Source organism: Schistocerca piceifrons, chromosome 1 (assembly GCF_021461385.2).
Source record: "Schistocerca piceifrons isolate TAMUIC-IGC-003096 chromosome 1, iqSchPice1.1, whole genome shotgun sequence".
Lineage (NCBI taxonomy): Eukaryota > Metazoa > Arthropoda > Insecta > Orthoptera > Acrididae > Schistocerca > Schistocerca piceifrons.
In genome coordinates, this window is record NC_060138.1 from 506,457,664 (window position 1) to 506,529,752 (window position 72,089).

A 72,089-nucleotide genomic window follows, 5' to 3' on the forward strand; every position below is an offset into this window, starting at 1 on the left:
AAATCGCCAGGTAACAGTTCATGATGCCGATGTATTTTGTACGGATAGCATCGGAGGGTACGCCTCAGTGCCAACCAAACAGTAGTATATGGAATGCCGGTGCGACGTGCGACTGCACGAGCGCTGACTTCCCCGTGCATAGACGAACCCGCTATAGTCTCCATTTCTTCCTGAACTGTCTCAGCAGCATTACGCCTTGTGATCGGTCGGCCATTACGGGGTCTATCGTCTAAACTATTCTTGGCCTCGAACTTCGAAATCATTCTCGCCACAGCTACATTTGTCAACGGACCTTTACCCGTTCGAATGCCTTTCCTATGGCGATATGATCGTAATGCTGAACAAGCACATTCCACATTCTGATAACACAGCTTCACTAAAAGCGCCTGTTCCGATAACGTTAACATTCTGCGACTGCTGGCGCATTTGATTGTCTCTCCCATTACAGCTCCTTTTATACACGATTATCATGCGCAGTCACTGACGTTTTGCTGTCCAGCGCCATGTGTCGGACTTTTGTGAACTTTGTTTCTTTTTGTTTCTAATAAAACCCCATGTCATTCCAAGCATGTTTGTCAATTTTTACCTCTCTATCTACATTATTCCGTGGTTTATTAAGTTTTCAAACTTACACTGACTTTTTGATCACCCGGTAGTTCAGCATTCACAGACGCTGTAAAGTATCTGTGGGCACTTGCTAGGATCGATCCATATATCGAAGAAAAATGTGATTGTCTGTGTAGGGTGACTGCGGTAATGAGCGCTGTCGCTGATCGCACATAAAGCGGAACCGTTGGACAAGTAATTCGCGTTAGCGGACAGACTATTTACCGTTATGCAGCATAGGCTGCACGTCAGTGTGGATGTGTCTTCCTCCGCCAACACACTGTCACTTACAGTCATCACAATCGCACTCATTTGGTCGTACATTGCAACGTTTGTTCTCCAAGCGAACAGAAAGCAACACTTATGAATACATTAACGGATGAGTGTGAAGAAATTGGTTCAAATGGCTCTAAGCGCTATGGGACTTAACATCTGAGGTCATCAGTCCCCTAGACTTAGAACTGTTTAAGGCTAACTAAGCTAAGGAGATCACACACATCCATGCCCGAGGCAGGATTCGAACCTTAGATCGTAGCAGCAGCGCGGTTCCGGACTGAAGCACCTAGAACCACTCGGCCACAGTGACCGGTGGATGAGTGTGAACAGTATCATTTAAACTAATTTGCAACTGTTTTTACGACAGGGAGCGTATGTAGTACTATAAAAATCGGCGCTAACTGAGAATTGACGCCACGTTTTCTTTAGTTTCGTAAGGACCGTGGGAGATATGGAACGATACGTTGCAGGGGAATTCATTTACAAATCTCTTGAAACCTACACATATTTACTGAAGAATGTCGTTTTCTTTAAAGAACAAAAAAAAAACTATGGCCAGTAAACTGCAGAAGACCGGATCTTTTGCGGAAAGGTATAGTATATCTACTCAACAACGTGAAGTTCTCTTCATTACACTGCCAGGCAAATCAGTGAATGTGGAACATAGGAAACTTGTCCAGAATGCGATATCAGTATTATCAGAATTGCGAAATAACCCACCACAATGATAGATGAAGGGAAAACTACACAGACGTGTTAATACAACGCCGAAAGCAATAAAATTGTTTCTGTAGAAGAACAAAAGCTAATCCGAAATTTTTGCTGCATCAGTGTAACAAATGGCAAGAATCTTGAAGGCAATCGCTAAGCAAAAGGAACTACATTTCCGAAAACAGTCGAGTTTTAGGAAGTCGAGGAAGGGGTGAGGATGTGTAAATCATTAGACTTTATAAATATTGTTATATGTCGAAAAAATGTTTCTCCTAATAAGAATAGACAACAACTGAAATATATGCTTCTCATGCATAAAATACACTCCTGGAAATGGAAAAAAGAACACATTGACACCGGTGTGTCAGACCCACCATACTTGCTCCGGACACTGCGAGAGGGCTGTACAAGCAATGATCACACGCACGGCACAGCGGACACACCAGGAACCGCGGTGTTGGCCGTCGAATGGCGCTAGCTGCGCAGCATTTGTGCACCGCCGCCGTCAGTGTCAGCCAGTTTGCCGTGGCATACGGAGCTCCATCGCAGTCTTTAACACTGGTAGGATGCCGCGACAGCGTGGACGTGAACCGTATGTGCAGTTGACGGACTTCGAGCGAGGGCGTATAGTGGGCATGCGGGAGGCCGGGTGGATGTACCGCCGAATTGCTCAACACGTGGGGCGTGAGGTCTCCACAGTACATCGATGTTGTCGCCAGTGGTCGGCGGAAGGTGCACGTGCCCGTCGACCTGGGACCGGACCGCAGCGACGCACGGATGCACGCCAAGACCGTAGGATCCTACGCAGTGCCATAGGGGACCGCACCGCCACTTCCCTGCAAATTAGGGACACTGTTGCTCCTGGGGTATCGGCGAGGACCATTCGCAACCGTCTCCATGAAGCTGGGCTACGGTCCCGCACACCGTTAGGCCGTCTTCCACTCACGCCCCAACATCGTGCAGCCCGCCTCCAGTGGTGTCGCGACAGGCGTGAATGGAGGGACGAATGGAGACGTGTCGTCTTCAGCGATGAGAGTCGCTTCTGCCTTGGTGCCAATGATGATCGTATGCGTGTTTGGCGCCGTGCAGGTGAGCGCCACAATCAGGACTGCATACGACCGAGGCACACAGGGCCAACACCCGGCATCATGGTGTGGGGAGCGATCTCCTACACTGGCCGTACACCACTGGTGATCGTCGAGGGGACACTGAATAGTGCACGGTACATCCAAACCGTCATCGAACCCATCGTTCTACCATTCCTAGACCGGCAAGGGAACTTGCTGTTCCAACAGGACAATGCAGGTCCGCATGTATCCCGTGCCACCCAACGTGCTCTAGAAGGTGTAAGTCAACTACCCTGGCCCGCAAGATTTCCGGATCTGTCCCCCATTGAGCATCTTTGGGACTGGATGAAGCGTCGTCTCACGCGGTCTGCACGTCCAGCACGAACGCTGGTCCAACTGAGGCGCCAGGTGGAAATGGCATGGCAAGCCGTTCCACAGGACTACATCCAGCATCTCTACGATCGTCTCCATGGGAGAATAGCAGCCTGCATTGCTGCAAAAGGTGGATATACACTGTACTAGTGCCGAAATTGTGCATGCTCTGTTGCCTGTGTCTATGTGCCTGTGGTTCTGTCAGTGTGATCATGTGATGTATCTGACCCCAGGAATGTGTCAATAAAGTTTCCCCTTCCTGGGACAATGAATTCACGGTGTTCTTATTTCAATTTCCAGGAGTGTATGCGTATATGTCCTCTTGCTTTGTGCGCAGTACAACCCATATTTGCCATTATTTCTTTGGGAATAAATTGGAGCTTATGTCACAGAGTCAGTAAGAATCGTCTGGCTGTTTTTACCTTTATTATACAATCGTTCAGGTTTCTTGATGATGTGTTAATGATAGCAATGCATAGAATACAATTATCACTTGCTTACTGAAGTAGCAAAGTACTCAAGAACAAAAATGAATCTTACTGATGGCTTCCTCGCCACTAAGGGTAGTAGTGTCCTTCCAGCTGTCAGATGGTAACAGTTTTCAAAGCAGTGAGGGTTGCGACTAAATATGTTAGATTGTGCAGCCACCCTGTCGGTCGGCACGCACCCTGGACAAACCTAACGCCACCCGACTCCAGGGGAATCCAATGTTACGGATGGATCCCATTTCGGCGGACCTCGGGATGAACACAGCCCCACACCGTTAGCTGACAGCGCCGTGTCAACTGATTCCGCACGCCCGCGCCATACCGTTGTCGGCACCACCTGCATTTTGGCGCCACCGCTCGGGACTCCCGGCAGTGCTGCTCTTCCCCAACCGACTAAAGGGCGGAATGACACGCGCCACATCATGTCACTCCTTTTCCTTGACGTCGACATCCGCTCGAGGACATCTAGATATTCGTCTTCAATCGAAGAAGGGTGCTCCACACATAATGCATCACTTTATCGGCCAGTTGCGTTTGAAAATTTGTTGCGCGACATCGTGAAACACTCCCACATCAGCCCCTGTGGTTTTATTATTGGTGATGGTGGTAAGTTCCTATGGGGCCAGCTGCTGAGGTCATCGGTCCCTAGGCTTACACACTACTTAATCTAACTTAAACTAACTTACGCTAAGGACAACATATACATACACACACACACACACACACACACACACATCCATGCCCGGGGAGGACTCGAATCTCAGACGGGGGAACCGCGCGAACCGAGGCAAGGCGTCATAGACCACGCAGGGTAGCCGCCACAGTTTTATGAAATACCGATAGGTGACGGCGCAAAATTGTGCCTGTTATGGCGTTGCATTCCCATCAGATAGCTGCGAAAACTCAGATACTCATGGATGTTCCTTGAAGCTTGTAAAAGTCTAAGTAGACCTGCCAGTGACCAAAAGCATTGCGAGTCGTTGGGCGAGGCGTTGCCATCAGTCCAGCAAGGCAGGTCACATGTGTACGATCGCCCACGTGCCGGCCGGCCACACATAAATGTGACTTCCACAGTGTTGGAATGTGCGGATACTCTTATTTGCAGTGATCGACGGATCACAATTGAACATGTGCACCGTGGATCTGAAGACGGAAGCTTATTGTTGTCGAAATTAATATCTGCAGCTTTCTTTACACACAATCCAACACCTCACTGCTCAACTGCTTATGCTGACTCACTCGTCCACCAGTTAGAATACTCAAACGTGTGTGGCCGCTCGGTTCCTCGCTTTCCGAATTCCATCTCTTTCGTCCATTGAACGATGCACTCCTCCGGAAGCAATATGTTGATGAGGGGACGTTATTCATCCAGCAAGACTGGGCCAGACGTCGAGCTTATTTGCCGTCGCTTTGAACGAGGATTATGTTGAAAAACATGGCTTTCCAGCCAATGGATTGGGGAATATTATAGTGTAATCCTGAGTAAAACGAAACTCCTTTCAGAAAATAATGGGCTGCGTTACTTATAGAACGTCCCACGCGCAAACACATGTTTCACTATTGAGACGGGTTCAGACTCATGCACGACGCCCTGACGGATGTTTGGACCTTTCCTCCAAGTAATGTGTCTTGGAAGAAAGTGTCTCTAACGAACTTGTCTCCAACGGAAATAATACTCTGGGCTCAACAATTGAGGTTATACATCTGCGACATAAAATACCACTTCGGAAAGATAGCGAGATAGCAGAGTAACTACGGAACTGGCCTCACCTAGCAGGCAATGGACAAACTTGGCTTCATTTACCGCAAATCGACTATCCAAACAAATGTAAAGTGGAGGGTTTATGTGTGGTAGCAACGTTCGATACCACACTTGTTAGGGCTTGTCGACCGCGGTCCGTGTTAGGATCGTTGGACCTGCGAGTCGCAACCAGCGCCGCTAGCGCCGCTCCGCGGCTTTTATCAAGTTTCTAGCGAGCTCTCGTCCACTCTTGCTCAAGACATCAAGCTGCTAGGTAGCAACGTCTAACAAGGCGATTAGTAACGTATGGCCTAGCTATCTGTTTATAATTATACATATGCAGCCAAGAAGAACCCTGTACAATCAGTTAAGTACAATATATATTATTTTTTATCAACGAACTCTAATTATTTTAGTCGTTGCATATCCAGGCCATGCAGCCAGCACCTTATCGACGTTACAGACAAATCTGCTGTAATTTATATATTTCAATTTAGCATTGGCCACCAGTCAAGCCGTTCGTCGTCATCATAACATTGTGAATCATGCGTTCTGCCAGTAACAACATGTATATCAGTAAGAAATGTAGTGAGTCAGTGGAGAAAAGGGGCTGTTCAAAAGGACACGTGTATCGACGTCCGGTATGTGAAATCTGTTCTCATACGGGCGGTACCTGTGAGCTTATTGTGTAGCTTGAGATCTCCACTTACAAAGTATGCAACAATTCATTCTCCTTTTAACGGCTGTGTTACGTATCACAGTACCAGGTGATCCCTGAGTAGGAAGTGACTACTAGTGTCCCTTTGTTCCCCAGTAGGCGTCGTATGTCTACAGCCAGAGCACTGCAGGACTGTCTCAGAAGGGTCACTGGAGCCGCTGCATCCGATCAGATTGTAGGGAACAGGTTACGAGAAAGCACCTTAAGGCACAGGCGTCGCCGACTAGCCCACTTAACACGACTACGTATCTCAGCTCCCCTTTAGTTCTGCCATTTCCTTGTCGACCGGAAACTTCATCACTGGAGAAACACATTATCCACGGATGAATCCATATTTCTTGTGACGATTCTTAATGGTCGTGTTCGTGTGTGGAGAGACCGTGGTGAGCGTTACTTACCAAACACTGTTCAGGAAATCAAGCGATTCGGCAACGGTTCTATGATGGTTTCGGGGAAGCACCAATGTTGACAGCCATACAGATGATATCGTTGTCCGTGGTCGCCTACCGCCAGGTAGTACTCGTACATCGAACGTGTCTTATTGGACCATGTGACGGCTGCTGCGTGCGATGGGGCCCCGAGTTCCTCCTCATGCACGATAATACCAGGGCTCAGGCGACAGGCGTCACCAGGGAGGTCTTGCGACGCCTACTCGCTGAAGAAATGGAAAGGCCGGAAGTGAGTTCCGATTAGCTGAGCATGTGTGAGACATGCTTGACGGACGTTCTCGTGGTCGGGTTGTTCCATCACAGACGCTCCAAAAACTTCAAGGGGTTCGTATTGAAGAATGGGTTCAAAAATGGCTCTGAGCACTATGGGACTTAACTGCTGTGGTCATCAGTCCCCTAGAACTTAGAACTACTTAAACCTAACTAACATAAGGTCATCACACACATCCATGCCAGACGGAAGAATGGGGACGGGTACAATAAATTACCTCTGTAGATTTATAGCAAGCAGCCCCTTGGGTCTTAGGCGCTCACGGAGCGCAAATAGGTTACTGAAGCCCTCAAAGTCCAATGAAAAGCGCTCAGGATGACGGGATGAATGACTGTTCCCACTTTGTTTTCGACACCTATCGGACATTTCAGTTTCTTTTATGTACATGAACGACGATGTAGTAATGCTTTTGTTCTGTACCTAATTTGTGAAAGATAAAGATATAATTTAGTAACACACCCATTCCTCAATTATTGCTTAATGGAGCACGACAGACGCCCAAGGTCATTTTTCCCTAATCCTTTTGATCATTATAAATGAACAGCTTCCAAAATTTGTGTAAAATCCATGTCTATTTATTTAAAATCCGAAATCAACAGATTTGAGTCACAGACCATTTTCAAGGATTAGGAGTAAATCAGTTTACGCCAGAGCATCACATCTGTCGTTACTCAAATAAATGCAAACTTATTAGTATACTTGCTTTTGAAAGTTCTGTGTGGTATAATGGAATTCATATGAGACGTGGCTGTTATTTATGTAATGACAGATGTGATATTGTGGCTTAAGCTGATTTAACCTTAATCTGTGAAACTGATCTGTGACTGAAACCGGTCGATATTTGGCTTTTAATTAAAAAAGAAGCTGATGGTCAAACATGGATTTCACGCATTACTTGACGGCTAGTAATGGCCACCTTCCAAAAATGTCGTTACTCCAAAATTTGGTCTGTGGAGTTGGTGTTCACCCTGTACGCATCGTTCCTTTTTGTTTGTATCAGTCTTCTGACTTGTTTGATACTGTCCGCCAGAAATTCCTTTCATGTGTCAGTCTCTTGCAGCTAAGGTCCTCAGTACTTTGTTGGATGCGTTCCAGTCTCTGTCTGCCTCTACAGTTTTAATTTCTGAACTCCTTCTGTTACAATGGAAGTTAGTCCTGGATGGGTTAACATAAATTATATCATCCTGTGCATTCTTTCCCATCTGTTCATTCTTTCGGCGATTTTGAAAGGAACCTCCTCATTTCTTATGCTATCAGTACAACAAATTTTGAACTTTGTTCTATAGCACCACATGTTAAACGGTGGGACCCTTCTCTTTTCCGAGTTTCTTGCTGTTCATGATACACTGCCACCTAATGTTGTGCCAAAACTAACAACTTCAGAATTATCTTTCTCAGATTAAAGCCCATATTTAAAATGGAAATGGAAACACTTCATAATTTTCTGAAACATTACATTTATTTGGTGACTAACAAACTACTGATTATTTCCAGAATGAGATTTTCACTCTGTAGCGGAGTGTGCGCTGATATGAAACTTCCTGGCAGATTAAAACTGTGTGCCCGACAGAGACTCGAACTCGGGACGTTTGCCTTTCGCGGGCAAGTGCTCTACCATCTGAACTACCGACGCACGACTCACTCCCGGTCCTCACAGCTTTACTTCTGCCAGTATCTTGTCTCCTACCTTCCAAACTTTACAGAAGCTCTCCTGCGAAACTTGCAGAACTAGCACTCCTGAAAGAAAGGATACTGCGGAGATATGGCTTAGCCGCAGCCAGGAAGTTTCATATCAGCGCACACTCCGCTGGAGAGTGAAAATCTCATTCTGGAAACATCCCCCAGGCCTTAAGGAGTGCTAGTTCTCCAAGTTTCGCAGGAGAGCTTCTGTAAAGTTTGGAAGGTAGGAGACAAGATACTGGCAGAAGTAAAGCTGTGAGGAACGGGTCTGAGTCGTGCTTGGGTAGCTCAGATGGCAGTCAGCCTTCGGCGGCGCAGCGGTTCGGACGGTGTTTACGTCCCTGCCGCACGTCTGCGCGAGAGGTGTTTACATTAAGTGTGTAGCGGTGTGTCGCCGTATACATAGAACGAATCATGGCCTTGTCGTTCCGCAAATCGACACTGAAATTTAGTTTTGTTAACGAATATGCTCGACCGAAAGCTTACGAGCTCGAACGTTATTTACGGGACGAGGTGAAAATCGAACCTGACGTTCTAGTTGGAATACACTTATCTATAGTCAGCAGCGTGGTCTATGTCAAACTCTTAAATGAAGCGGCATGTGACGACCTACTACTTCGACACCGACAAGGACTTCGTTTCTGTCATTCGGACGGGAATGTTGGAGCGGTAACAGTTGAACACGCCGGCATGGGCCTCCGAACGATCCGCGTCTTTGAACTTCCATTCGAAGTGCCAGAAGAATTGGTGACAGACGCCCTGCGTCCTTACGGAACGGTCCTATCCCACGTGGCTGAAAGATGGGCAAGTTTCAAGACGTATCCTGTCCTCAATGGCATCAGACAAATACGGATCGAACTCCGTCATACTTGTACATCGCCGGTTGTAGGGCGATTGTCATTTACGACGGACAACCAATGACGTGCTCTGGATGCGGGAAGGAGGGACACATACGTTCTACGTTCTGAGTGTGCTCCACGAAGGTTATTACAGCTGCCACGGGATGATCCACCCCTCACGCCGCATCCGACTGTGCTCCCCATGACTTACGTCGCCGCATTACGCGATGACGTGGGCCGTGAGAGAGACACGTACCAGACCACACAGACAGCGGCGGATCGTTGCGAGCCACAGAAAGACGACGTTGCGCTGGACCGCCTGCAGCAGTCACAGGGCGCCCTCTCTTCGGTTCCGCTTGCGCCCCCTTCAGATAAGGCACTTGGAGACGTCGATCGTGCGACGGCGCACGATTCCGACGCCCCCCACAAACAACTGGAGACCATGCTGACCTCTGATTCCGAGGCCCGGCAACGTAAACAGCGATCACCAAAATGCCGGAAGAAGCGCCGCCTCACGGTGGAGAACGACCACTCTGATCTAGCAGACAATTCTGAGATGTTTACGGGTACAGAACAGACGACCATGGATACAGAAGAACTGCCTAGCGTGGATGCAACGGTGGCCAGCGGGACGGCGGCACGACCTACCGCTGACGACGCTCCAGACACAGCGAAGGAGCTCGATAGACGGCAACAGGCTACTGTGGAGGCTACGGCGCCTGCACCGCACGACAACGATGGGACACTAGGGGACTGGCCAGAAGAGCCACCACCGTGGGGAACAGATGATGCCGGAGGAACTGCTCCCACGCATTCTCCCGGTGTAAGACCGGCAGAGTGCACGGAATAATGGCAGACCATATGAGGGGACCGGGGGACGATAGTCCGACAGCAGCCTATGTACGGCAAAATTAGCGACCGTACGGTACCTTATCTACGTAGACCGCTATGCAACAAGCTTATCGGATAGGGTCTGTTAACATCAATAGCATTGGGACGCCGGTAAAAATCAAGATGCTCAGTGACATGATAAAGGCTTCGGATTTAGACATAGCACTATTACAAGAAGTCCGGGTACTTCCCCCCTCGGACTTTTACGGTTACGACATTTACTGTTCCCCGTGTGACGAGAGAGGCGTTGGCACAGCTATACTATTAAAGGAAGGGATACGTGCAGACGAAGTAGATTATTTGCCTTCTGCCCGTGGTACGGCCGTGACCATAGGTGGAATACGTTTGATCAACATATACGCACCGTCAGGCTCGGATAAGAGAAGGAACAGAGAAGATTTTTACGCCCATGAGGCTACACCGCTGTTCCAGGGACGATACGATGGTTGCATACTCGGCGGAGATTTTAATTGTGTGCTCGACAGAAAGGACCAACAACCTAACTATACTACTAGCCAAGAACTTAAGGAGCTGGTCAACGGGATGGAATTAGTCGATACATGGGACCTGAAGTATCGCAACCAACCAGGATATACATTTTTTACTAGCCACTCCGCGGGCCGTTTGGACCGGATCTACGTTTCAAGGGCGTTAGAAATGTCGACGGTGGACGCAGAAATATGGCCGACAGCGTTTACAGACCACGAGGCATATATTTGTACAGTTAACCTTGATAGACAGCAGGTATGGAGACGGAGGGGTAATTGGAAGATGAACGTCTCCCACCTGCGAGATGCAGAATGCCGACCCATGGTGGAGGACGCGTGGCACGGCTGCTTCCGTCGACGACATTCTTTCGGTTCTGTCCTGCAGTGGTGGATCGAGTGCGCGAAGCCAGCTTTACGGAGGACGTTAATAGGTTACGGGAAGGAGGTTTCTCAATGGCAGCGCACGACCACTGAGTTTTACTTTACGGCTCTCCGGGAACTGTTAGCTCAACCACCTACACCAGAACGCCAGACGGCCGTCCACCGAGTTAAGGCGAAGCTGGTACAACTAGCGACGCAGAGGATGGCAGGTACGATGATACGCGCGAGGTCGCAGGATTTACTGCTCAACGAGGTTCCCTCGATGCATTATGTGATAAAGGAAAGACGAAGAAGGCGCAGGAATTTAATACATGAGATCGATCTCGGTGATGGCCGTCGTTTTACAACACAAAGGGGCATAGCACAGGCGTTCACGGATCATTTTAGCAGATTCTGTGCGAGCAACGGGGATGGTCAGAGGGAGCTGGGGAACGTCCTGGAAGAGATCCCAGACGCGACGAGTGTGAACGGGGAAGCTGACGGGTTATCTGAAATTACGCGTGAAGAGCTGGAGGAAGCGATTACACGAGGTGCTTGCAACAAGTCCCCAGGTCCAGACGGATTCCCGTTGGAATTTTAGCGTGCCTTTGTGACCATTATGACACTGATGTGGCTATGTATGTTTAATGAGCTTCTGCGGCAAGAAGTACCGGTTCACATTCAATTCACGGAAGGGCTCATGATACCGATACCGAAGCCCCGTGGTGGCAAACGGCCTTGTGATTATCGCCCCTTGACCCTCCTTAATAGTGACTACAAGATCTTCATGCGCATCCTGGGAAGTCGTATCAAAAAGTCGCTGGAGAATCGAATACATGCCGATCAGACTTGTCTTGGCGGCATCAGTAATATCCACACAGCTTTGGGAGACTATCGTGACGTCGTCGCCCTCGCGGCTGCATGCCGCCTCCAGGGGGCGATAGTTGCAGTAGATTTCGATCATGCTTTTGATCGCGTGGATCAGGTGTACCTCGCGGCGGTGATGAAGAGGATGGGTGTCTCGCCATTATTGACCAATGCTGTGATGCGGCTGTTGCACGGCGCCAGATCAGCGATGGTGGTAAACGGAGGGAGAACTGAGTATTTTAAGATCTTAAGATCAGTGAGACAGGTTTGCCCCTCGTCGATCCTCCTTTATGCGATCGCCTTAGAACCGTGCCTCGCAGGCCTTCGCCGCCGTCTTACCGGGATCTCCCTACGGCATTTATCATTCAAATGCAGAGCATACGCGGATGATATTGTGTTCCTCGTACGGAATGAGAGGGAGACTCAAACAGCACTGGATTGGCTACAGACGTATGGGATGGCAGCTGGAAGTGTAGTCAACTACCGAAAATCACAATTCATGCATGTGGGGCGTGTACTAGAACCAGGAACGGAAGGACCCTCACCTGCGGTGGAAACCCTCCGCTGTTTGGGTATCACCTTTCATAAAGAGACAGCGAGAACGGCTGCGGACAACTACCGAAGACTGTTACTCAGAGTCCGCACGGCAGTACGACTAAACGCCCTACGGTCGATGGATATGCTGCAGCGAGTGTTACTCGTCAACCTTTATCTCGCGCCCATGATGTGCCACCTGACACACCTTCTCCCCTTGACGCGCACGATGGCTATGAGGATTCAGGCGGCTTTTGGGTACTATGTGTGCCTGGGACAACTCTTTAAGGTTCAGTACAACACGCTTACCCTCCCAGCGCGAGAAGGGGGCGTTGGTTTAGTGAACGTGCACGAGAAGGCGCGTGCCATGTATATTAACACTATGCTCAAACGGTGGCGCAACAGGAATCACTCGCTTACGGGGACGATCATCGAAGAACTCGTACCAACATCGCATCTTCCTCCAGTCAGTGTCGGCCATATATCGCCACCTTTAACGTATGTGCGCACGTTCATCGTGGAACACAGTTACGTTCGAGAGCGTTTACCGACGACCCGACAGTCGACATCGAAGGACGTGTACCAACTGCTTCTTCGACAGATCTCGCGGAATAGGGTGGAACGCAAACATCCAGCTGTTAATTGGCACGTGGTGTGGCGCACGGTTCACCACCCCCACCTACCTACATCAGTCAGATCAACATGGTACATTGTCGTCAACCGAAAATACCCTACAAATGATAAAAATTACGCAATACATTTAGCGGATTCGCCCTTGTGGCAGCAATGTGGCGAGCTGGATACGGACGACCATCGGCTGGTCTGCGGCGAGGCATTGGCTGTCTGGACTCTCGCAAGAAAGATAATAGCGCTCATGCGGCGCACTATCTATACAGCAGTCTGTTCTGACATAGTATTTTTTCCAGAGGAAACGTATTTTCCGCGTCATAAGACGAACGCAGTGGCGTGGATCACAGGTATGACGGTCCATTACATCTATAGACACACACGTACGAACTTACCTAATGTGCTGGATTACTGGCAATACTTGCAAGATGGACACACAAAACTATTACGGCAACAAAAGTACAAGGATTGGTATGCCAATTTCCTAGTAACGGTTTTTGCGGACCCGCCATATACTTGGGGAGTGCCGGGTGCGCAAAGATGAGTGGCGGTGCTTTCGTTGTGAAACCGACCAAGTAATGTGATCGACTAAGAACACTATGCGAGTATGCGACCTACGAAACACTCACGCTTGAACAGTTAGCTAATGGATGTACTTCAAATTTTGTTTTTACATCCATAAATACTTTTCTTTAGGGCGCCGGAGGTGGCCCCAATTTGATTTTATTGTTATTTCATGCTGCATGGTACGACGGCAGCGAGGTTCCTTCCAGGACAGTTATCGTGTGTCAGGACGTACTATGTTTATTTTGTGAATAATAAAGGTTTCTGTTTCTCCTGCCTTCCTTCATATAAAATAAATAAATAAAAAACCCTCAAAAAAAAGTTGGTAGTGCACTTGCCCGCGAAAGGCAAAGGTCGTAAAAAGAAAAAAAGAAAAAAAAAGATGGTAGAGCTCTTGCCCGCGGAAGGCAAAGATCCCGAGTTCGAGACTCGGTCGGGCACACAGTTTTAATCTGCCAGGAAGTTTCATACTGATTATTTGTCCGATTATTTGTTAAATTACGTTTTCGTTACAAATAGTAGACCCTCTCATCAGTTATTGAATATATGTCCTCATAAATTCTTTGCCTCCCCACCTCTCCCTTTTTTAATTAATGCAAAAAATTTAATTTTTTCCATTGTAAACACTCTAAACGTTGTTATTTTTGCATCTTCTGTACATCTAATATTTGTGTAAGTCTCATACATTGTTCTGTTTGCGAGATTCATTTGTCACCATAAGGTGGTCTAAGAAGCCGAAAGCTAGTTCGTAACCAAATAAATAAACACACCATTAGAATTTTTTTCTTAGCACCAGCGGGGAATTCAGTTGAAAGGCATATTTGAATTTGTAAACTTTTCTTGGTCACGAACGCTCTGCATTTATGCTCACTTCGCTTCGTGCCTCTCGAGTTATTTTGCTTTCAAAGTAACAGAATTCTTCACTTCGACGACTTCGTGGACCCATCTATTATCTTAAGAGAATCGGTAATCTCATTTCTGATACTAACTATTGTTCAAAAATTCAATTGTGCGTGAATTCCTAAGGGACCAAACTGCTGAGGTCATTGGTCCCTAGACTTAAACCAGCTTATGCTAAGAACAACACGCACGCCCATGCCCGAGGGACGATTCGAACCTCCGGCGAGAGCGGCCGCGCAGTCCGTGACAGGGCGCCTCAAACGGCTCGGGCACTAAGCTCGGCTAGTTATTGTACTATGTTCCTTCGGTTTACTCTTAATAAAGAGCGTGTACTCAATAAGATGTTCATTACATTCGACAGCTAGCACAAGTCTTCCACTCATTGATTGCCTCACTCCTGAATATTTCTTTCAATTCCGTCTTCACTTTTTGTATGTATAGACCGAACAGTAGTGGCAAAAGGCTACTTGCCTGTCTTACAACAGCTGTAATCGAAGCACTTCTCGATTTTCGATTCTTATTTCTCCCTCTTTATTCTCTACCTCACAACTAAGGTTCGGATAACTATAAGGAAAAACACATGGAAGGTGAACCCACATATTTCGTCACTTGTTCTTTCATGGAATCAGTTTACTGCTTAACAATAATATTAGAATTACAATTTACAAAACTTTGTTAAAGGGCTGGCCGGAGTGACCGATCGGTTCTAGGCGCTTCGGTCTGAAACCGAGCGACCGCTACGGTCGCAGGTTCGAATCCTGCCTCGGGAATGGTTGTGTGTGTGATGTCCTTAGGTTAGTTAGGTTTAAGTAGTTCTAAGCTCTAGGGGACTGATGACCTCAGATGTTAAGTCCCATAGTTCTCAGAGCCATATGAACTATTTTTTTATTTTTTTTTGTTAAAGGAGCTACAACGCTCACAGTCCTTTAAAATCTTGAACAGGCTCAATTTATTTGCAACAAACCATAACACTTTGTACCGTTATGAGCAGAGATTGAACCCAGGGGTATACAGTTCTCAAGTACAAGAAAAAAGTCACACCAACTAGGCGTGGCTGCAAGCGGTTTCAACAAACAATTTTATGAGTAAAATAAATTTCAATGACTGGCAATAAATATGCAAGAAGTTTCCAAGTACGGATAACACATTATACAAGTGGACAATACCCTTCCTAAATACAGACAGGTTTGTTGGAAAGCCACTTACATACTATAAGCATTAAGAAAAAGACACCTGAAGGAGTAAAGTAGATAGTCTCTCAAAATTCAGACAAAGCTTTGAAGGCATACAATTTAAATGAGACTCCTAACTGGTGCACACTTGCAGAAACATTGATAATGACCCTTAATAAAAATAAATTTGCCCAGATACAAAATGAGTTGGATGAAAATGAAATTTAAATTTGATTCCCAAATGGTACATCCAGCATAAACTTCGACAATGACCCTTAACAAAAATAGAATTGCCCAAATTACAAGATAAGTTGGGAGGACATCGAATTTAAATGTGACTCCCAACAGATACACACCAGCAGAAACATTGACAACAACCTTTCGTGCATGTACAACTGCCCAAAATACGAGGTAAGCTGAGAACTACAGCAGATGCCAATCATAGCCAACAAGGAACAAACAGGCAAGATTCACAATGAGTGGATTTAGCTAATGACTGTGGGTCGAAGGAAAGATTCAACAGTTCATATTGATAAGTAAAAGGCCTTAAAACTTTACGCGCTCCATAATTAGCAATGAGGATGCTAGGTTCAAACGAGTAGTTAAAGAGCAGCTACAGCCAGGAGCAACTTGGGCATGCAGAGCACGCTTTAAACCTTAGGAGATTACTGAATTTACCAAATAGGACAAGACTAAACGGTCAGCTTTACGTAACTTTAGCCACGACTACGCGGCTGGTAGAGTTCCCGAGATTGCTGTCCAACCCAGACGTCGTGCGATGATGGAAGTGAAGCCATAGCAGAAAGCCAACACATCTCAGCTCCGGGCCCAGGGAACATGGATGCGTCGTCCGCTGCCAAAGCTACCCTGTCAACACACATCAGAGGATAACAGTAGTCTGCGCATATAAGGCTACAGACGAGAATGCCTAAGGTGTAGGAAATCTCAACCTATCGCTAGAGCGACTACACGGACAAGTATCACTCCTTAAGATTACTTGTAAGTTAGAAGACGAAATATCGGTCCCTGCTGATGCAATGATTAAAACATACTTATCTACAACGGATTCCTTACCTCCAACACTGGTTATGCTACAAATTTAATTTCGTCTGTTCAATTTATAGCATAGTATATTTGTACACTTGCACGGAATGTGGCCTGGAACAACAAATTGCCATAATGATACACAGATTGACTCACAGACATGTTAATATAACTGATTCAATTCACGTTAACAGACGTGGCTCAAAAATGGTCCAAATGGCTCTGAGCACTATGGGACTTAATATCTGTGGTCATCAGTCCCCTAGAACTTAGAACTACTTAAACAAATGGCTCTGAGCACTATGGGACTTAACAGCTGTGGTCATCAGTCGCCTAGAACTTAGAACTACTTAAACCTAACTAACCTAAGGACATCACACACATCCATGCCTGAGGCAGGATTCGAACCTGTGGCCGTAGCAGTCGCGAGGTTCCGGATGAGCGCTTAGAACCGCTAGACCACCGCGGCCGGCACAGACGTGGCCTTGGAGTATAAAGCATGCAATAAATAAGAAAAGAACACTTAATTAATTATGCTCAGATGTGAGGAAGCCATGACTTATATCATTCCAAGCAGGGGTATAATTGTCTCCAATCTGTATAGGCGGTCTTCGAGGTACCGTAAAATTTAAGCTTGCAGAGGAGGCCGAGTACTTGCCAACCAGGTTGCACGCGGTGTCGGCTGCTCTTCCCGATGTTGCCGGCCCTTAAGCGAACCGGCAAGGCTTGCCTCCGACCGATTTAACCACTCGCGGCTTTTCGTGGACTATACTGGACTGACGGACAGCAATAACTTGTCGGTCACGTGCCCTCCAGCCAACTGACTCTACCAGGCCCCACCATACTAACAACAGACGTCTCGATGAAAGACTCAAGCTCGCGACATGAATTGATTATCAACCCAAGTAGTTAGTGGCGCCAGCGGAGGGCCATGCCGCCAAGATTAAAGCCATCACTTGCAACGTACGTCCCCAGTTATCTGCTGGATGTATTCCAATTTCTGTCTTCCTCTACAATTTTTGCCTTCTAAATTTCCCTCTAGTACCATCGAAGTCAGTCCCCGATGTCTTAACAGATGGTCTATCATTCTGTCCCTTCTCCTTGTTAGTGTCCTCCACATATTTCTTACCTCTCCGATTCTGCGCAGGACCTCCTCATTCCTCACCATAACAGTACCCCTAATTTTCAATATTCGTTTGTAGCAACACATCTCAAATGGTTCGATTCTATTGTTCCGGTTTTCCCACAGTTCACGTGCTCCACATGTATATTTTCAGGAAACTTCTTCTTCAAATTAAGGCGTACGTAGACATCTCTTGACGAGGAATGCCCATTTGCCAGTATCAGTCTGCTCTTTATGTCTTTATGTCATCCTTGCTCCGTCTGTCGATGGTTATTATGCTCCGAAGGTAGAAGAATTCTTTAACTTCATCTACTTAGTGACCGTGAATCCTGATGTTAAGTTTCTTGCTGTTCTCATTTCTGAAACTTCTCATTACTTTCGTCTTTCTTCAGTTTACTCTCAATCCATATTCTGTACTCATTACACTATCCATTCCAATCAGCAGATCATGCAGTTGTTTTTCACTTTCACTCAGGATAGCAATGTCATCAGTGAACCGTATAACTGATATCCTTTCATCTTGAATTTTAATTCCACTCCTGAACCTTTCTTTTATTTCCATCATTGCTTCTTCGATATACAGATTGAACAATAGGGGTGTAACACTACATCCCTGTCTTACACCCCTTTTATTCCGAGCACTTCGTTCTTGGTCGTTTACTCTTATTATTCCCTCTTGGTTCTTGTTCATATTGTATTTTACCCACCTCTGCATCGAACATACCTTAGTTTTCTCGGAATTTTGAACATGTAGCACCATTTTACACTGTCGAAAACCTTTTCCATGTCGATAAATCCTATAAACGTGTCTTGATTTTTCTTTATTGTGGCTTCCATTTTCAAATTCAGCGTAAGAACTGCCTCTCTGTTGCCTTCACCCTTCCTAAAGCCAAACTGATCGTCATCTAGCACATCCTCAATTTTATTTTAATTCTTCTGAATATTATTCTTGTCAGCATCTTGTATGCGTGAGCTGTCAAGCTGATTGTCTGATAATGTGCCATAATTCTCGCAATGGTGGGCTCTTGCAGTCCTCGGAGTTTTGTGGATGATATTGTTCCGAAAATAAGACGGTATATTGCCACAATCATTCCTCCTACACGTGAATAGTCGTTTTGTTACCACTTACTTTAACGATTTTAGAATCTCTGATTGAATGTTATCGACCCCTTCTACCTTTTTTGATCTTAAGACCTTCAAAGGTCTCTTAAATTATGATGGATCCCCTATGTTTTCTCAATCGACTCATGTTTCTTCTTCTGTTGCAGCTGACAAACCTTCCCCCTGAAAGAGATCTTGAATGTACTATTTCCTCCTATCCGCTCCCTCCTCTGCATTTAACACTGGAATTGCGTTAGCACACTTAATGTTAACATCCTTGCTTTTCACCGAAAGTTGTTTTGACTTTCCTATATGCTGAATCAGTCATCCCGGCTATCATTTCATTTTCGATTTCTTCAAATTTTTCATTCAGCCATGTCGTCTTAGCTTCCCTGCATTTCCTAGTTATTTCATTTCTAAGCGACTTCTATGTCTGTACTCCTGAATTTTCCTGAAAGTTTTTGTACTTTCTACTTTCATCGCTTAGTTAAACTGTTTCTTCTGTTACCCATGGTTTCTTTGCAGTTACCTTCTTTATACCTCCTTTTTCTTTCCGGGTTCAATGATTGCCATTTTTAGAGATGCCCATTCCTATTCAACAGTTCTATTCCTTATTGCATTTCTATATCTAGATCCTTAGAGAACTTGAAGCGTATCTCGTCATTCCTTAGTGCTTCTGTCTCCCACTTCTTTGCGTATTGATTCTTCATGACTAATCTCGTAAACTTCAGCCTAATCGTCATCACTTCTACATTTTGATCTGAGTCTATACCTGTTACTTAGTACGCCTTACTATCGACAATCTGATTTCGGAATCTCTGTGACCATTATGTAATCTATCCGAAATCTTCCCGTATCACCCAGCCTTTTCCAAGAATACCTCCTCCTCTTATGATTCTTGAACAGAGTATTCCCTGTTACAAACTGGAATTTATTACAGAAGTATATTAATCTTTCTCCTCTCTCATTTCTTGTCCCAAGACCACATTCTCATGTAACCCTTTCTTCTACTCCATCCCCTACAGTTGCATCCTGTCCCTCATGACAGATTTTCTTCTCCTTTTGTGTATTGCATTATCCTTTCACTATCATCATATACTTTCGCTATCTCTTCATCTTCTGCTTCCGTCGTCGGCAGGTGTACCTGAACTGTCGTTGCCGGTGTTGGTTTGCTGTCGATTCTGGTAAGAATAGCCCTATCACTGAAATGTTCACAATAACACACTCTCTGCCCTACCTTCCTATTTATAACGAATCTCACTCCCGTTATACAATTTTCTGCTGCTTTTGATATTACCCTATACTCTGCCCACCAGAAATCCTTGTCTCCTTTCCATTTCACTGCACTGACGTCTACTGTATCTAGATTGAGCCTCTGCATTTCCCTTTTCATATCTTCTGGCTTGCGTGTCACCTTCAAGCTTCTGACAGTCCACACCCCGACTCGTAGAACGTTATCATTTCATTGATAATTAATTGTTTTCTCATGGACACCTCGCATTTGGCAGTCCCCTCCCCCAGATCCGAATGGGCGATATTCTCGAATATTTTGCGAATGGTTATGTGTCTTTAATGCAGTGATTTCCATTGCCTTCTGTCCGCTCTTCCACCCTCTTTGACAAAGTCATTGGCAGAATGATATGATGGTGGCTTCTTATGCCGGGAGTCTTCTTCCGCCATTGCTGATTATTTATCAAAATTTTAGTGGTGGCGGGTTTCGAACCCTGGAGCGAGGTCCTTTCGATTATGAATCAAATGCGCTACCCCATCCTTTCTTCTTCTTTTTCCTTATTGTTCGTTGAATTTGTTCTGCGGTGACACCCCATGACATCCGTTTAATTTCTTCGCTGATCCGGTCACTCAGTTTTTTATTACAGAGGGCAGCTAACTAACCCTTGACCATGGGTACATATCTATACTACAGCTGAAGAGTAGCCGTTGTGTAATATTGTTACCATAAATCTCGAAAAGCACATCGCCGATTAAGTTCCAAATTTTATATGATGCGCTAACGAACAGCTGAAACGCACAAAGGCTACATTTTCTTAATATAAAAATTGTTTCGACGTAGAAGACTAAAGGTAGAATAACATTACATTGCTACTAAACCATCGTAAATTTTACTATTCAATATTTTATTCAATCAGAGTTATAATTTACATTTTGTATTGTAAATTACATTATGTCTTTTATATAGAAAATGTGTAATGTAATAAAATAAATATAGTTATGACTCTTTTTCTTTACTATCAGTGTAATGTAATAGAATGAATATGAGCCGTGACTGACATAAAAAAGACACAAATTAATGCAATGACTCAGCATAAAAGAGAGAAAGCTAGTGTAGGAATATTATTAACAGTGTAATATGTTGTTTAATTTAGCCCGACGCGTATAAGTACTCAGTAAACTACCTCAGTTCTCAGGAGTTACGGAATTGTATATACTCATTCGTTTAACTGTTAAAACACCACAGATATTCCTCAATATATGCTTATTCGATGTCAAGTTAAGAGTCGTGTGCTTATAGCACCAGACAATATTCCACCAGTCCGTTCGCTGTGCAACAATAAATTCAGTAACTCAAAATCGTGGTTTCGTTTGATTCCCAATGTAAGACAAACAAGCGTAGCTTTCTCAAACAAAATCTTATACCAGAATTGAATCCTGTGACCAGGCCTTCCTGCCTGGGATGCTATCTCGCAACCTTGATAAAATCTGAAATTGAATCTTATTAAATTATTTGCAGCGATTGCCAGGCTCGGAGAATATTTTCTGATACAGCAAGATGAACCTTTGTTAAAAGCCCCTTACGGTTCGCGTCCAGATCATAAGCCAAGAAAAATAATAGTAATAGCGACAAAAGAGGTCAGAGTTCAAACACAGAATCTCAATTCCATGGAATACGCATACACTGTGCCACAATATATTGTTCCTTGGTAACTTATCGTAAAAACATGTAATCTATACATTTCACATTCATGTACACCCAGGAGAAACAGTACAAAAGGAAAGATGTATTGTGAATAAAATACTACTACAGAAGCTGAATCGTTCGAAACATTTGAAGTCCTACATGCTTTTAGATTAAAACTAAACCTAGTGCTATTACGGAAGCTACTATCCTCACAAACCTAGCAGCCATAGAAGTCACCCATAAAACATACACCGCTTTTTTCCGCAGATTTATTCATTGTAAGCGACCTCAATTGCAATAACAACATACAAGGCCCATTGTCGGAGAGAAGGGAGGAGAAGGTAGGAGAAGAGGACTGGTTGGTTGGTTGGTTGATTTGGGGAAGGGCACAAAACGGTGAGGTCATCGGTCCCTTTGGATTAGGGAAGGATGGGGAAGAAAGTCGATCGTGCCCTTTCAAGGAACCGTCCAGGCATTTGCCTGAAGCGATTTAGGTAAATCATGGAAAACCTAAATCAGGTTAGCTGCACACGGTTTTGAGCTAAAAGAGGAGGGAAGGAAATTTATATAGCGAGGGGGAAGAGCGAGATGGCCATAGAGAAGCGGAAAGATGCAGAGAGAGAGAGAGAGAGAGAGAGAGAGAGAGAGAGAGAGAGAGAGAGAGGGAGAGAGATGGGGAAGGGTGAGAGAAGCAAATGGACAGAGATAGGAGCAGGAGGTGATACACAGGGCGACAAGGGGGAGAAGATGAAGAGAAATGGTGGAAGGCTTGTAGGATGTACACCAAGTTCTCGTAAATATTTCGCAAAGGCGGAGAGTTACCGAATTCAGAAATACCGTACAAGTATAGTACCCATCTTTTCCCATAGCCCACACCGATTTGCCTGCGAGTTTAGAACATATCGCAAAATTGTACAGTGTTCAACGATTTTTCTAGCTTAATAAGTATTATTGATGTCTCTTTATATTTATCAAGTGCAACGTCAGAACTGCCTCTCTCGCGCCTTTACCTTTCACAAAGCTAAATTTATCATTGTTGAACAAACCATCAATTTTTTACTTTCTTCTTTACATTACACTTGTCAGCGACTTGGTAGTTGATATATCAACTTGATTGTATGGTAAAGCTAGCAGTTACCTGCCCTTTCTAGCTTCGATATTGGGTAGAAGATATTTTTACGAAACTCTGATATTTCCAGAATGAAATTTCCATTCTGCAGCGGAGGGTGCACTGATATGAAGCTTCCTGGTGGACCGAGACTCGAACTTAGGACCTTTGCCTTTCGCGGTCAATTTTGTGTCCGTGTATATTTCCATTTCTTCATCTGCCATTTCATAAGATATTCCTTCCCGTGATAAAGACCTTCAATGTGTTCCCACTGCTCTCTCCTCTGGAGTACATTTCTTCGTGCACTCTTGTTGCTGATTGAGCCTTGGTACATGTCCTTATCTTACTATTCTGATCCATACGCCAGGTTTACAGCGGAGACAATAGAGTTGTTGCTTCGTCGCCTTCTTTACAGATTCCCGTTGAAGCTCGCCAAGTCTTATGTTATGGGAGTATTCATATGGGAGTATTTATGTTATGGGAGTGTTTTCATTCAGGGTATCCTGACCTGTTACAGACCCATCAATGTGTCTTCGAATTTGTTCTATACTTGCTTTCATGCCTTTATGATAGGGACTTCAAGCTTTGAAAGAATACTCTAGTTTGGTCGTTTAGATATGCACTCTATCTACTCATCAAATTTAACCGTTTGCTGACAGTATGGATTGGAAGGACGTTCCCAAGAAGGGCCGGTGGAATATCACCCACAGAAATACATTTGTATTTTTAAGCATAGTTAAATATACCATTATAGGTATTAATAAATCAAATGTTTGTTGGTATTATTGGAAGAAAGACAATAAAAGATTTGAAATGTGGGTGAATTCCTAAGGGACCAAACTGCTGTCATCGGTCCCTAGACATATACACTACTTAAACTAACTTACTTAGCAGGCCGGGGTGGCCGTGCGGTTCTAGGCGCTACAGTCTGGAACCGCGAGGCCGCTACGTTCGCAGGTTCGAATCGTGCCTCGGGCATGGATATGTGTGATGTCCTTAGGTTAGTTAGGTTTAAGTAGTTCTACGTTGTAGGGTACTGATGACCTCAGAAGTCAAATCCCATAGTGCTCAAAGCCATTTTTTTCTAACTTACGTGAAGAACAACACACACACCCATGCCAGACGGAGGACTTGAACCTCCGGGGGGAGGGTCCGTGCAATGCGTGACATGCCGCGCAGGGTAATCATACGGTCTAGGTGCCTTCTCACGGTTCGCGCGGCTGCCCCTGTCAGAGGTTCGAGTACTCCAACGGGCCTGGCTGTATGTGTGTGTGTTGTACTTAGCGAAAGTTAGACGAAGTAGAGTGTGAGTCTAGGGACCGATGACCTTAGCAGTTCGGTCCGACAGGAACTTACCACAAAATCCATGACATGGTGCCTCAAACCGCGAAGCCACACCACGCGGCATACAATAAAAACGCAACATTTTACTAAGGTACGTAACATGTAATTGTATACCCAAAAACCTTCACTCCGATATGTATATTATATTATTGTCAGACCACAGACAACCAGGTAGTGTCATTAAATCACATGACCAGGCGGCTATACTCCAAATAAAGCAATTCAGAATAACCAAAAGTTAAGTAACTATTATTATTACTATGCTACATGATACCATAACTGGGACAAGCTACATTCCTGTGTTAACACACAAATATCTATGACATTTAGTGAAAAAGGAATAAACTTTACTATCATTATTACTCTTGTTTTCATTTGAAAAGTTTTTGCCCCTGTTGTAACGGCGACCGGAACGGTCACGGGGTTGCCGAGAACGAATGTGCGACGGGACCGAATGGGAGCGGCCCGCGAACAAACAAACAGACGATCAGGAAAGGACGGACACGAACAATGACTGACGTCCGAGCAAGACCCTACGGAAAACAACATGCAAGAAGTAACGAGGTCACAAGCGAAAACCTCACGAGTCAACAACGTCCACTCATACGCGGGAACAAGCAATGTAAACAGGCTATCTGTAGGCGATACGTCGATAGACTCACGCGAATATCAGACTGCTTCACTGAGCGAGAGGCAGGCGTTTAAACACATGATAGGGTACGTCGGTATTGGGTGCTGAGACCACGTGCTCCACCGTGGTGCCCTCACATCATACGCGGGACAGGAGCTCGTTCAGCCACGGCTTATGGCGCGAAGGCTGCAGAGACCTCTAGTGACAATCGAGGTCCATGCCGTCTGGCACGGATTCGAAACCCGTGGCGCTTGGCACCAGAGCCCTCTACAGCTCCCTCTATTAACATGGAAGTCATTCCTAGCGCCATAACAGATGTCCTATCGCCCTGCCCCTTCTTCCTGTCAGTGTTTTCCACATATTCCTTTCCTCTGCCATTCTGCGCAGAACCTCCTTATTCTTTACCTTATCAGGCCACTTACTTGTGTTTGATACTAGTAGACTTCTCTTGGCACAGGAACGTCCTTTCCTCCATAGCTAGCTTGATTTTCATGTCTTTCTTGCTGTACCCGTCACTGGTTAATTTGATGCCTAGGAAACAGAATTCCCTAACTTCAGCTATTTCGTGACCATCAATCCTGATGTTAAGTTTCTGGCTGTTCTCATTTCTGCTACTTCTCATTACTTCCGCCTTTTTTCGATTTACTCTCAATTCATATTCTGTACTCATTTGGCTGTCCATTCCATTCAGCAGATCATGTAATTCATCTTCACTTTCAATAAGAATAGCAATGTCATCAGCGAATCGTATCATTGATATCCATTCATCTTGAATATTAGTTCCACTACAGAACATTTCTTGTATTTCCGCCATTGCTTCTCCGATGTAGAGATTGAACAGTAGGGGCTAAAGACTACGTCAATGTCTTACACCATTTTTAATCCGAGCACTTCGATCCTGGTCGTCCACTCTTGTCTATGTTGTACACTATCTGACCAAAAGTATCCGGACAGCCCCAAAACCATTTTTCATATTACGTGCATTGTCTTGCCACCAACTGCAAGGTACTCCACATAAGCGACCTGAGTAGTCATTAGACATCGTGAAAGAGAAAAATGGAGTGCTCCGCAGAACTCTTTCACTTCGAAAGTGGTCAGGTGATTGGGTGTCACCTGTGCCACACGTCTCTAAGCGAGATTTTCTCACACCTAAACATCCCTAACATCCCTAGGTCCACTGTTTGCGATGTGGTAGTGATATGAAAACATGAAGGGAAACGTACAGCACAAAAGTGCACACGCCGACCTCGTCTGTTGACTGACAGAGACAGCCGACAGTTGAAGAGGGTCGTAATGTGTAATAGGCAGACATTTACCCAGACAATCACACAGGAATTCCAAACTGCACCAGGATCCACTGCAAGTACTATGGCAGTTAGGCGGGTGGTTAGAAAACTGGGATTTCATCGTCGATCGGGTGCTCATGAGCCAAACGACGCATCGCTTGGTGTAAGGAGCGTAAACGTTGGACGATTGAACTGTGGAAAAATGTTGTGTGGAGTAACGAATCACGGTACACAATGTGGCGATCAGATGGCAGGGTGTGGCTATGGCGAATGCCCTGTCAACATTATCTGCCAGCGTGTGTAGCGCCAACAGTAAAATTCGGAGGCGGTGGTGTCATGGTGTGGACATGTTTCTCATGGAAGAGCTTCCACCCATTGTCGTTTTGCATGGCGATATCACACCACAGGCCTACATTCATGTTTTAAGCACCTTCTTGCTTCCCACCGTTGAAGTTTAATTCGGGGATGGCGATTGCATCTTTCAATACGATCGAGCACCTGTTCATAATGCGCGGCCTGTGGCGGAGTGGTTACATGACAATAACATCCCTGTAATGGACTGGCCTGCACAGAGTCCTGACCTGAAACCTACAGTACGCCTTTAGGATGTTTTGGATCGCCGACTTCGTGCCAGGTGTCACCGATCGACATCGATACCTCTCCTCGGTGGAGCACTCCGTGAAGAATGGGCTGCCATTCACCAAGAAACCTTCCAGCGCGTGATTGAATGTGTGTCTGCGAGAGTTGAAGCTGTCAGCAACGCCAAGGGTGGGCCAACACTATACTGAATTCCAGACTTACCGCTGGAGGGCGCCAAGAACTTGGAAGTCATTTTCAGTCGGGTACCCGGATACTTTTGATCACATAGTGTATATTACCCGTCCCTCCCTATAAATTACTCCCTCTTTTCTCAGAATTTCCAATATCTTGCACCATTTTACATACTCGAAAACTTTTTCGATGTCGACAAATCCTATGAACGTGTCTTGATTTTTCTTTAGTCTCGCTTCCATTATTAACCACAGCGTCAGAATTGCCTCTCTCTTGCTTTCACCTTTTTTAAAGCCGAACTGATCGTCATCTAACACATCCTCAATTTTCTTTTCCATTCTTCTGCATATTATTCTTGTCAGCAACTAGGTGCATAAGCTGTTAGGCTGATTATGCGATAGTTCTCGCACTTGTCAGCTCTTGTAGTGCTCGGAACGTGTGGATGATATTTTTCTGAAAATGAGCTGAGAATTGTAAGCTCTATTCTTCTTAAGTGCTTCCGTTAAATCAAGAGAAAGTCTTTTAAGGAGTCGACCGCTCTCCTTACCAGATAAACCATGTGGTTGGGGGTGATTCCATTTTGAAAGTACAAATGCATTCACCCCAGCAGCATCTAGAATCCGTGGCCATCTCTAAGCTCTACGTATTGTGCAGTTATCGTGATAGATTTGGTCGAACAAGTCCACTCCGCATTTTGTCATATAATAGGATTCGATTTGTTCAGGTTTTTGCGAATGCGCATCTATTTCAGACCGATCATGCATGGGTGATAAAATAATAACCGTTTTGTGTTTCTTTGGTGGAACAGAAATGAGCATTTTATCAAGGTCGTAGAGGAAGCGAGAAGGGTTCCTAGAGTCGTTTATTTCCGGTGGTATTTGTGGTGTGTTTTAGCGTAACTTGCCGACTAATGTGAGTTTCATTATAGTTGGCTCATCGAGAAATTCACAAGATGTCGACCAGTTGTCTGTCGTGACATTTCTGTTCGGGTCTTTACAGAATAACAAAACTGTACGACATTATCTGGTCCGCATGCAAACACTTACTGTTTATTTTTCCTTTGGTTTCTTTCTCTCAAAAAATAGAGTGATTTTGCGTCGCTTATGCTGTCAATTTTCAAGCCGTATCTGTAGTTTCTTTGGCGTAAACATTTTGAAAGGAGATCGTCTTCTGAAGCTAAATAATGTTTCATCTGCAGTCAGTTATTCAAATGGCATATAAAAGCCCTTAGAACGAGTGGTAAAAGGAGTCCAGAACTCTCGTACGGCCCCAGATTTGTCATTTTATTTGCTCTGATTTCGTATTTTCCTCTCGTAAAGGCACCAATAAGAAATTCAAACCGATTTTTAGACATTGTAAATCGAAAAATCGGAGGTCCGTCAATTTTTGAAAATATTTCCTTGGTTTTCAAAAGAGAATTCTTCCTGTAATACTTCCTGTACAGTAATGCAGAAAGCGATTCCATCTCAAGTTTGTCTGTGAGTGTAGTATACCACTGGATGGAATTTAATCACTGGGCTATTCGTTCGATTTCATGATTTGTGTATTTCACCAACATATCAATCATTTCTTCATGTAGAAACAACGAAAATCTTTTTCTCTCTTCTATCATACGTTGAGCAATACTCTTATTTAAAGGAAGGTGTGACTCCATAGGTTTTAGGGGCATTTTGGTATATTTAGAGGCCCATGTTGTTTCTAAATATTTCCTTAGAGTAAAATAGATTGAAGAGCTAAAGAAACTAGTAGGCCTACATCTGCCTAATATCGTGTATGGCCCCAGAGACCACGCAGAAGTGCCGCCAAACGACGTAGCATAGACTCGACTAACGCCTGGCGTAATACTGGATGGAACTGGAACTATGAATCCAGCAGGGCTGTCCATAAACCCGAATTAATAAGAGCTGGTGGAGATCTCCGAACAGCACATTGCAAGGCATACCAGAAATGCTCAATAATATTCATTTCTGGAGAGTTTGGTGGCCAATGGAGGTGTTTAAACTCGGAAGAGTGTTTCCGGAGCCACTCTGTAGCAACTACGGACGTGTGTGTGTCGCATTGTCCTGCTGGAATTGCCCAAGACCTTCGAAATGTGCAATGGACATGAATGGATGCAGGTGATCAGACAGGATTCTTATGAATGTGACACCTGCCAGAATCGTATCTAGACGTATCAAAAGTCGCATATCACTCTAACTGCACAGACCTTTCCGCTTGCTTTAACACCCCTGCTGACATGCCGGGTCCATGGATTCATGAGGTTGTCTCTATAGTCGTACATGCTCATCCGCTCGATACAATTTGAAACGAGAATTCGTCCGACCAGGCAACATGTTTCCAATCATCAACAGTCCGATGTCAGTGTTGACGGCCCCGACGGGGAGTAAAGCTTTGTGTCGTACAGTCATGAAAGAGACACGAATGGGCCTTTGGCTTCGAAAGCCCATATCGATGATGTTTCGTTGAATGGTTCGCACTCTTATGCTTGATAGTGGCCCAGCATTAAAATCAGCAGCAATCTGCGGAAGGGTTGTACTTCTGTCACTTCCGCCGATCATAATACTACGTTCAAACTCACTTAAATCTTGATAATCCTGCCGTTGCAGCAGCAGTAACCGATCTAACAACTTCACTCGACACTTTTTGTATTATCGTATAGGTGTTCCCGACCGCAGCGTCGTGTTCTGCCTGTGTCTATATCACTGTATTTTAATACGCATACCTATACCAGTTTCTTTGGCGCTTCAGTTAATCTAGCTTCTTAGCCGTTGTTTTCGGGTAGCTGTCGTTCGTATAGGAATCCCTACAGATGGTCGAATTCATCGTCGATAGCTTCGTCCGATAATTCGCCATCCGATGCCTCTGAACAAAATTTATGAAAACTGTCGTCATCCTCTTCAACACAATCCATCGCCGTTTGCTTTTACAGCTACTCCAAAACCTCTTCTGGAGTGAACATCCTTGTACGGGCTATTGCGGTCTACCCTAACGCAGAACAAAAAATTAGATATACACTCCTGGAAATTGAAATAAGAACACCGTGAATTCATTGTCCCAGGAAGGAGAAACTTTATTGACACATTCCTGGGGTCAGATACAGCACATGATCACACTAACAGAACCACAGGCACATAGACACAGGCAACAGAGCATGCACAATGTCGGCACTAGTACAGTGTATATCCACCTTTCGCAGCAATGCAGGCTGCTATTCTCCCATGGAGACGATCGTAGAGATGCTGGATGTAGTCCTGTGGAACGGCTTGCCATGCCATTTCCACCTGGCGCCTCAGTTGGACCAGCGTTCGTGCTGGACGTGCAGACCGCGTGCGACGACGCTTCATCCAGTCCCAAACATGCTCAATGGGGGACAGATCCCGAGATCTTGCTGGCCAGGGTAGTTGACTTACACCTTCTAGAGCACGTTGGGTGGCACGGGATACATGCGGACGTGCATTGTCCTGTTGGAACAGCAAGTTCCCTTGCCGGTCTAGGAATGGTAGAGCGATGGGTTCGATGACGGTTTGGATGTACCGTGCACTATTCAGTGTCCCCTCGACGATCACCAGTGGTGTACGGCCAGTGTAGGAGATCGCTCCCCACACCATGATGCCGGGTGTTGGCCCTGTGTGCCTCGGTCGTATGCAGTCCTGATTGTGGCGCTCACCTGCACGGCGCCAAACACGCATACGACCATCATTGGCACCAAGGCAGAAGCGACTCTCATCGCTGAAGACGACACGTCTCCATTCGTCCCTCCATTCACGCCTGTCGCGACACCACTGGAGGCGGGCTGCACGATGTTGGGGCGTGAGCGGAAGACGGCCTAATGGTGTGCGGGACCGTAGCCCAGCTTCATGGAGACGGTTGCGAATGGTCCTCGCCGATACCCCAGGAGCAACAGTGTCCCTAATTTGCTGGGAAGTGGCGGTGCGGTCCCCTACGGCGCTGCGTAGGATCCTACGGTCTTGGCGTGCATCCGTGCGTCGCTGCGGTCCGGTCCACGGTCGACGGGCACGTGCACCTTCCGCCGACCACTGGCGACAACATCGATGTACTGTGGAGACTTCACGCCCCACGTGTTGAGCAATTCGGCGGTACGTCCACACGGCCTCCCGCATGCCCACTATACGCCCTCGCTCAAAGTCCGTCAACTGCACATACGGTTCACGTCCACGCTGTCGCGGCATGCTACCAGTGTTAAAGACTGCGATGGAGCTCCGTATGCCACGGCAAACTGGCTGACACTGACGGCGGCGGTGCACAAATGCTGCGCAGCTAGCGCCATTCGACGGCCAACACCGCGGTTCCTGGTGTGTCCGCTGTGCCGTGCGTGTGATCATTGCTTGTACAGCCCTCTCGCAGTGTCCGGAGCAAGTATGGTGGGTCTGACACACCGGTGTCAATGTGTTATTTTTTCCATTTCCAGGAGTGTATTTACAAAATTGGGCAGACGTCCACCCGACCTACCAACAAGTCCACAACAAGGTCGGGTGAATTCCCAACCGAGAACAGTTTGCAGAGCGGGTAGTATGTAGCAAGGAGCAGGCGACCCCTCGAATACTGTGAGAATGGAGCTAGGAGAATACACTAGCCGAGGATAAGACCTAAGCTGCACCGTGCATGCATACTAAGGAAAATAAGGTGAGCGAGTTGGTTACAAACCCGCTTCATGGACAGAGGGTTAATTCCCAATTTGGCTTCCACTAGTTTCATATTTTGCCAAATTTCACATTGTAGGCTAACGCCGAAGATACTTAAAAGACAAGCGCCAGAGACAGCCGTGGTGGCCGAGCGGTTCTGGGCGCTTCAGTCTGAGACCGCGCGACCGCTACGGTCGCAGGTTCGAGTCCTGCCTCGGGCATGGATGAGTGTGATGTCCTTAGGTTAGTTAGGTTTAATAAGTTCTAAGTTCTAGGGGACTGATGACCTCAGATGTTAAGTTCCATAGTGCTCAGAACATTTGAACAATTTGACCAAGCGCCAGATTGGATCTTTGACCATGTATTGGAATATTATTTGAGCCGTGCACGCGTTGGTCTTTAAACCTTTGCTTGTTCAACGTCATTGCGTTGGCTTCCCTGTCGTCCCTGTGGCTCGTACTCTTGCAGCATCTCGGGCGATATATAAGTGCACGAGGACGTCACGCTCGTGGTTTGCCTGCTGAGCAATGCTGCCTGGGAAGGACTGAGTCTCGATCGCGGCATGAGTTCGCCGACTTTGGATTGTGGATGTTCATTTTGGGGAAGTGCCTGCACGTACTAGGGAGTCGCCACTTCCCTCTGCTTGTATGGTAGTGTGCCATACTCTGGAATTCGGCTAAGACTGTTTCCTGCTGCCTTTATTGGTGGTCGTGGCCACAAACGCCTCCCGTAAATCTCCTCGCCCCGACACTGGAATATGGTTCAAATGGCTCTGAGCACTAAGGGACTTAACATCTGAGGTCATCAGTCCACTAGAACTTAGAACTACTTAAACCTAACTAACGTAAGGACGTCACCCACATCCATACCCGAGGCAGGATTCGAACCTGCGACCGTAGCAGTCACGCGGTTCCAGACTGAAGTGCCTAGAACCGCTCGACCACAGCGGCCGGCCAGTAATATGTGTTGAATTCCTAGGGGACCAAACTGCTGAGGTCATCGGTCCCTATACTTACACAAACTGACATATGCTAAGACCGACACACATACACATGCCCAAGGGAGGGCTCGGACATCTGGCGGGAGGGGCCGCGCAATACGTAACATGGCGCGTCGAACCGCGCGGCCACTCCCCGTGTCGACGCAGGAATAACATCAGACACCATTTCTTGTGTGCGGTAAAGCGCTCACTGTGGTCTGTGAAAACCCCGTGCTTTGCTAATGAATATTGTTTGACATTCTTGCCGTAAGCTGATTTGGCCTTTGCTGCTGGCCGTTATTTTGGCCGTTATGCTGCCTGAGTTAAACGTTTTTCAGATTGTAAGACAACTTCTCTTTTATCTTGTTCTACTTGGAGAAATGAATGATGCATTGTGATGTCTTACAAAGCATTTGTCAACTACCAGACGATCATGGACCATCCTCACAGCGGAGACATATCTACTGTAACAGCTTCACATTGCATTCATGTTATTTAACTAGGAAATTCTACGCCATTGCTGACTTGAAAACGTAAGGAAATTAATAATTACGGCTGTAAAAGCAGCTTAACTACGCAGAGACCAACGTTGAAAACATGCAAACATGTAGCAGAAGTGAGTGTACATCACCAGTGAGCAGGCGCAACAAGTTTTCTAGGAGTGGTGTTCTGCTCTTACCGCTCATACGGCTCATTGTGGTCTTCGTAAATCGGTTTCGAAGTAGTTGAGAGATATAGTAGGTACCTCTCAGTCCGATTCTCTTATTTTATAAAGTACAGACAGTTTGTTTGGTATTATATTCTGTGTACCTATGCAGAAACTGTAATTTAAATTTTGGATTCTGTGGCTAATAATCGTTGCTGATCCTTACTTGTGTTTAATTTGGCCTCTGTGCTAACTAAATAATATGTTAAAAGGGTTACTTTCTTTATGTTAGGCATCTTAGCACTCCCAGTTCCTAGCTCCTTACCGTTCATTATTGGGTCCTTCTTCTTTTCTGTGGATTTATCTTGTAATTATCCACAGATAAATAGAGATGCTACGCAGTAGACTAAGTCAGAATACTGTTTAAGTCGTTCTGATCCGATTTGGGTGATCTCTTGTAGACTGTATCGTAGTCAGAAATTATTCCAGAGTACTGTTGCGCCCATGTGATAGTTTGTATACACTGAGAGTCTTAACGTTTCCATTAAGTCTCCTTGAGACATTTACAGTGGCTTATTTAGAAAACCGAATCTTCGAATCAATGACGTGTATCTTAGGAAATCCTTAACGTTATATCTCGAGTGTCAGTGTCAAATATCGATTTCTTTGTGAGAATGAAGGGCAGTGGAGTCCAGCAGAAAATCACCACCTATAGTTTACAATATATGATGTGCAACAAAATGGTTTGTGGTTCGCATAAGTGTTCTTTCTATACGTGTGCTGCATCTTCAAGAAGGTCCTTTTCTTGCACTGTTGTCTTCATGCTAACGGATGGAATATGTTTATCCTCTAACATATTTCGACAGATGGACATTAGGGAAGCTAGTCTGTAATTCTGTGCGTCCAGCCTTATCCCTTTTCAGAAAACGCACTCGCTTTGTCTGATAAGCAAGGAAAGAGTGTCATTAGGCAGAATGTAAAGATAATAGCAACCCCTCCGTGACCTGATGTCTTCGACATTCGTAATCGTTTTCCAATGGTGTTCCACTTATTGAATTTGTGCGGCAGCAGGATAGTCTGCTTCCACCCAATTAAGATTAAATGTTCTCAGTTCATCAGTTAAATAGTAATATTGACTGCGTACCTTTTCTTCCTCATGCAGACACTGTCCCACCACTTGGAAAGCTTTCCACCTTGGTGACCGTTGTCGCTGTAATAAAGCCACGATCTCTTTTACGACGATCTGGAGAGATTGGTTCTGTTTGTGGACAGGATTACTAAAATATTGATGCGTATGGGAACTGTCTTACACTTCTCGAGAGTGTATATCAAAATATAGGAAACATTTTGAGGACCATAGTATCCATTGCTACACAGTAGAAACATTATGAGACAGAACATTGTACTACATTTTTTATTTACTTATTTCATAACCTAAAATTTTATTTTCACACTAAAAAGAGTTTTATGCAAATTATCGTCAAGGACTAACAAACAATACTAAATGATAACAACCAAATAAACGAAATTAAGAAGCAATTTGGTCCTTAACAAATTTGTACCATATTTTAACAGTTTCATTCACATAAATGAAATCTCTTTTCTCATGTCACTGGCACGCTCCCTATCACTCTTTGCACATGCATGATGATGAGTGAAAGAAATGACGATTAACATTTAACGTTCCGTCGACGTGGAGGTTGTCACAGACGAAACAATGTCGCTTGTTTACACAAGCCGCTTAATACAAATACCGAGATGGTTGTTTCGTGAAGGGCACGACTTCCATCCTGTCCATCCTACCTCCAGTTGGAACATGTACTCTGTCTCCAATTACCATGTCGTCCGTCTTTCCTTCCTTTATAAGCTGCCGTTAAGGAATCCTTAAGCTTTTTGGGGAAAGTATGCAAACCCTAAACCTGGATGGCCAGTGATTTGAGCCACCGTCGTCCCTAATACGGGTGTGGTGGCATTAATTACTTGGCCCCCTCGATCGGTACGTAAGGGAGCCTGGCGAGTGGACTTCTCGCTCGTCGCCAAACTGCAGACAAACGGTTCCCAAAGGTCTCAGCTGGTACTCTATGAATAATGCTCATCCTAAATTGCACTGCCCGCTCCTTGTGACCAACCGGTGGCTGTTCAACTTGTGTGACGTTCCACGCAAGGTACTGTATATGGATGTCCTCTGGTAGCCAAGAGAATGAGCATTAGCGACGTCGAACAATGCTTATGTTCAGCTAGTACACGGGTTGGACAAAAATATGCAAAAACAGCGAGAAATGTGTGCTTGGGCGTAAATGCAAATGCTACAAACCTTGCAGGCTACACTGTTATTCTTGTTCACTAATGGCACCTGTGCAGCGTCCACAACACGTTACAAATGCGCTAATCGTGGTCAGAACAGTATTGTGTGGTTGTGAGTGCATAATATCGGAACTAAGTGAATTCGAACTTCTCTAACAAAAAGGCTCTATATTGCATATTTATATAGGTCACATTCCATTCGTACTGCGCCGGCCGTTGTGGCCGAGCGGTTCTAAGCGCTTCAGTCCGGAACCGCGCTGCTGCTACGGTCGCAGGTTCGAATCCTGCCTCGGGCATGGATGTGAATGATGTCCTTAGGTTAGTTAGGTTTAAGTAGTTCTAACCTCTAGGGGACTGATGACCTCAGAAAATAAGTCCCATAGTGCTCAGAGCCATTTGAACCATCCATTCGTACTGTATCAGCATGGGTTAAGGAACGTAAGTGGGCATCCAGAACGGATCCTGTTCACTCTTACATACGCAATGAAAGAAAGAGTTGCCTATAAATGGATATTTATTCTCCTTCTATTCTACGGGATACATTTGGAAGGCCACATAATGGTGGAGAGCATTTTGCCCTCAGTGGGAGGAGCAGGTGGACACGTCGGTAGGGTAGGAGGGCTGGTAGACAAGAAAGCGATCACCTACTGCGGCCATTGTCTCGTCGGCCAACCCGCACACCCCAGTTGAGCGATCTCTGCTCTCCCATTGGTTGGCTTTGAACCTTCTGAAAGCTCGACAGCCCCGTGCGTTGCGTCCCTAGCTCAGCGGAACCGAGCGTGGAATTCATCCTCGGTACTGCGGAGCTGCTTATGTAACCTGTATCACGCAACTGAGAGTCAGTGGTATTCGCAAGAAATATTTTGCCATATTTGAAAACGAAGAAAACCCTCTTTCTTATCGTTAACGACACTGTGGGCTGCATAGTGCTTACACTAAATGCTGATAACTTGTATCGGTCACAGTCACATCCAGATTTTTCGAAGTTATTTGCAGTGCATTGTTGTTTTTTTCTAATAACAAAGTATATTCTGCCTCCACTGCAGATGCTGTCACCTAATACCACGCTTATAATTTACAACTAACAGTTTTGGTTCCAAGTTTTCTTTTGTGTACACATATGACATTAACCTGCAGTTAAGGATATGATATGGAATGCCTTAAGTCTGTTCAGTACATTGCTTCTTTTTTTCATAATAAACGCAGAATTAAATTATTGGTGGGAACCAATCCCAATTCGGTAATAACTATAGTTGACGGTATTGTGGAGAAAAATATTAAGAATTGAGTAACCATTTAACATTACACTTTTGTTGATCATTTTGGAGTCTGTGCTAACAATTTTCACATACATTACTGATAAATAACAAAAGTAGGCCGATGAAACATAGTTTACTATCTTTTCTCGGGCATGATTGTCTGGGAGGTTCACTTGTATGCCAGTGAATACGCGAGTATTGTTATAGACCCCTCAAGACAAATTAGACAGCATACCAACTCTTCTGTGAGCTATCCAATAGTCTGCACCACAAAGAAGCATGTGGCACAGAGTACAGTGAAGCACATTCTAATTACTGTTTGTTGGCATTTAATACATTTAGAAAGACTTTGTCATGGGAAAAAGCTTCATCCATTCTGCACTTATATATAGTAATTTCCAGTCTGGTTATAGCGTGTTCTTTAGCCAGTGAAGGCCTGGAAGCTCCTGATAGACGCATGTCAGGGGCTCGTTAAAAATCGGTAACATGTTGCTGTTTTTCAGTTCTGGGCTTGCGATTTGACACATAAATTTGTTATATATCTTTTTTCTACAACTGCATCTCTTCTACATTAATCAGTCTGTTCCATGTTATCATTGTTTCTCATTCTGAGTGCTGTTCCGTCGACAGTCTTCTTGCACACATAAGTCTTGGTTTCAGATTAGTTAATCACAAATCTCCACTTTATTAATCACCCAGCAAAATCATTCGTTGTATTCAGGACCACATGCTGCCCCTCAGATGTCATCCGTACTCCCGACTTGCGTAATCCAGGGCATCACATTCCATAGTTCAGATACCGTATCATACAAGTAGCCTGAAAGTAAAATTGTGTATGGGTGGCTCCAGGAGGGGGGGGGGGGGGGGGGAGTTTTCCAGTATTCCTCTTGCTATCACGTTGTCGTTCCTGTGTTGTTTCGCATGGACATCGTGTATCACGAAGTTGAAATTCGAGAAGTTGCGAATACATAGTTGTTAAATACATCACACTTGTCGTCCCTTCTCTAATCGATCTTGCCTGTCCACTTGCACACAGCTGCCACTCTCTCAGAGCAATCATGTTCAACGTACATCACTGTAATATGAATAGTAAGATATGTGCCTGTCTGAAGTTGCCAAAAGTCTCGACGTGTCTGAGATGAGTACAGGATATTTTGTGTAAATACGAATGGAAAGTGGAGTACCCACAAAAATAATGATGCAAGGACGTTTACTATATTACAGGATACTCGAAAAATATGTTTATAATCCTCTATAATCACTTGGGTTTGCTTAAAATTATGCTTACATACTATCTGTATGAGGTGGTCTCAAAATTGAGAATCTAATGACAGAAAGGTCATTTTCAGAGATTAACGCTTTCAAAACCCTCAGTGGTGGTTACGTTCGTAAATCCACAAAACTAAATGCGGGCAGGCGCCTTCATAAGTTATATCCTTTGTCTCTATCAACGCCAAGTCCATAGATTCTACGGGCCACGCACCCTTACAAAACTGCCAAGGTCATAGGTTTTACGGACCAGCGTATTTTGTTGAGTAAAAAGCGGTACTCGTTGTTTTCCCACCTCAGACTATCGATACGTAATGTCTATACTGCTATTTTTTAGTTGCACTGGATGATGGCATCAATGTGCTCCTTGTTTTCGCAGTATTTCGTTCGATATGATTCATGGTTTCCGCTTGCTGACAGGGCACATGATTGGTACACTGTGTAAGAGAAATGGCGCACTGTGGTTTATCGGATGAAGAAATTGCCAATTTGCTGTATTTTGGAGGCATTGTCGATGCTCTAGATAGTGAAGACGATTTGGACCAGACAGGTGTCTTTGAGGGCGACGGCAGTACAGTGTGTTCAGGTACAGAACTGTAAAATGGTGGCGGAAATTGTTTTTCCATCTGCTATTACTTGGCGTATCGAATGCATTGTGGTTACACGAGTCATTTCATACCAAGGAAATGGCAGTAACTAGTTTCATTACCTATTTTCCAACGGCTCCAAATAACCAAAACGGACCTGTAGGCTGACTGACACAAAGACATTTCCTGCAAGATTTACCACTCACAGGCAAAACATGGGCCTCTCGTGTATGTTATGTTTATTCTCCAAAATCAAAGAAAGAAAGTGGGAAAGCTCCGCACAAGGTGACACGTTATCAGAGTGGATAGTGCTGTGTGACGTTGTTTGTAGAACCTTGTTTTAAAATATTTCGCACAAAGATGCAATATAAATCCATGTAGAATGCGCTATTGGATTTAAATGCCATATTCATCATTGATCATTATATATTTATGGACTCATTTACTATACGTTTATGTATGTATGGCTTTTTTTTCAGTTTATGAAAACAATGTCATGTATAATACCATAAAATGTTCACCTAATGCCAGACAGGATTTTGGTCATAGACGCTTGTTGAAGAACACAAAATTGGCTTAAATTAGTGTTAAATTTGTATTTATATGTTCAACATTTTCCAAGATGTAAAGTTTTGAATACAGCAAAAATTCCTTGTATTCCGCGGACATGGACAAGTATTGGGGCGGTAATGATAGCGTTAAATTTCAATAAAGCATAAAGTTTAGCTGATAACGCGAAATTGCCACCCTTAGCATAGATCTTACTGTGACTCATTTTCTAAGCCTGAATGGAATAATTTATTATGATATGATCTACTATGGCTCAAAGTTCTTCCCTGAACACTAGTTAATTGCATCTAGTTTTATCTAGTGAAGGTACCAGCCGGGAAGACTGATTAGTTAAATACACAAATTCACTGAGAAATGCAATAATTAACGACATGTAACTTCAACTATGACAATCGTGGCAGTTCTGTTTCCAAACTCAGGTGTCAATTTGAGTGGATAGCATTGTTACTGGACAATCTATGAATTTACTGCTGGCCCACTTCAGAATTTACACTCGCAAGAAGTACAACGATAATTCCACTCTAAATAACCTTGAAAAATTCATGACTGAAACGGTGACAGGAAGCAGGTTACTGTCCCCGTTTATTTCACAATTTCATACTAATGCGATGAACATGGGACAGGCGATCATCCTGTGTTCCACTAATGTGAAATCGAATTGAACTACTCTGCCAGCGCTGCGAATTATGCTCACTGAGAGTACGACTGTGATGTGCCACAATGAACGCTGCACGAGTGATGACCCTTCTGGTTCAGCTGTGACGCAGAGACAAATCCTGACCAAGACGTCTCCGTGCCCAAAGCCCAAGACAATGAGGACAACTGCGAGATGAAATCGGAAGTCAAGACGCCAAAACAGTGCAAGTTTCCAATTGCAAAATTAAGAAGCGCTTGTGTCCAATGGCGAAGTCTCATTCCATCTAGAGACGGCCGGTGTGGGCTAGCGGTTCTAGGCGCTTCAGTCTGGCACCGCGCGACCGCTACGGTCGTAGGTTCGAATCCTGCCTTGGGCATGGATGTGTGTGATGTCCTTAGGTTAGTTAGGTTTAGGTAGTTCTAAGTTCTAGGTGACTGATGACCTCAGATGTTAAATCCCATAGTGTCAGATGCATTATACATACCATATACAGAATCCTGCCGAAATAGCGAGTCCACGTCAGACGCCAATCACGACCAGAACATCTCCTGTACTATCAAGAAACATCGGCTTCAGAACTGTGCTCTTGACGTCACATAGTATTACGCCAATCGATTGTTCTCCCATCCATTCCGACAGCAGCCTCACACCTCAGGGCTCGAGAAACAAATCAAGAGCCGCTTTGAGGCTAGAATTTGTTTCCTGGAGCCCAAGCTTACTACAAGCGGTAGGTGGCTGTGTTCAAGCGAGGCACCGCACTGATCATCGGCCGTTCATTGGCCTATGTAGTCTTATACTTGGACAACAAATTGTCGCCCTACAAGATGGGCCTACCTGCCTCTGTGCTAGGAATTCACAAAGCGGGTGGGCAGTCCTCGCTCCAGCCCGTCGTTGCGTTCCCTCTTCGTCATTTCAAATCCAACACGCTCTCCAATCAGAAGTACGTCAGCAAGTTTCGCAAAACAGTGAGACCGTCACAATTTTAATAAAGGAAAAAAATGACGAATGTGTAGAGCACCATACTCCCAGTCACCGTGATTGTATCTCATCAATAAACGTTCTCATGCCGATTTACCCTTTTGTCAGACTCTGAATTACAAAATCACACTGTAATTTTTATGAAAATGGCATGCAGTATTGGCTGCAGCGTTTCAGATCATGGAATAACTATTTCTGATGATCATTTGTATGCTACAGTGTTAAACTTAGGGTCCCACATGCAATTTCAGCTAGAATATGAATAATACTTTTCATTGTACACCCGAGACAATGTGGAATACATTAGAAAGGCAAAGGCAAAATCTAAATTCGCGACTGCTTTCATGTAGAAAAGACATTGCACAGAGTGTTCGCAAGTGCAGAATTAGCTGTTGAGTGGGTTTCAGTAGCAGGGGAGGCGCGATCTGATCACCACTTACATAGTGCACTGACCAGTGGCCTCTGGATGTGAGTGTGTTGCAGGATGCACACATGCCCTGCGTCTGGCGTTGTACGGATACCAATACTAGGGGCAGTTTTAACTGAACTAGTAGGATGGTTTGACGAATAAGTTATACAACCTAGACTTGGGAATATCATTGTGATGTTTACGTTCAGGTTCCATTCTGTCTTGTACCAAGTGTGTATGACGATCTAAACTCAGTGTCATGTTTTGGTGTACAACAAACCTTTACGTGATTTGGATAAATAATAGACAGCTTAGACGTGAATATAATGTTAGGCACTTAATTTGAGGGTTCCATTATGGCTTGCAGCGAGTGCGTAGGTGGACGAACCACAGTCTCAAGTTTTGACGTAGAACAAATCTTTACATATCGTTCATAAATAATAAAGAAAATTTAAAGATGGAAATAACGTTACGGCACGTAATTTCAGGCATTCACTATGTCTTGCACTAAGTGTGTACTAATATCAAGGCCTAGTCGTCACCAAGTGTACCTTAACCCCGTAAGTTGGACCAATAGTGCCAATAGGTGAGCCATGTGTACTTATTACTGTTATAGAACAAATCTTATGTGTTTTGATAAATAATAGCGCTAGTTTTGGTTTCTTTAAAGTGCTGATTTTCTTTGGTACCAAGATGATACTATACTAATCACCAGTGAGTTAACTGGATCTGTAATCCGAATAAGTGGGCCACATGTATACTGTACTGTTATACATCAATAACACAAAACTTTGATGTTGAAATATTTTTTTTATATTTTATTTGAGGTTCTTTTAAGCTTTTTCCAAGTGGGGCACGCAGATCGAACTTTATTTATTGTCAAACGCAGTACAGACTACAAGATGGGCGATTTGCGTCTTTGGAGTACATACCGGTTTGCTGCCTCCTCTTTGTTGCTGGGTTGGGATTGGGAGAACAAAATATGAGTGTGTAGGCTTAGAAGTACTACCCTTACTGGTCAGTTCTTGAGAAAGGGACATTGCTTAATATTGGTTTCAGGGAGGCGATGAGAGGGCAAGAAGTGGAGGGGAGGGGATATGATTATGTTAAAAAATGACGAAATTCCTCCAGCTGTATTATGGTGTTGGTTTTATTGGCGACTAGTTTCGATGTTGTTACATCATCATCTTCAGGCCCATACTTGTTGACAGCAACTGTATGTGTCTAACACTCCCACCAACGCTGCTGTTCTCCTTGCTGCAGCCCTGCCCCTGTACATAGGTACCCAAAGGACCAAACTCAGTTTGCAGCCGTAGTCACTGTTGCATCTCTACTAATCTACATTTAGGACACCCGAGAAGAATAATTAATGTATAGAGGAAAATTCATCTTTGGAAGAGTGTAAGGTGGGGTTGCTATTTATCACCACTGATCTTCAACTATTCTATCGAAAAAGCAAAGAAAGAAGTAAAAATAAATGTGGGAAGCAAGCTAAAAATACAAATGGGACAGATACCAGTGATAAGGTTCACAAGCGACATAGCACTTCTGGTGGACTGAGAGATAAATGCAAAAGTCCTGCTGAAAGAGATGGACTGCAGCTTAATGATAAACCAGTCAAGGAGGGTGGTAAAGAACAGCGGGCAAAAGACTAACGGATTGTTCACAATCAGTTTTTGGAAAAAAAAACAATAATGGAATAAATAACGCAATCCTCATACCTAGTTAATGCAGAATGACCGGAATATAGAGACTATCACACGTAGATCTGTCCAGGCAGAGGTAGTTTTGTTAAATGAATTTAGACTTTACGAGTACTTAAACAGCCAATTGGGTCTGAGGACACGTTCAACCTGCGAGAATAGTTTGAAGCTTTAATAAAATAAAAAGTATGAACGCTTTATAATAGTGTAAAGTAGCCAAGACTCAGTTTTTAAGCAAAATATAAGGAATGAAACTTATTCAGCGAATATATACCGTCGTGAGATATATGGTAGCCCAAGCCTTTGGCTGATAAATATATTATTTTGCTTACAAGCCAAATTTTAAGCGATACCATAGACACGTCTACCTACATATGAACGTAAACATCCAGTCGGTTTGCTGGGAGGAGACTCGCACGTATGGTGACCCTCGAAATTTTTAGACGCAGTCCTTGGCAAGAAGCATTCCTTTAGATAAGTCGTAAACTTTACGTGCTTTAAAAACAAATTTAGGCAAGTATCTTCCTGTTGTCAATTTCACTATCACGCGGATTTCTACATGACTTCCGCACTAATTTCTATAGAATTTGGTTCAATAACAAATGAAGACTTATTCCTTAGTGTGACTTTTGACATTTAGTCTCCTCATGGAGTAAGTGCAATTTTATTTACAAAATTGATATAACGTGAGATACACATTCGATGGACGAAAGAGCCGGGATGTACGGACAACGTTACACGAGATAGTGTATTTGATTGTAGTATTCTTCTCTTAGGACTACCAGTTCAAATTCTTCTCGAAATATCCTCAGTAATACAATCCTTTATCAATTTCTCCAAACTAAGAGAACCACAAGTCTCCGTAAATTCAAGTTCATGATACAGAACGTCAGTGTAGCTTACAAAAAAACTGTTCAACTGTGTCTGAAATCTTAAGGGACTTTAACTGCTAAGGTCATAAGTCCCTAAGCTTACAAACTACATAACCTAAATTATCCTAAGGACAAACACACACACCCATGCCCAAGGGAGAACTCGAACATCCGCCGGGACCAGCCGCACAGTCCATGACTGCAGCACCTCAAACCGCTCGGTTAATCCCGCGCGGCAGTGTAGCTTACACGTTACTTCGATTGTTCTCGTCTGATATGGTAGTAAGATAGTAGGTATACGTTTCTGAACAATCAGCTCTTGCCATTAATCACTGGTGAAACATATGTATTCATATTTACCCTTCGAGGAAAATTTTCGATAATGGTTTTATTAAGCTGAATATTTTATTTGCTTTTAGTAAGCTGAATCTTTTATTTGACGTCAAACGCGCCAACGTTTTCACTGAATCTTATGCCGAAGGACAGAAAAACTGCACCTTCGAGAAGAAAAGAAGAGGTCTAGAATATTAACAAATTGAATGTTAATATGGTGTCCCGACTAAGCAAAACTGAGGATATGTGATTTTTCAACTCGTCACCTCCAAATGCGATAAACGTATCATCAGAATGTGTATTCCTTTAATATGATTATGATGTTAAGAGCCCAGGTATTATAAAAACTGATCAGTTAATGATTAAACTATATTATGCTGTCATACTGGAAATATCTTCAAGATATCGTTTATGAGTTTGACAACACTGCCTTTAGCACCCAGAACAGATATCTTAACCTTTCCTATTTTCTTGAGTCTCGAGGTGATATTGAGATACTTTAACTTTTCCATAGCGAAAATAATACTTTTGTAGGCTGTTGAAGTATATAAAACTGTGATCCAAGGACAATCCACGATCAGAAAATAAACGAGCTATGCAGCTCCAGTAACAATAAAATGATGTCGAGTGAACATTAGCAATAATGACAAGCAATGAAATTTCGATTAATAAAAATTACCATGGTGATTTAATGAGATCGTATTATTGATAGCAGCCATTATCCCACAAATCGAATTTTCTGCGGAGGGTTATTACAAAATTGACATCGTTTATTCCCGGAAATTACTCGCTGTTCACTCATCAATTATTTCTGAAAAGATGACACTTAATATCAACCAACAGCAGATTATTTATAACAAATACCAGATAGCTTATACGTTATTTAAAACGTAGCGTGTAAAGGCCACCCGAACGTTACACTTCGAATTAATGTTGCAGCAATACGAAATTATCCCATATTACCTCCAACCCGTTGGCTACAGAGCTATTTACCGACCGATCCGAGTAATATATACTTACAGTGTTAGCTCCTTCACTGATGTCAACATCCAGAAGTTTTAATTTAGAGAACCAAGGCATGCACTGTAATAAAATTCGTCATAAGAAAGCAAAATGGAGAGTGATAATGGTATTGTTAGTTTAGAAGGCTCTAATGGGTGGGTTCGACTGCCCTAAAAGAAAATGTTTTCTTCCTCCGCACGCAGTGGTCAGTACACGTGACTTATGAGAATGCTCGAATGGCTCTAATGCATTGTGTCGGATTGTATTACCTAAACTGTACAACGGCTAGCAAAAGTATAGCCTGAAGATGGCGAGCAGATGCCTTGTGCACTTTTAGAAAGAAGGACACAACTCAATGCCCAATAATCATTCAAGCTCCAGGAAAGATACTCAGTTCCTCACTTCAACAACTGTTCAAAAATGTATCAAATACTCGTGGAATTGTAAACAAGAATATATTACTGCAATTACTGTTCTGCTGTCTCACATACTCCATAAATATCATTTGTACATTACCTTCGTTTAAGTACTTTGTACTGGCATAAATCTCGAACTGATTATGCACGTCTTTATGTGTGTGTGTCTGAATACTTTTGAATCTATACGTGTGGCTGTAATACGCAAATCTGGTTCTTGTACGTTCTGTCTGGATGGTCCTTACACACCTGCATAAATATTTAATCCTCCACCCACAGGTTTTGAAATAATTGTTACAGGACAAGCAAAGAACATTTTATTACTAATTAGAACATACATGTGTATCTTGTGTTACATTTTCGTCTTGTGTACTCGTTTTAGTATACCCTGATTATAAAACTTTTTTTGCTTGTTTTACGTCAAATGAGCACTTTGTCAAGTCTTTGCAACTTCGTACTAGTGTATGACTTAAACTAATGTCTACCACAAATGGTCAAAACAGATTGTAATATACCATTTCCTGTGCTGAGGTGGGTGTATGGTCACATTACGAAAGCCAATAACAATAACAAGATTAATAATAATGATATCAAGAATAATATTTTTTATTTATGAATTTGGCAAGCTATGGACCACATACAACCTAAGACTTACGGTGTTTCTTTTTCTTCCTTTCTTCCCGGTACTTCATTTTCTCTCCAACAGCTCGTCTCTGCTCATCCGTCCACACTCCCTTGGGTGGAGATTTTGGCTCGTCTTCTTCATACTTTGCGATTTTTATCAGTAGCCTGAAGTAATTCCTGTCACGTATTATCTCTTCTGTAACACCTACTTTGTTGCCATCTTACTTTACAGCCTCTATCTATCCTACAGTTTTTTTTCAGCTTACTAACGTAACTAAAAACTTTCTTTGTAATCCGTGTTTCTTCCATTCTTTTTAAATGTCCATAACATTTTAGCTGTCTCTTCCTCATTGTATCTGTGATCTTTTTTGTATTTTTGTATATATATCTTCATTTCTCCTTTTACTCCACCTTTTTTTTCATTGTTTTTCGTAGGACCTAGCATTTTTCTTAGCGTTTTTCTCTACCTTTTTTCTAGTTCTCTCAATTCGCCTTACTTATTCAATGTTAGGCACTCTGAGCCATATGTTTCTTGTGTTCTAATAACTGAATTATAATGTCTAATCTTCGCTTGTACTGATATTGATTTCTTATTGTAGTACTTTCGTGTTAATTTATAGACAAATTTTAACTTTGTTATTCTTTATTTATTGTGTTATCCAGTCCATTGGCTAAACATTTCACTTGAAATTCGTTTTTTCTTTGGTCCCTGCTTATACCACTTGTGCCTCTGTTTTTTAATGTGCTTTCCCATGTTTTTACTATTTTTTCTCTACCTTTTTTCTAGTTCTCTCAATTCGCCTTACTTATTCAATGTTAGGCACTCTGAGCCATATGTTTCTTGTGTCCTAATAACTGAATTATAATGTCTAATCTTCGCTTGTACTGATATTGATTTCTTATTGTAGTACTTTCGTGTTAATTTATAGACAAATTTTAACTTTGTTATTCTTTATTTATTGTGTTATCCAGTCCATTGGCTAAACATTTCACTTGAAATTCGTTTTTTCTTTGGTCCCTGCTTATACCACTTGTGCCTTTGTTTTTTAATGTGCTTTCCCATGTTTTTACTATTTTATCTAAAACCAAGTTAATGAGAATTGTGGACAGTGTATCTCCTTGTCGAAATCCTGTTTTGATTTTGAATGGTTCAGAAATTTCGCCTTGAAACTTAATCCTTGGTGTTGTATCTGTGAGCGTTTGTTCAACAAGTCTTCTGGTGTTTTCGTTTATTCCTGATTCATAAAGTATCTGGAATAGCGTTTGTCTGTCAACTGAGTAGTATACATTCGTGAAGTCTACGAAACTGACTACTGTATTTTTATTTTGCATAGCTCTCACTCTCAAAATTGTTTTTAAATTAAAAACTGCACATCCTGCTTGATAATCCCCTATATTACAACCTGCTTGTTCCTCTATTCAATTTAAAAGTGTTTTAGACAGTATATTGTATGTTACTAGTAACAAGGTTATACCCCTGTAGTTGTTGGCTCTGTTTTATCTCCTTTTATATGGAGAGGATGGATCAATGAGTGTCTCCAGACACTGCATATGATTCTTTTGTATAAAACTCTTTAGTTACTTTGTGATTTTTCTGCCATGAGGATAAGCCCCCTAGATTCCACATTTCTGCTACTATGCCATCGGCTTTTGGTGCTCTGTTACGCTTCATGATTTGATAATCTTTTCATTTCTTCTACTGTAGGTGGTTCCGATTGTGGATTTTCATGTTGTGGTTTTTGAAATTGTAATCTGTCATTAGACTCTTCACAATTTAATAGATTTTCAAAATATTCAGCTAAAATCTGGCAGTTCTCTTTATTGCTTAAAACCACTTTTCCATTTTTACGTTTAAAATGTAAACTTGGTGACTGGAATCCCGTTAAAACTTCTTTTAAGTCTTATAGGAGTCTCTAGTATTGTTCTTTTTAAAGTCCGTATCCAATTCTTCTAACCTGTATTTGTCATATTTTCTTTTCACTGATTTGATGATTTTTGTTGTCTTTTTCTTTTCTTCATCAACTCTTCCCAGTATTCATGTTTGTTATTATTGTTTCCTTTTTCTTCATGCCTTTAATCGATTGGCTATTGCTTCATCACACAGCTCGTTCCACCATCTGTGTCTTGGTATTCTTCGTGGTTGTCCCATTTCTTTAACTGACTCTAGCATTGTTTCTTTAATTTCTTTCCAATCATCCATTTTTCTTGTGTTTAGTATATCACAGAAATTGTCCTAAGTTTGCGTGAGAAATTTAGTGTTGACTCTTGGAAATGGTCTTGGTTTTGTTTTAGGTTTGTACGGTTGGAATAAGGTCTTTATTTCAGTCAGATAATGGTCTGAGTCTATGTCTAGGCCCTTCCTCACTCTGACATCCAAGATATCCTTGTAGGTGCGAGACGTTATTGCCACATGGTCCAGCTGATATTCACCTTGATTTGGATTGGGTGATACCCACGTTTTCTTCTTTCTTGCAAGTTTCCTGAAAAATTACATTATTTTTAGGTTAAATTGTTTACAACTATCTATGAGTCTTTCCCAATTTCTGTTGGTTCTTTCCTGAGCTGGATAATCTCCAATTACTGATTTAAATTTTATTTCTTTGCCAACTTGTGCATTAAAGTCGCCCACTAGAATTTTGATATGTTCTTTGGGTAATTTGGATGTTTCGTGTTTTAGCGTTTCCCAAAAATCTTCCACTTTGTCTACACTTGTTCTGCTATGTTATTTGATAGGTGCATGTGCTTTTATAATGGTGTAATGCCGGCCGGAGTGGCCGTGCGGTTCTAACATTGCAGTCTGGAGCCGGGCGACCGCTACAGTCGCAGGTTCGAATCCTGCCTCGGGCATGGATGTGTGAGATGTCCTTAGATTAGTTAGGTTTAATTAGTTCTAAGTTCTAGGCGACTGATGACCTGAGAAGTTAACTCTCAGAGCCATTTGAACGAATGCTGTAATGTTTATTGCCTGACCTGACCGTCAGACATGAAATTCGTTCTGATGGGGAGCTAAAATTAATTATTGAGTCTGTAAGTTGCTGTTTGACCATAAATGCTGTCCCTAATACAGTCGTATTACGGGAATTTTTAATGGTTGATTTTCCTTTGCAGATCCTGTACCCACCTGACTCAAATGCATTTTCATCCAGATACCTTGTTTCTTAAAGTGCTAATATAAGAATGTTGCGTTGATTGAATGTGTCCGTTAGGTGTTTCAATTTTCCAACTTTCATAAGTGTGCTGATGTTCGGAGACCCTAGTAGGTCTATTTTTTTTTCTTGTTCTCTGCCTCGTGATGACTGGGTGTTGTGTGATGTCCTTAGGTAGTTAGGTTTAAGTAGTTCTACGTTCTAGGGGACTGATGACGATACATGTTAAGTCCCATACTGCTCAGAGCCATTTGAACCATTTTTTTTTTGTTTTTTTGTTTTTTCTTGGATCTTATCTTTGAAGAAATACTAGGAAGCTCCGATTCTTCCTTACATGTTGTTATAGGCACTCCAGAATCCAAAGGTCTACTAATAATGACCTTCAACTGAAGATACTTGACTGAATGGTTGGTGTGTATTTTCCTTGTGTTTCTATTTGTATACTATCAACTCGAGCAAGTGGACGAATTGCGTTATACAGGGTACTTGCGATGTGTGCTGTAACACGAAACTCAAAGTCAGTTTTGTTTTATGTTTTTAACAACGTTATGTTTACATAAATGATACGCTGCGATATGTTTTTGAACAAGGCTTGAGGAGAGGAAGTGGAGTATCGAGTAAGAAATATGTGTGTGAATTCCTAAGGGACCAAACTGCTCAGGCCATCTGTCCGCAAACTTACACACACTTACACACACAGCCATGCCCGAGGGAGGACTCGAACCTCCGGCGGGAGCGGCCGCGCAGTCCATGACATGATGCCATAGACCGCGCGGCCACTCCGCGCGGCGAATAAAAAATATACGTTGCCATTTAAAAAATACATATTATCTTCTTATTTTCGTAACCAATCAAGTTATAAGTAAGTCAAACATGCTGGTTAATAACCCCCTCTATCACATTACCATGAACTTTTTTATGTATGTTAGCTAATTGCAAAAACCATCATTGAAACAATGAACTTTCCAGTTTTACTATATCTTACAAAATGTGCTGAAACTGACGGTCATCAACCTCAATGCAAGCATAACATAGGTGAACAAGATTCTGAGGCACCATGACGTATATTCCTGGTGTCTTCAGAATCCCATGACTGGCAGCTACAATTCTGGAAACTGGTTCCATTTTCAAATCCACTGGGATCACCTACAAAAGTGATTTTAGATATCCTCATAGGAAGTAATCAAGGCGATTCAGGTCAGGTGACCTCGCACGCCGTGGAATAGGACCTCCCCTTCCAATCAAGCGACCACAATATGCTGTACCGGTAGTGCTCCATCGTACTGCACTGTACGTCTCCGAATAGCACTGAGTATTGAATGAGTTGATTGATAGTACGTTCTGTCCTGGGACAATGTAAATACGGTACAACACAGCCACGTTATGGACAAGTATAGTAAACAAAGCTTGTATAATGACTTCCTGGCAATCAGGCTTGCAGGAAATGAAGAATGTCCACGTAAATAAACATCACAGTACGTGTAAACGTGCACGCATGTTATTTGTGAATAAGATGGTAAACAGTGCTGCTAGATTAAGTGGTGGACAAGTGTACTTCCGATATCTCCTTCAGCTGCTTTCTCCGGCCATAGATTACCATATACGCATTACTTTCATTATCTTTCAGAAAAAAAGGTTATTTCGGAGTGTATACCCGTCCGCCATGTGGAAAGTGTTCGAATCGTCTCCAAAACAGATGTACAAAGGTTTTAGATGTGCAGGCAGACGTGGGAAGCTCCAGCCCGCCTCTCGCCGGCCCGATGGTCACAGCGCAGTTTAATTAAAGAGCTCCGTTACGGCATTAGAGTCGCGGCGGCCGGCCGATAGCTTTTAACTGAGGGCGGAAGCCTGCATCTAAGTGGCGGTTAAGCGGCGCCACTGTTTGCAGCGGTCGTTCGCAGCAGCCTACTGCAGTATCACTAATGCCACTGGCAGAGGAGCCCGCGGGCCCACTTCGTGTAGGACGCGGTGGGGTTTGGTTCGAGGAACGGGTGCGGAGGGAGGCGGTGGCATTTAAGAGTTGGAGAGCGGCGGCAGCGAGACGGAAAGGAAGAGAGGGTAGAGGGTACTCTCATCTAGCGCCCACACGGGTGCAGGGAGGGGGGGGGGGGGGGGAGCTAGAGGCTCTGACAAAGAGTGCTAGAAGGGCCAGCACTGTGGTGTCCAACGAGTCATAATGTGAAGAGGCTGATGCCTGCCGCGCTCTGGTCCCCACCAAAGTGGTAAGCGTAGTGTTCACCAACTTTACTGTTTTTTTTTTATTGGTCTGAGTACGTGAATGTGTCTTCCATAAACCGCCCTGAACAACTGCCTCTAGCGACATAAAGTTTTAACCCAAGTAATGACTTTTAATGCAATCTGACCATACATCGAAAACATATTGAAGGGTAGTTAGTGCTTACTTTCCTCAATGGAGAGAATTGTTAGTATAAGTGAATATTTGAGTGAATTTTATAATCACAGTTACTTCTTGCAATTTCATAGCCTGATTCGGAGAACGTATATAGCATCAACTTTAAATGTGAATCATGTCCAATGAGCATTCGCTGCTCTGTCTAAGACCTTTTCGTACAAAACGTAAAATATAAATATCCCAAGTGATCATGTCGAACTTACATAACATGAGCAGCAGAAAGCAGCACGGAATCTTCACACTATCATTTATCTTCTATCCTGTAATGCATCTAAAAATAGGAAACGTCTTCTGCTAACTGCACTTTTGAAAAGTTAGTACTAGTTGTCACCATTATTGTGCCTTGCCGTAACTGATATCACTGATGAAGAACAATGCGGAAGTGTGTTCATACCTGAAGTTAACTGCAGAGTGCAAAATACGAGTACATACAATGTCACATAAGTAGTATTATCTTTAAAGATGGGATCATCACTGACATGGGAAGGTAACGAATCGTACAAACTTCAATTTAATTTGTAATTCATTCAACTGAAACCTTGAGCATTCTTGATCGCAATGTCTGTGGCTATACAGTGCCTGTATCTTTACAATATACTGTTTACCACAGTTATAGTATTTAGTATCAGTTTTCATTCCATGAGACATTAATCAAAATACAAAATACAAAATGCAAAATACATACAATGTCGCATACGTAGTATTATCTTTAAAGATGGAATCATCACTGACATGGGAATGTAACAAATCGTAAAAGCTTCTATTTAATTTGTAATTCATTCAACTGAAACCTTAAGCATTCTTGATTGCAATGTCTGTGGCTATACAGTGTCTGCATCTTTCCAATATACTGTCCACCACAGCTATAATCGTTAGTATCAGTTTTTATTCCATGAGACATTAATCAATGTCCGAATCACATTGTATTGTGTAGATACAGATAAATAGTTCAAATGGCTCTGAGCACTATGGGACTTAACTTCTGAGGTCATCAGTCCCCTAGAACTTAGAACTAATTAAACCTAACTAACCTAAGGACATCACACACATCCATGCCCGAGGCAGGACTCGAACCTGCGACCGTAGCGGTCGCGCGGTTCCAGACGGTAGCGCCTGGAACCGCTTGGCCACGCCGGCCGACCAGGTACAGATACTGTATAAACACAGACATGGTAACCATCAATGATATACATATGCATTTAAGGGCTAAAAATACACTGTGTGGTCAAAACTATCCGGACACCTGGATGAAATTGACTTACAAGTCCGTGGTGCCCTCCATTGGTAATGCTGGTATTCAATACGGTGTTGACCCGCTCTTAGCCTTGACCACATGTTCCATTCTGCAGGCATACGTTCAATCAGGCGCTGGAAGATTTCTTGGGGAATGGCAGCCCATTCCTCACGGAGTGCTGCACTGACGAGGGGTATCGATGTCGGTCGATGAGGCCTGGCACGAAGTCTGAGTTCCAAAACATCCTAAAGGAATGCTATAGGATTCAGTTCAGGTCTCTGTGCAGGGCAGGCCATTACACGGATGTTATTGTCGTGCATTATGAAAAGGTGCTCGATCGTGTTGAATGATGCAGTCGCATCCCCGAATTGCTCTGCAACAGTGGGAAGCAAGAGGGTACTTAAAACATCAGTGTAAGCCTGTGTTGTGAAAGTACCACCCAAAACAACAAAGGGTGCAAGCCCCTCCATGAAAAACACAACCACACCACAAGACCACAGCCTCCGAATTTTACTGTGGCACTACACACACTGGCAGATGACGTTCACAGGGCATTCGCTGTACCAACATCCTACCATCGGATCGCCACATTGTGTATCATGATTCGTCACTCCACACAACGTTTTTCCACTGTTCAATCATCCAATGTTTACTCTCCTTACACCAAGCAAGGCGTCGTTTGTCATTTACCGGCGTGATGTGTGGATTATGAGCAGGCGCTCGACCATTAAATCCAAGCTTTCTCACCTTCCGCTTAACTGTCGTAGTACTTACAGTGGATCCTGATGCAGTTTGGAATTCCTGTGTGGTGGTTTGGATAGATGTCGGTCTATTACACATTACGACCCTCTTCAACTGTCGGAGGACTGTCAGTCAACAGACGAGGTCGACCTGTACCTTTTGTGCTGTACGTGTCCCTTCACGTCTCCACTTGACTATCACATCGACCTAGGGACGTTTATGAGTGTGGAAATCTCGCGTACAGACGTATGCCACAATTGACACCCAATCACCTGATAACGTTCGAAGCCTGTGAGCTGCGCAGAACGCCCCATTCTGGCCTCTCACGATGTCTAATGACTACTGCGGTCACTGATATGGAGTAACTGGCAGTAGGTGGCAGCACAACGCACCTAATATGAGAAACGTATGTTTTTGGCAGTATCCGGGTACTTTTGATCACATAGTGTTCGATATTACATTTGTCTCATTCTGCAGGAATCACGAATTGTGCGAGTGTATAGAAGTTTGGATAGATCATAGATGTGTGCTCAGATAGCCGAAGTTGTTAAGGAAGTCGCTCGCGATAAGTGGGAAGTCTGGGTTTGAGTCCCGGTCCGGCAAAAATTTTCGTCTATCGCAAACAACTGACATCAATTCGTCGCCACAGAATACGAATCTGTTACATAATTCAAATAATAATCATTGATACAAGAAGGACGACAATACTTGACACATGTTCCACATGGCATACAGCGCCACCACATAAAAAATTTGCAAACAAGAATTCGCGGTTCAGGAGAAACTTAAGAATATGTATCCTCCAATCTATCCATTTGTAACCCCATCTTTCACCGCCGCTAAAATTTCCTTCCACTTCGACGCGTTATTTCCTACACTCTTCTTAACAAGAGAACACAGGCGAACGCTAAAAGACATTCACAGCAGCTGGCAAATCACATACCGCGTGTCAAATTAGTGTCTTACGTCCTGTAAACGCATCCAGTTGTCCCTTCGACACCTTTATCTGATAACATGTCCCTTGGGCACGAAAGCATAAAAATACGATCCGGCGTAAGATATTGTGAATGTCCCAGAGAGGGCAAGTGAGGCTCTCTCTTGGGTCAGTCGGCAATAATGGGCTCTCATAGATGAGGTCAGTGACCAGGAGCGGGGTTGCCACGCCTCTGTCCTCAGATCCGTTGTAATATTTAATGTTTTGAATTATTATCTTACGGATAAAGCGGTCTGTTTATCAAACATAGTATCACTGGCAACAGATGAAGCACCTGTCGTATTTGAGTACTATCGTGCATTTATAATCTATTTAGAACACAATGTATCCAAGTTATTTGAAATAGACTACACCATCCATCCATGTTTAGTTGCCAAAAAGACTGGATCAACCTCTTAAAATTAATATTGATGCAGTAAACAAAGTTGGAAGCAACGTTCTAGTTCATATGCCCTTGAGAACTTAATGCGATTACTCATTCAGACTGAGGTACGCTGGCTGCCGACAACTTACGCTTCACAAAATTTTTCTCATTTTTGAGGCGGTTTTAGATCTTTTGGGTGAGTCAAAGATTTAATGTTTTAAGAAAATTTCATCAAGACATTGCTTTTCTAACAGATTTGTTTACTACATTTAATGAGGTTAACTTGCAGCTACAAGATAACAGTCTCATAAAAAATGTTCACAATATCAGTTATTCTGGCCACAATTAAACTAATGAAACGAAACATCAGCCAGTGCAATTTTTTCCAGTTTGAAATTTGTCGCAGACAACCTTCCGGGATGATGAAGTGTCAACCTACTTTCTACATTTAAATGTCCTTCATCTGGTTGAAGGATTTTTGACTTGGGAAATAGCACAGTGGATTAACGTTCCATACAGTGATATTGAAGAAACGAATGTCAAAAAGAACTGAGTGAAATAAGCACTGACGAGGCTTACAACGGGATATCAACAATTCTCGTTTCGGAATGACATGCTTGCTACTTATCCTGTACTATGAACTATTGCGAGAATGTTTTGATAGCTTTTCCATCTTCATGTCTCATGCAAAAGCGCTTAATTTGCTTCTTGCAAGAAAAGGATCAGATACTAAATCGCTGACCGAGGAGATTTAAGGTTAAACATGACTAAACGGAAGCCTAACTGCGCGATTCGCTAAAATGTCATTAGTCTGATCCCTCACACTAAAAGAATTTACATGTTACATTTACTAGATTTGTATTCGTGTTACAAATGTACTTTTATTTACTTTTTGCATCCTAACCTTTTACAGTGAAATCTATGAAACTGAGTAGTGCCACGTTAGATGTCAGAAACACACTTAATGCTGAAGAACTTGTGAAAGCTAATTACTTTGCAGGCATGTGGACTACACAAAACTGAATTGACTGGCGCGTGGGCTAGGAAACAAAAAGTTTGGCTATCTTTCGGTTAAACGAACATTGCGTGCACAGCTGGCTTTGTTTATACGCTAAGTACAACCCTAATGGCAGAAAAGCTCGGACTCTATTAGTCTGTCACTGATTCGTTGCGAGATACCAGTTGTTATCTAGCAATGCAACCCACTAATAACCTGCCACATATCCCTTCTCTATCTCCCAACATATACATCGACATGGAACCTCTGCAAATCTCACTTAAGTGTTCATCGAATCACCTTCTCAATAATTCTAAATTTTTACAATCTCGAACAGCGCGCGGAAAAAATGAACACCTATATCTTTCCGTGCAAGCTCTCATTTCCCAAATTTTGTTATGATGATCATTTCTCCCTATGTAGGTCGGCGGCAACAAAATATTTACTCTTTCGGAGATGAAAGTCGGTGATTAAAATTTTGTAAGAAGATTCCGCTGCAACGAAAAACAGCTTCGTATTTATGTTGTCCACCGCAAATCCTGTATCATGTCCGTGACACTCTATCCACTATTTCGGGCTATTACGAAACGTGCTGCTGTTCTTTGAACTTTGACGGTGTAATCCGTTAATCCTATCTGGTAGAGATTTCCGACTGCGCTTCAGTATTCCAAAAGACAGACAAGCGCACTGTATGCAGTCTCTTGGTACATCTGTTCTACCAATAAAATGCACTCTTTCGCTTGCTTCCCCACAAAATTTTCTATGTTTTCTTTTCCATTTAAATTGTTCGTAATTGTGATGCGTAGGTACTTAGCTAAATTAACAGCCTTTGGATTAGACTGATTTATCTTGCAACCGAAGTTTAACGTATTCCTTTTAGCACTCGTGTGGATGACTTTACACTTTTTATTATTTAAGTGCAATATACAATTTTAGCACCATTCAGAAATCTTTTCTGAGTCGTTTTGAAGTTTGTTTTGTTCTCCTGATACGTTTACAAGACCATAAACGACAGTATCATCTGCAAACAACCTAAGACTGCTGCTCAGATTGTCTCCTAAATCGTTTATGCAGATAAGGAACAGCAGCAGGCCTGTAAGACTATCTTGAGAAACGCCAAAAATCACTTCTGTTTTACTCGATAACTTTCCGTCAGTTACTACGAACGGTGACCTCTCTGAGTGGAAATCACAAATCCAGTGAAATAACCTGGATGATATTCTATTTCACTGCAAATCGCTTGAGTGATACAGCGTCAAAACTCTTTTGGAAACCCAGAGATAAAATAAAATTCAAATCCATTGTCAATTGCACTCAACACTTCGTGTGTGTATAAAGATACTTGTGATTTACAAGAACGATGTTTTCAGAATCCATGTTGACTGTGTGTCAATAGACCGTCATTTTCGAGTACATTCACAATGTTCGAACAGAATACATTTTCCAAAATTCTGCTGCATATCGACGTTAATGATATGGCCCTGGGATTTAATGGATTACTCCCACTATCTTTTTCGAATATTGGTGAGAACTGTGCGAGTTTCTAGTCTTTGGGTACGTAACTTTAATCGAGCGAGCGGATGTATGTGATTGTTAATTATGGAGCTAGTTAATTATGGAGCTATCGCATCAGCATACTGAGAAAAGAACCTAAGTGGTATATAGTCTGGACCAGAAGACTGGCTGTTATTGATTTCAGTTGCTTCACAACTCCCCCAGGGTATTTACTTCACACTTGCTAATGATGGCACCTGTTGTTGATTCGAATTCTGGAAGATTTACTTCATCTTCCTTGGTGAAGTAATTTCGAAAGCCTGTGTTTAATAGGTCTGCTTTCGCAGCAGTGTCGTCGATGGATAGTAGGAGTAACCCACTATATCACAGGCCCGTATCATTGACGTCGATATGCAGCAGGATTTTGGAACATATATTGTGTTTGAACAGCCGCGCGGTGGGGCCACGCTGTTAGAGGCACCATGTCACGAACTACGCGGCCTCTCCCGCCGGAGGTCCGAGTCCTCCCTCGAGCATGGGTGTGTGTGTGTTGTCCTTAGCGTAAGTTAGTTTATATTAGTTTAAAGTAGTGTATAAGTCTAGGGACCGATGACGTTAGCAGTTTGGTCCCTTAGAAATTCACACACATTTTTTTCTGTGTTCGAACATTATGAATTAACTCGAAGAGAACGGTCTATTGACACACAGTAAACATGGATTCAGAAAACATCGTTGTAGCAAATCACAAATAGCTCTTTACACACACGAACTGTTGAGTGCTATTGACAAGGGATTTCAAATTGATTCCATATTTCTAGGTTTACAAAAGGCTTTCGACAATGTACCACTCAAGCGATTTGTAGTGAAATTACGTGCTTATGGGACATCACCTTAGTTATGTGACTGGATTCGTGATTTCCTGTCAAAGAGGTCACAGTTCGTAGTAACTGACGGAAGTTATCTAGTAAAACAGACGTGATTTCTGGCATTCCCCGAGTTAGTCTTATAGGCCCGCTGCTGCTCCGTATCTACATAATCGATTTAGGAGACAATCTGAGCAGCCGTCTTAGGTTGTTTACAGCAGATACTGTCGTTTAACATCTAGTAAACTCATCAGAAGATCAAATCAAAACGTAAAACGATTTAGAAAAGATATCGGAATGGTGCGATAATTGGCAGTTGTATTTCTATTGCTATCAAGTAGAGACTTCATCTTGCCGCTAGCATACTTTATATACGACCAGAATCTCTTTGAATCTTCTTCCAGGTTTCCAGTTAAAGTTACTTTGTGGAAAATATTATAAGCATCTCTCATCGATGTCCGCACTAAATTTCGAGTATGTTTAAAAGATCGCAAACCTTTGAGTTTTGAGTTCGTTTAAATTTGGCACGCATTTTTCGTTGTTTCTGCAACACTGTTCTCATGTGTTTTGTGAACCAAGACGGATGAGCTCCGTCCTTTGTTAATTTATTTGGTATAAATTTCTCAATTGCTGTCGATACTATTTCTCTGAATTCAAGCCCCATCTGATCTTTTTTTACATTGTTGATTTGGAAGGAGTGGAGATCGTCTCTCTCAGGAACGCTCAAGTGAATAATTGGAAACTGGAAATTTGTGGTATGGTCTTATGGGACCAAACTGCTGAGGTCATCGGTCCCTAAGCTTACGCACTACTTCATCTAACTTAAACTAACTTACGCTAAGGACAACACACACACCCATGCCCGAAGGAGGGCTCGAACCTACGACTGGGAGCAGTGAATTTTTATCTACTTATTTTAATAGGTACATTTTTCGTTTTTTGGAGGATTATGAAGTTACAATATACAATCTCGCTACGATAGCCCTATGTTCACTAATCCTTGTATCCGTTTTGATGCTCGTTATTACGTCAGGATTATTTATTATTACTAAGATGTCAAGTGTGTTTTCACAACCGTTTACTGTTTGAGTGGGCCCATGAACTAAGTGCTCGAAGAAACTTTCAGAGAATGATTTTAGCACAATTTCGTATGATGTTTAATGCTTACCTACTGATTTAAACATATATTTCCGCCAACATATCGAGTATAAATTACGTCACCACCCTCTATAATTACAGTAGTCGATTATAGGTTTGAAAGTAAACGCAAGTTTTCTTTGAACCTATCAGCAGTTCATCAGTAAACACTTCCGGGCTAAGTTGCCGTGGTCGATCTGTAGAACTTCTTCTCCCTGACGTTTCGTTCTCAACTACGGAGAACATCTTCCGAGGTGAGTCGACGACTGGCTGCTAGGAGTTCTTTTTTTTTTTACTTTATTGTTAATTTAACACCTGAACAATCAGGTAGGCTGGCAGCGGCATGCTACGCCGCTCTTCAGCTATAGAGTTGACAATCACAGTACAAGAATGGAGAATGAAAAATAGTGGGCAAAAAATAGTGGTCACAGTCACACAAAAAACACGGAGCCGTTCACACTCGACGAGAAAGACACTGAAAACACGTTGACACGACGCACATAACACTGATGAATCCGATGGCATAAGTGAACAGAGAAGCATGACGGCAGACCCGAAAAACACTAAACGACGTCACACACACGAGACACAGATGGCGATGATCTCCGGCGCGCGAAAGTCCACGTAGCGTGTGCGAGTCCGGGGACCTGCCAAGAGGGGAAGAAAGGTGAGGGCGGGTGGAGAGGGTGGAGAGGGGAGAACAGAGATGCCAATGGCTGAGGAGAGGGGAGGAGGAGTAGAAGGACAGGGGAGGGGAGGCACGGGGGAGAAGTGGGGAGAAGGGGGGGAGGGATGGAGGGTGCCAAAAGGAACAGAGACAGGAAGAGGGAGGGAGGATTAAAGTTGGTAGGAGGGGTAGATGGAGGGGAGGAGGACATCATCAGGGACGGGGAGCTGGCGGAAGCCACCTTGGGAGAGGGTAAGGAGGGTGGAGAGATAGAGACCGGGCGGGATGTGGGAATACAGGCGCGGCAGCGGGCGGGGGTGGGAGAGGATCGGGTAGACGAGCGGGTGAGGAGAATCGAGTTTGCGGGAGGTGTACAGGATCCGTATCCTTTCAAGGAAAAGGAGGAGGTGAGGGAAGGGGATGAGATCGTACAGGATCCGCGTGGGGGGCTGCTAGGAGCTGGGGCCGCCGCTTATATGGAGATTATAGAAGGCGCCACCGCACGTCACGTGGCGTCGATGCGTAGCTATCTCTGGCTATCGTCTGTTCTCTCGATTGCAGGCAATCGATTGTCACGTGCGAACTCATGGCAGTTCCGTCAGTCATTTCATAATATTTTCCACCATACAAAAAACAGATGGTCGTCATAGTGTGTCAAAATAACATCAGTATTTCAGGAGAGAAATGAGCAGCCAACAGTTTTAACGTGTCTTCCACCGGTATCTATGCAAACAAAGAGACCACATCTAGGCTGATCATAATGTTATTTGGACCTATCCTCATCTGCCTTATGATGTCAACAAACATTTTTGAGTTATTAATATGATGGCTACAGTGGCCGACTAGAGGTGCTAATAATTTGGTTAAGTATTTTGCCAGTCGATATGTAGGAGACCCAATAACACTAACAATATGTCTCAACGGGACTCTATCCTTATGGACCTTGGGTAGACCGTATAACCTGGGTGGCCTTGGTGATCTAGGTCGTAGATTCTTGACTAGTTCTTCTGGAAGGCCAGAGTTCTTCAGTAGCTCCACTGTCTTCCTGCTAAGTGCTGATGTGGGATCCCGTTTAAGAATCCGGTTCAAAAAATGGTTCTGAGCACTATGCGACTTAACTTCTGAGGTCATCAGTCGCCTAGAACTTAGAACTAATTAAACCTAACTAACCTAAGGACATCACACACATCCATGCCTGAGGCAGGATTCGAACCTTCGACCGTAGCGGTCGCTCGGCTCCAGACTGTAGCGCCTAGAACTGCACGGCCACTCCGGCCGGCTATGAATCCGGTACGTGGTATCTTCCAATATTGACGCAGCAAGTAAACCGAGTACCTTTTATGTAAGGACTCCATCGCGAAAGACTTCGTAGTCATACCACCTGCAGTTGTCTGTATCCTGAGCTCTTCATGGCATCCGGAAGGACCCTCTTCACGGCTGGAACGACTCCATTCGGTATGCACACGGAGTGTGCATTGGCTTCCTTCCCCTTCTTGACAGCCATGTTCCTTAGGGGCCCCATAATACGACTAACATTGCAGGTCCAAACTATAATAATCCCACCCTCCATGATTACAGGACAGCCGACAGCACCTGGCTTAGCGAAAGTGTCAGCCACAGACAGCACCTGGACCCTGTTTGTCAGACTAACCGAGGAGGCCTTACGTGCGGCTGTTTGGGAAGTTTTCCGCAGCCTGCCAAGCGCCGAGGAAACCTCCCACTCGACCACTGGTGAGTCATCAACCCCTGAAAGCAGTAACTGGGTTTGTCGCCCGTGTGAACCGATAGGCGGACTCGGACGTGCTGGACGTCCGTTGGATCAGCACGGTCGGCCCAATGAAATGTAATTATTGTGACGTTGGTGGTCTAGTGAGCATACTGAAATACCGATCACCTGCTAATTATATTTTACCTAATGAAGACAACTGCAACTCGGTCGAAACCGATTTATTTCAGTAGCTTAGCTTAGTATTATAAGTATTTTACACTCACGTTCAGAAAAAAAGAACACCTTGAACGGCTAGAGACAGGTCGTTCATATTCACAGGACATGTACATTTGTATGTTCTGCAGAGATCATTAACATTTCAGTCACCTCGGCTCACCATGTGTCCTGTTGCCTAGTAGGCAAAGCGTCCGCCATAGGTACTGATAAGTTGTGCATTGCATCGAAGCATACTAAACGTGAATGGCGTCCTGATTTGTGCTGATTGCCTCTGGGTCAGAGCATTGCACCTGTCGTTTTTTTCATATCCTACACATTACACATTTTCGATTGGCGAAAAGACTGGTAATCTTGCGGTCTAGGGCAAAAAGCTGACATCCTGTGAGTCCAACAAGGCCCGTGGTCGTGCAGCAACATGTGTTCGTGCATTGTCTTCTTGAAAAATGGCCTCTGCTGTGTTTTGCTGAAATAGTATGGCTACAGGTCGCGGGATTGTTATTCACGTAGGTCACACTGGTCACAGTGCCTTGAATATGCACCAACTGTGATTTTCACCCCACCCCATAAGGCCTTGAGATGGCGTTATATGTTTTATTCGAATTCAGTCACAGTGATGCCGCTCCCGCTGCCTGCGGAGGATCAAAACGCGGCCATCATTTTCCAACAAATGGAACCTGGATTCGTCCGAAAACACTGTCTGATACCATTCCTGTCTTCAATGACGTCGTCCCACACGTCAGTGTCATTTAGCGTATTTCTGCACATTCCTCAAATATAGGCGGGGAAGTGAAAAACACGCACGTAACACCTGCCGTAATAAACGGCGACGGTCTGTCATTCCTGATGAAGTACTATGTGCTGCATCGTTCCACTGTTGCGCCAGAGCCGAGGAGGACGCAGATCTGTCCTCCAATGCCATTGGGATTAGGTTTCGATCTTCTCCAGGGATGGTGTGGTGGTGCGACCTGATCCATCTTGTCTTGCTCTGTGGTCTTCCGTGAATCATTCTGCACACACCCACTGTACTGTCGAAACGCTTCATCCCACATGAACTGCAATTTACCGGATGCATCATATTCTCTCATGCCAATAATGAACCCACTTTCAGACTTTTATTTGATGATACGGTTCGCGCATACATCTACGAGGTATCCTGCGCATCTTCTGAAGTCACACTGATCAATTACCTTCGGTTTCTAGCGACAACGACAGTGGCGAGCACATTTACCAGCCGTGGTGTTGCGCTGCGGTATCGATGTTGACCGTGAACCCCCGGGTCGACATAGTTCAAATCCCAATCATTTCTGCAGAACATATTAATGTACATGTCCTGTGAATATGAACGTCCTGTCTCAAGTCGTTCAAGGGGTTATCTATTTTCTGAGCATGAAAGTATAGTCCGGCGTAGCAGCAAACACAGAAGAATTTTAATGATGGGTGTCTTCATTCATTTCTTAGGTTTGTAGCCAGAGCTTCAGGTTGAAATGTTTCGATGTCCACCTGTCTGTAATCTCATATTGTCGAGTCTCGCCAAACTAATAGTACGCTGGAGCCGGCGTCCATATATCGGCCCACACTGACTACTCGGTCCATGCGCTAACAGACATGAATGTAGACCTCACTGCAAAATAAACTAACAGCGCCGCCGGTGGCAAAGGCAAACACGTCGAGGCAGCGCATCTGTAGCTAATTGGCGAAATCTTGTCCCGACTGAGAGCACAGCGTTTTAATGCATCTCAGCGCATAATTCGGTATCTTGCTCAGATCACAGCCTTTGCCACTATTAACAACATTAATAGCCAGTTTAATGTCAAGGGATTTCTGTAGAACACAGTTCCAGTAACAGAAAGTAGGAGCTACTAGATGTAACTCATAATATTTCATTGCGTGTCCTTCGGCATAGTTCAAGGAATTATAAAGGCTAGTAGTACACACATTATGTGCTAACCTGCACTAATTGGAGTCCTAATACTTTGGTCTGATACTGTTTATTTAATCGTTGAGTACAGTATTTCAATGGCTCCATGAGTCTAACGCCAGAGAGAAAGGATATATTAAATAGTGGTTGTTTTCGCTTATGGCTGTCCAATAATTTAATTTTTATTTTCATTACTGTAGAAAATTCGAGGATTACTTACAGGGAGTATTACCTCGAGCGAGAAAACACATATACAGAAACCTACACATCCTTAAATACAAGTAGTTTTCACAGCAAGCGAGTACAGATGGTGCCGAAATCATAAGGTACAAGAATAGTCACAAAACCAAATAACCAACACGACAGTAAGACATTTTGTTAAGTCCGCGTGGTAGCAGTTGGGTTAGAAACGTCTCTGTAGGCATTTGTACTTGAGACTTCTGCGAAAACATGAGGGGTAACACTCGACTTAACAATCGTAATACATTAGAAAATAAATTATCTGACATTTTAAGGAGAAACAACCACATTTCATACATCTTTCCTCTCCGGAGCTAGACGTATGGGACCGTTGACATCATGAATCAATAATGACATGTCCAATATCTGACCAAAACTTCAAGTGGTTCTGAACACTATGGGACTTAACATCTGAGGTTATCAGTCCCCTAGAACTTAGAACTACTTAAACCTAACTAACCTAAGGACGTCACACACATCCATGCCCGAGGCAGGATTCGAACCTGCGACCGTAGCAGCAGCGCGGTTCCGGACTGAAGCGCCTAGAACCGCTCGGCTACAACGGCCGGCTAACCAAAACTACCTGTACACCCGTTAATGGACGGTAATATCACGTATGTCTTCCCCTCGCCTTTATGACATCTTGAACTCCACTGGGACCCTTTCAATGAATTGTCTGAATGTCTCTGGAGGAATGGACCCTCATTCTTCCTCAAGAGCCGAAACTAAACATCGTAGTGAAGTCGCTGGCAACGGTCTGGAGCGAAGTCGACGTTCTAACTCATACCAAAGGTGTTCCATTCTGTTCAGGCCTGGCCTCTTGGCAGGCCATTACTGTTCAGCAATGCTTTTGTCCTCATTTCATAGTCTCAGACGTAGTGCTCTATGGCATGGTGCATTGTCATGCTTATACAAAAAAAAAAGAAAGAAAATCATCTTCTCCGAACTGTTCCCTCAATATGCGCGGTTCAAAATGCTGTAAAATATGTTGATATCGATCCGAATATAGTATTTTCCTAGGGGCAATTGACACCCACGTAATAAACACAAAAACAACACCCCAATACTGTAACACCACGTCCGTATTTCATGTAGGCACTACACATGACAGCAGATACGTCCTCCGTTGGGCTTCCAAAGGGTAAACCGCGATTCATGACGCCAAATCACACGTTTCGAGCACAGTGGCGTTGCTTTTTACGCTATTTCAACCGTCGAGTAGTACTGACTACAGAAAAGTGTGGATCAGGGTATGAGGAGCTGCTGTACCCTACTCTCCTCAGCTCCTTACAGGCAGGCATTATGCCAGCTCGACTGCTGGCAGACTTTGGGATTCACGAGTGTTCCTTCCTTTGGTTTCATGCGTTTTTTTTACAGCCACATTTCGCAGTGCTCGATGGTCACTGAGTATCAGTGTATGTGGGCTGCCTATTCTTGATATAGGGGCCGCTGGCCTTTCACGTTTACACATCACAATCAATTGAGCAACGGTCAACTTGGGCAGCTTTAGAAGGTTTGAAATGTGTCTGAGTGATTTATTATGACTATTCCACGTTCGAAGTCGGTGACATCTTGAAATGTTGCCTTTTATGTGTAAATACATTTAAGCCCCAAAACTAAAATAATTTATGTAAAGCTAGGTAAGGAACGCTGTATTTTTATATTAATTTCGTGTATTGTCTTTAAATTGTCTTACAAAGTAAAACTATAATTAATTCTTAAATGTGAAAGAGCATAAAGATGTTAAATTGTATTTTTTAATTGGCAAATAATACACGACACACAGCACAAGTGGCATCAACAAACAAATTTTACGTGATCAGCATCGCCGGAAAGGAGCCCAGTGAAGTCTCTCGAACTTTTTCCAATAAAGAGGCTTCCAGAACAGGAAGAGACTGAGGAGATAGTGACAGTAAAGTAGCCTTCAGCTGTCTACTTCTATATAAGCACGAGCGGCGCTTGGATCGCTCGCTCTCGATATCTCTCTCTCTCTCTCTCGAATGATCGGCAGTTGTACTCGAAAGATATTTTCAGGACGTGTAAAGTATGTATTTGCGTAAACGTGTCGTCACTATATGAATAATTGTAATCGTTTACCAATGTTTCATATTAATAATTCATGAACCTTGCTTGTCCATATTTTTATGTTTCAGCAAGGAGAACTTCAAGGCTACCGACTTGTCATTTGCTGGCCGCTGCCGAAAATTATTGATGTTCGAATTTGTAGCAGCCACCCGTGCGTCTCTGGGATCTGTTAAGCCGATCTGTAAAAGCAGTTTCCAGACAGGACTTCTGTCCATAACGGGTAGTATTAATGATCGGCGTACGGTCAGCAACGGATGTGCGCAGACAGTCCACTCCACTGTATCAAAGCAGGTTGGAAAAAATCTTGAATTATTAATTTTCTCTCCCTTGGTGGTAAATTTATCGGTGCTTTGTGATAATTTAAACTTCTCTTTTTAACTTGACTGCTTGTTTTAATTAACGGAACTCGAGTTAATTTCCTCTTATAAAAATTATTTTTCAGTTACCTCTAAAGAGCTCCACACACAACAGAGAAAACTTCCTTTTTTGAAAATAATAATTCGCTCTCCCGACTGACAGGTTCTGCAGCTACTGCTTCTGTAGTGACAATACAGTAATCCCCGCTCCCTTTTACACTCATGGGCCCGCCTCCCGTGACATCTAGGGATCAGTTCCGCATTATATATGAATGTCCGGATACTTCAGATCAGATAGTGTGCTCATAACAGTTTTCGGATCTCTGTCAAAAAGAGCATCAGTTTTGTAAGGGGATAAACTTCGCTCTCAGTAGGTCACGATTCTGATGAGTTCACACTTGTGTTGAAACGCATTTTCTTTATCTTTGGCGTATACACTCAGAGGTATCATTTATTTATGTCTCATCACTACCATCATCGTCATCATCTTAATCACATATTACATTCCAGTAGAACGGGGCATAAAATACTTCGCCAGAATTTTCCGTTAAGTCCTTCCTCTGCTAACGTGCTGCTGCATGATTTCTAAAGTCATCTAACCTTCTTTGAGGAGGCTTTCTTCACAGTTATTTATTGTTTCCTAGAATCCAGGTAAGATCATCTGCGTCCCATCGGCCGTCCAGTGGCCTGGTCAAATGTTCTGTCGAGCTCTGTTTTATGCTGATCACAGTTACAGAGACACTTGTCGCATAACCTATTTCATTGTTTTACTGTTTCTCCGAATAGATAGTAACGAGAATCAGCCTTCACTTTTCTTCTCATTTCCCCTGACTATTCAGACTCATACAATTATTTCTTCAAGTGTCCTTCGTCCGCTTGGCGGAGATCTCACTCCTGCATAATGTAGAAACCCACTGATGACACCTTAAATGACCTATCGAGGAGTATTTGGCTGGTATAAATGCCAGAGGTTAGCTACTAAAGAGGCTAATGATGAAAAGCAGCCCCTACTTACCACTTTATTTGTTTGCAATCAGTAAAACAAGCGTCTAATCCGTTTGTTTGCAGCCAGTACCGCAGCGCTGCTCTCCTGCGTGCACACCTCGTGCGAGCGTGCAGCCCGGCAGGTGTGGGCAGGTGGCGGTAGCTTAGCCGCCAGCTATCCCGGCACAGTGGCCGGCGGCTGTCAAACGGCCCGGCCTCGCAGGCTTAGCGCGTAAATGTAAGCCCCGCTAATGGCCGGCACTGCGAGTTCTCCTTCGCGAGTAATTCGCGGGCCCCGAAATTAATGGTCGCCCACTCCTGCAAGCCGCAAGCCGGCTTATGAATACCTGCTGCTTTATACTCCTCCACTATTACCCTCTGACCGACGTTCTTCCGTACTTGCTACTATCTTTGGCAGAAACGTATAGAACGACTAGTCCTTCATTCATAAGAGGATATGAACGAGACGAGTAGATGTTACACATGTTTCAAGTCACCGAGCGACTGAGGGTGTTACATTAACCAGGAAGTCATCAGTCTGAAATAACTACAAGGAAGGCTGCAATTGTAATATAGCTTTCAACTTGCGAGAGAATCTCGCTGCTTAAATGAAGGAATTTATGTGTCCTTGTCCTGTGCCACGTACGTCGGAAAGTCAGTTATGAGTTCCATTCTCAGTTGTGACCACACAAAGCATCGATTTCCTCCCTACTTTAAATGTGTGTGAATTCCTAAAGGACAAAACTGCTGAGGTCATCGGTCCCTAGACTTACACACTGCTGAAACGAACTTAAACTAACGTACACTAGGCACAACAAACCCACCCATGCTCGAGGGAGGACTCGAACCTCCGGCGGGAAGGGTAGCGCAATTCGTGACATGGCGCCTCTAACCGCGCGGCCACACCGCACGGCTCTTCCTACTTGCAGAACGTTCTGAACTGATTAGCTAGAAAACTGGGGAGGTGCATAGGAGATACAAGCAAACAATTACCTTCCGAACAGACCTTGAAGACCCAACAGTACCAACCAGCCGCCGTGTCATCCTCAGCCCTTATGTGTCAACGGATGCGGATACGCAGGGGCATGTGCTCATCACACTGCTCTCCCTCCCTTTGTGAGATTTCGTGACCGTGCCGCTACGTCTCAGTCAAGTAGCTCCTGGCTCCTCAATGGGTCTCGCGAGCGCTGAGTGCGGCTGTGCGGAGTAGCCGCGCGGTCTGGGGCCTCTGCTCAAGGTCCGTGCGGCTCCCCCCGTCGGAGGTTCGAGTCCTCCCTAGGGCATAGGTGTGTGTGTCGTCCTTAGAGTAAGTGAGTTTAAGTTAGATTAAATAGTGTGTAAGCTTAGGGACCGATGACCTTAGCAGTTTGGTCCCGTAAGACATAACCACAAAATTTCCAAAAGGGCTGACTGCATCTCGCTTCCCAATAGCACCCGGCCGACCCTGACGGTGGCGCAATTGCTAGCCATGCCCAGCAGCATTTAGCTTGGATGATGTACCGGGAACCGGTGTCATAACTGCGACAAGACCGTTGTCCTATACGGGTTACAACAGAAGGAAACTATTCATGCATTAGTTAACAACCATTCAACAGCCAAGAGTGCATAATTTTTTTTTTTTTTTTTTTATATTTAAAGCAACCGGTTTCAACAGAATACGTTGTCATCTTCAGGTCTTAAAATTTTTGTCGTAGGCATGTTCATTTTATTGTCAACTCACGCACAAGATGTCAAGTAGATAAAAACAGCATATTATAAAATGTTTGTCATCACTATTCTTATCTGCTTGACATATTGTGCGTGAGGTCAGCCTAAAATTAACAAGTTTCACAACAACAGATTTTAAGACCTGAATATGACGACATGGTCTGTTGAAACCGACTGACTTAAACAAAAAATATTTTATGCAATATCAGCTGCTGAATGGATCTTAAAAATTAAACAGGTCACCCTTCAGTTCCACCAAAATGAGAAAATTCTGTTCATTTATTAGAAGAAACAGCACTCACATTACCGAGTCCATTATTGTACGACTTCAACAAATAATTTAGAGCCGACGTCCATACCCAAAACAATGAGACCTAAAGGTGAACAAGGATTTTTAGTAACTTCCTAGACAAGGAATGGCTATACAGTGCCAAACAGGGTATTGTGGCCATAGAAGCTATACCGCCGGCTGGGATGGTCGAGCAGTTCTAGACGCTACAGTCTGGAACCGCGTGACCGCTACGGTCGCAGGTTCGAATCCTGCCTCGGTCATGGATGTGTGTGATGTCCTTAGGTTAGTTAGGTTTAAGTAGTTCTAAGTTCCAGTTATCCCGCCCGGAGGAGCCGGCTGTCCTGACCACCGCACTGCGACATCTAGTGTGGGTAGGACATAGGCACGGGCGTAAGGTCACCTTCTCGGCCATGGAGGCTGTTGACAGGGTACAACTAAAGACCATGAGTCTTCCCACCGACTTCGGCGCCCTGCGTGACCTAGTAAAAAAAGTGTTTGAGAGAAGAAATGAAACCTTCAACTTAAACGTAATATACGAGAGTTATTCCAAAAGTAAGGTCCGATTGATTGCCAAATTGAAACCACAGTGAACATCAGAAATGTTTTACTTGTAACAATTAGCTACACCTTTCAGCTACTTCTCTACGTAGTCGCCGTTCTGACTTAGACTTTTGTCATAGCGTTGTACCAACTTTTCAATAGCCTCATCATAGAAGGCAGCCGCCAGTGCTTTCCGCCAATTCTCCACGCTGGCCTACACCTCGTTGTCTGTGTCAAAATGTTGTCTTCAAAGACAGCGGTTCATGTGACCAGAGATGAAACTCAGGGGGAGACAATTGCGGACTGTATTGTGGGTAATCTCACATTTCCATTTGAAAACGATGCAGGAGCATCTTCATTGCCCCTGCAAAATGCGGCTGAGAATTGTCGTGAAGACGAAACAGCACGACACTTATGTAATGTTGGCTGCATAGCTTCAGGCGAAATTTCTCACCAGGCCCTCGTACTTGGCGGCAGACACTATTTTCTAGACATCTTCACGCACTCACTGCGAGCTCAGAAATGAGAAGAGCGACGTGATGCTAACTGGAGTTATACTAGAGACACTACCCAACACATCTGTGCAAAGCTTTATCGGATTTTCATAGCCGTTTCCATTTCGCGACCGATCGGACCTTACTTTTGGAATAACCCTCGTACAATCAGTCTGTCCTATCCAATGGGAGAATAGCTTACGACTGGACAAAAACCTTCCCAGAATCATACATACACACATATTTCCCATGTCTACAAAAATTCAGATAGGACAGCTAAACGCACATAACAGTAGGCTGCTCATGCAGGAGCTTCGGAGGGTGGTGGAGGAGAGGAGCCTTGATGTGCTCTGTTTGCAGGAGCCACACTCTCTTGCGGGGAATATAGCTTTCACTGCCATGAGTTGGCAAGTAGTAAGTTTCGGGGACGACCCGAAAGCCACCATCATAATAACTAACAAGGCACTGCGGGTAACAGTGCTCTCACATCTTTCGGACGACCATTGCAAGGTGATTGAACTTCAGTCACCAATTGGCGTCATATATCTAATAAATATGTACTTTCAGTACGGTACAGACATTGACATGTACCTCGACCAACTCACGCAGGTGGCAACGGTGCTGAGGGGCAGAAAGGCAGTTGTGGCGGACGTGAACGCCAAATCCCCCCTGTGGCACAGTGGCACTCGAGATGAAAGAGGAGGCAAGCTGGAAGAGATTATCATGTCTCTACAACTTCTCATTGTCAATAGACCAGGAAACCCCCCCCCCCGCCACCTACACAGGAGGGGGAGGAGATGGAACCAACATTGACATTACGATGATGACAGCCAACATCGCTGCCAATGTACAAAATTGGATCGTTACTGACGGAGACACAACCAGCGATCACAATTTGATCACATTTACAATCTCAGAACTGGAGTGCCACTGGGACATAGGGTGGGAAGTACAACTAAACTATAACAGGACCAACTGGGAACGCCTTGCAAGAGAGTTTGACCCTCCGACATGGCCAGAAGGTGACGATGATATCAATAAACACGGCGAAGATCTGGTGGGCGCTCTTACCAGGGCGGTAAAGGCCGCTGTACCAACCAGGAGGAGAGCCGTTGCGGCTACTCCATCACCATGGTCTGCGGAGTTAGGGCAGATGCGTTAGTCTGTCAGGAGGGCGAGGAGGTATTACCAGCGAAGTGTCGTCTGGGAAGAAAAACAAAGATGGCTGCAAACATACAGGGAAGCCAAAGAGCAGTTTCAGAAGGAACTGCGAGCAGTCAGGTTGGAAAGTTGGAAAAAAT